Genomic DNA, 72,089 nt, shown 5'->3' on the forward strand with positions numbered 1-72,089 from the left:
CAGGCATATATCTATTCTACATTTTAGTAAAGAACTTCTTACGGCCTTAATTAGTGGCTTATTAAATCTAATAAAACATGAACCAATTTTTAATTATATGTAAATGATTCTATCGATATATGAATTAATGTTATTGAAAGAGTCAAGTCAAACATGTTATATATAGCGGTACGCAAGAATAACAAAAATAATTGGTGCAGCTTTCATTTTTTTTTGGGATTCCGATAGTGAAAGAATTTAATTTTGCATATTTGAAACGAGTTTTTCACTACGATTTACAAAGAAGCACCTCATTTAATTGTGGGGGCTAGCTACTGAGCCTTCCTCATCCAAGTGTGTAGAGAAATTTTCAAATTTAAATTAATTATCATATATAAAATACTTTTTCATCATTTTATACATAATTACATTAATATATTTTATCAATCTTGATTAACACACACTAGACACTACTCACTACTATTGATTGGTACTCAAAATTCCACAACCATCAGATTATGCTCTATATAATTTTCTTTTTTCGTTAAAACGCTCATATAAATATTTATTAGGAATTAGAAAATATTCATTGCATTGCCCATTCACGATCTCTACTAATTAATTGGATAGAACAGTTTAATTAATCACATAAAATAGTTTATTAGTGCATGATAATAAGGCCAGCACAACTAATCGTGGCGGTCCACGTCACCACAATCATAAACAAATCGGATGGTCGGTGAAGCAAATACCACAAACCAATCATATTTTCCATCGATGGACCCCACTTTCATAGCTGACGGTCCGCGATCGAGGCTTTGTCCCTCTCAATCATCACCCCCACTCTAACAAGTCACATCAGATCGTACACGTGGCGCAACGAGAACAATTTGGAGGCCCGCCTATTTGGCTCTCCGGACATTGACAGATGGCAATCACGAACATTGACCGGTCTTACCTTTTTTGCCGTTGAATTGAGCCTTATTACCGGGTGTAAACCGGCTAATCCGGTCACCAAATATGTTAATGCTCATTACTATATAACTGTCACTAACCAAAGCTAATCAAACCACGAAGAGCTCAAATCAAATTCGAATTTTGTTTTTTGTTTTTAAGAAAATTATTAGAAAAAGAAAATGGCTAGAATCGCAATAGGTAATGCGGCTGAGATTGGCCAAGCCGACGCACTCAAGGCGGCTTTGGCTGAGTTCATCTCAATGCTCATCTTCGTTTTCGCCGGCGAAGGCTCCGGCATGGCATACAGTAAGTCTTGTCGTCATGTGTTTTTACGTACTAAACAGTTTTCATAATTTTTGTTTTAAGAAAATTGAATTGATGTGTTTGATATGCTTTTGCAGATAAGCTGACGAACAATGGCGCGGCAACGCCAGCCGGATTGGTGTCGGCTTCCTTGTCTCACGCATTTGCTCTATTCGTGGCGGTATCAGTCGGAGCTAACATCTCCGGCGGCCATGTCAACCCCGCCGTGACGTTTGGTGCCTTTGTTGGTGGCCACATCACTCTCATGAGGAGTGTCTTGTATTGGATCGCTCAGTTGCTTGGCTCTGTTGTTGCTTGCTTGCTTCTCAAGTTCGCCACTGGTGGATTGGTAAGTCATCGCCATGTTATATTTTTGGTTCATTCTTTTAAATTTTTTCTTACGCAATCACTATGGTAAATGTTTATTAATATCAAAATTATATACATATGATTATTAATATAAAAAAAATATTATATATTTACGCACACAGACACAGTAGCAACGAGTGACATATGCCCAATTATTTTTATTATTATTGTCGCACATTGACTTTAAAAATATTATGATAAATTTATCCTAATTCTTAAAACAATTAAATAGCCGAAAACACAAATTTTATAAGTTAAGGTGACAATTTTGTTGTGTTTTATTGTATTTAAAAGAATTGGTACGTGAGATGAATACTGATCTCAGTACTCAAATTAATAATTAATAGCACAAAATTTAATCTATTTTTGTTAATGCAGGAAACATCGGCCTTCGCTCTATCATCCGGAGTAGGAGCATGGAACGCAGTTGTGTTCGAGATAGTGATGACTTTCGGGCTAGTCTACACGGTGTACGCGACCGCAGTGGATCCCAAAAAGGGTGACATTGGCATAATTGCCCCTATTGCCATTGGTTTCATTGTGGGCGCCAACATCTTGGCTGGTGGCGCGTTCGACGGGGCCTCCATGAACCCAGCCGTCTCATTTGGGCCTGCTGTGGTTAGCTGGACTTGGGCCAACCACTGGGTGTACTGGCTCGGCCCATTTGTGGGTGCTGGCATTGCTGCCCTTGTGTACGAGATTATCTTCATCTGCCCAGCCACACACGAACAACTCCCAACCACGGATTACTAAGCTGTTGTAGAAAATTGGGTTGTTGGGTTTTGTTAATTGGGTATAATTGATGTTGTTTGTATTTGGTTGTTGTTGAATGTTGATTCCCTAGAGAATCTTCTTGTGGTCTTTTTTTTGTTTTTTAGTCTCACTTTCAATCAAAAAATTTGTTGAGATGTTCTATTCCTTTTGGCTCAGCTCGATTTTAAGATGTTCAATAATTACCCCGTGAACAAAACTACTACACTAAAATGTGTTGACAGAAACTTTAATTGACGAATAAAGGCAAGTGGTGCCTAGTGTCTCGTGATACAAATTGATACTACGTAAATAGTTGGTGGTCTTTAGTGACATGGCGTTTTTGGACACTTTTTCGGCTACAACTGCCCCCAAATAACAATTCCCCTTCAAACTACAAACAACTACGACCAAAGTTTATAAATAAAAAAAATAAAAAAAGTATTGCCAATGACAGTGTTGAACTTCGTTTGTTCACAAATTTTGGCATTTTGGCAATAACACCACATTGTAGTAATCCTAATTATGTTTTTTACCCTTATTTCTTGACCCTGTGTACTAATATTAGAGATAATATTACCGTCTCAATGGAAATATGAAAAACAAAGTATAATTCTAGACAAAAAGATACAATGGACAATATAATTAATTAAATAAAGTTACAGTTTTATTGCAAAAGATACAAGTAAATTAAAGAAATGAAGTGGAAGAATAAACTAGTAGAAACAACTCTATAACGAATAATACAAATAAACTAAAGAGATGTAGATGGAAAACAACTCCATAGCAAATTATACAAATAAATATATAAAGAAGAAGTAGAAGGAGAAAACAAAATAGATAGAGAAACAAGATAAGAACTAGAACAAAATAGAAAAGCTCTTCTCACTCACACAATCAAAACAAAGAGTATTGTGCATCACCAACTTAAACAAGGTTTAAAACATTTGCCCAAAATCTTATTTCTCCTATCTCAAGCACTAAGAGACCTCATAAGAAATAACTCTTTGAATAATCAAGCATTTTTTTTTTTTTTTTTGTATTTCTAACCAAGTGCTCTAATTGATAGAAATAGTGTGTCTTGCAAGAAAACATTAGACTCATATTTATAAAGTTTTGAGAACCCTTTGAATTTCAAATTCCACCAACCCCCTTCGTTGTTACCAATATTTAATTGGGATGTTTATGGAATTAAAATGAAGATTTGAGAGTTACTTGGGATGTTAGAAACGTTCAAAAACTGAAAAAGAGAAAATTGGGATTTGGTTGTCAGCATGCCCGACCGCGACCAAGAACATTAACGGTCGTTGCCGCTGGTCACTGTCTCCCATGTCGCGGCCTGGGATGTTAGTGGCCGCAGTCACTGTGTTGTTTCAGCCTCCTAAATTCTCTAATTTTTCAAAAACATCACAAACTCATTCCCAATTGATTTTGTAATCTCCATACACATAATGAGAGTTAAAATCACATCTCCAACAACCATATCACATAATGGCTTTGTGAAATTCAAACTCAAATGTGTAACTCTCAATCTACACATTATTGGGTAGTATTTTGAAGTTACAAATTTGTAACTGATTTGTAACTTCAAAATATGTTACATTTGGACACACACATGTGTCTAATTTTTGTAACTCTTAATATTATGTTACAATGTGTGACAAATCACATATTGTCTCATTATTTAATATAATATTATATTATAAAATCATATAACATTCCCCCACTTAGATTAAATAATCACATTTTGTAACACTTATTTAATCAATCCAACCTTATATTAAAATATAATATTCTCCACCACTTGATTAAATAATTACTCTCTATAGGAACCATTACATTAGTGAATAAAGTAAAATGTCTTTCGACTTGAATTTTACCTTTGTGCAATTATCACAAAGTTTGTTGAAAATTTGGTTGTACTGGGCATTGAACCAACTTTCCTTAATATAACAAACTGATGATAACACACACACACATTTGCTATGTTCACTTGAGACCTCAATATCTCGCTTTGCACCGTTAATGGCCATGTACATTTTGTAATGCCTTAGGTAACCAAGACCGTTACACTGTGTATTTTAAAATATTGCAAGATTTGCTAATCAAGTCGTTTGAACATAAATATGATTCTAAAGTCAACTAACAGGTTAGGGTTAAAAGAGTTTGATTATAAACGATTAATTTTCATTAAAACAAATGTTTGGTACATGGGACCCTAAAAACAAGGTATAAGTGGTAAATACAACTCCCAAAAGATGATACAACAAAAGTCAGTCTAATGGAAAAATACAAATTTAGAGTTCTATTCCTGTAACTTTCCCTCGGTCGTGGCGGTCGAGCAGCTGACGATGTACACTCTGCCCTCAAAGCACTCCAACTCATGGTTGGTCCAATTTCCCTTTGCCTTTACCTGCACCACGTAGCACCCGTGAGCCAAGACCCAACAAGAAAACCATAAACAACAACACACATATTATTCTCAAGTAGGGTACAAGCATTAAGCTAAACAATGGTAAGAATATATTCTCAAGCATATGTTTCAATCAATAATACAAATGTTTAAGGCCAGTGCCCTTAAGCCGAGCCCTCTGTTTATCTAGCTGATCCCAGCTCGCTTAGGCCGATCTGCGTTCAGTACGCTTATCATCAGCACCAACATCCTTAGGCTGTACATTCATATAATGCATAACAAACATACAATCATACAATACATATATTCAATTACTGGGAACCTTAGTCCCGTCACAACCACATGGGTGAAGTTTTCTTACCTCGAGTCCCGAGCGATAGATAAAGAGCGATCCTGAGCACGATCCTCAGTCCTGAGCCTTAACGGTAAAACTAGTCACAAGCGATAATGGATAACTATCAAATTCTAATCCAATTAAATGTTTTGGAAACAAATACTAGCCTCCGAGACCTCAAATTCTACTAAACCGGGTAATAGAATTCGTCTCGATCGCTTAGGTTTCAATCCCCAAGCCTCACCGAGCCTAAAAACAATCCTAGGGAAAAACGACCTAGGCGGGCCGCGACTTGGCTCAAAGGGATCGCGGCACGCCTTAAGTCAGAGGCGCAGCCTCTAGCATCTGGGGGGAGGCGGGCCGCGACTTGCCCCCTAGGGTTGCGGCGCTCCCCCACATACCTAGAAATCCTTGGGTTTCCAGCGTGTTTCCCCAACTTTCATCCCAAAATTCCAACCTTAACATGCATCCTAGCCAAAACCACGTTCAGATACGAGGCTTGGACTCTTAATTTTATATCTTAAGCATAAAAACACTCAAAATCCTACTGAACTTACCATCCCAAATCATCAATTAACTATCACCCAAGAACCTAGACCAATTCATCCTAATAACCTGAATTCCCAGCCAAATAAAACAAGGTTCTTACCTTAGTTGTAGCTTAAATCCCCTAGCTATTCCTTGTCCCCTTCTAGCCTCAATCTTTCAATCCCCAAGCTCTAAATCCTAGACCTCTCCTTCAGCAATTCAAAGCTTCAAGCACAAGAGGGAGTGAGAGAGTGAACATGAATGAAAGGGAGAGAGAGAGTGTTGAGAATCCACCTAGTAATTTCTGGTGAGTTCTGGTTAAGCCTAAAGTATAATCGACCATATCCCTTAATCAAAGTGGACCAAAATGCTCCTGAAATCTACTCATCCTTCTAATTGTTTCTAAGGGCAAAACGATCTTTTTCCCAATTCCCGCTAATTCCTCGAGTGTTCTTACCATTTGTCAGTTAATCATGTCGTGTCCAATTAATTACCAAATACTTATTCATTATTCAATAAATTCCAAAACATTCTCTAATTTCCCAAAATACCCCTAGGCTCCCCCAAGCCGGGTATTAAACCTCGCTGTGACTATTTCGCTAATCCGCTCGCTAGGATCGTCTCAAGCCAAATAGTACAAATATATCCACATAATAACGTGGTATCATCAATTTATCACATATAATCACATTTATGCCCTTAACGGGCCAAAATTACAAATATGTCCTTATAAGCAGCAAAAGGCCCACATGCATATCCAATACTCATAAACATGCATATAATATATCCACATAATCATATAAATCATGCATGCCACATAGTCACACATTTAATCAATTAAACACACATATATCCAATTATACCCTCCTGGCACGCTAATCAAGGCATTAAACCCTATTAGCATTTTTGGGTCGTTACACATTTTCCATTCATAGAAGTTCTTGAGAATACTCCCAATTCTCATGAAGGGCGGCACCACCCTTAGGTCTTTATAGGTCGAAATCTTACAGTATTTTGTTACCCTAAAGTATTTTTCTTCTCAAGACTGAGTTCGATTAAAAAACATATTGGTTTTAACCCTCAATTTGGTAACTCATAAGTACCCAAATATCAGATGGGACTATTTTGAGTACCACTAATATTCACTTGATTGACTTGTTATTACCTATTAAACCTAACACTAGGTAAGTAACTAGTGGTAAGATAGGTTACCATCAATCATGAATCTCTTTAGGGAGTTTAAGTCTCATCTCTCGATATGAGGCAGCCACTAAATCTCTTGTTAGTGGATTAGTGAAAGGATTCACCAAGTTTTCACTTGTTCTCACATAGGATATTGAGATGACTCATATTTAAATCAATTCTCATACATATCCGTGTCTTAGACTAATGTATCTATTATTCCCATTATACACTATGCTGTATGTCTGAGCCAATGTTGCTTGGCTATCACAATGTATCGATATTGTAGATACATTCTCTTTGATGAGAGGAATCTCTATCAAGAGATCTCTTAACCATTTGGCCTCTTTACCAGTGGCCACTAGAGTTATGAACTTTGATTTCATAGTACAGTGAGATATACAGGTTTGTTTCTTGGAACCCCAAGAAATTGCACCCCTACCAAGTGTAAATACCCAACAAATGGTGGACACATATTCCCCAAGATTGGATATCCAACTTACATCTATATACCCTTCTAAGATCCAAGGAAATTTGGAGTAGTGAAGACTTAGTCCCTTACTTTTCTTAAGATAACCTAGGACTCTTCTAGTAGCCTTCTAATGATCCACACTTGGATTACTTGTAAACCTACTAAGTTTACTTACTGTAAATGATATATCAGGTCTAGTACACTAGGCGACATATATAAGACTCCATATAGCACTGATGCCTTGTTTTTCCCTTTTCTCATAAAAGGGCCGCGGCACACCAAAGACAAGCCGCGACCTGAATTGTCCTGATCCCTTTCATCATTATTTTTTTCAAACTTTTTCATCATTCATTTTTTTTTTTCATTTTTTTCATTTTTTTTCACGATTTTCACGGTTCTAAGTACAGAAATTAAACTAAAATTACCTCAACAAAAACAAAAAAAAATAAAAACATAATGTTCAATTTAAATAATGAAAATAAACTAATTTACAAAGTAGCTAAGTTTATCGTCGCTAGCTCGACTTAATGCTTCATTCATCAACATATACCGGATCAATGAGGTGAATCACCGCAGCTTTTTCTTCCCCCATTGATTCATAATATGGCTTTAATCTCTGACCATTCACCTTGAATGACTTTCCGGTACTTAGACTTACAACTTCGACCGCTCCATGAGGAAAAACTTTGGTAACAATGAACGGACCTAACCAACGAGACTTCAACTTCCCAGGAAAAAGTTTAAGGCGAGAGTGATACATGAGAACTTTCTGACCTTCCACAAAACTCTTCCGAAGAATATGCTTGTCATGAAAAGCTTTGGTTTTCTCCTTGTAGATTCTTGAACTCTCATATGCTTCATTGCGTATTTCTTCTAGCTCATGCAATTGAAGCATTCTTTGTTGTCCTACAGCCACCATGTCCATGTTACACTTCTTTACAGCCCACCATGCCTTATGCTCTAGCTCAACCGGTAGATGGCAAGGTTTCCCATACACCAACCGATAAGGTAACATACCGATAAGTGTTTTATATGCCGTTCGATACGCCCATAAGGCATCATCCAGCCTTGTACTCCAATCTTTCCGGTTTGGATTTACAGTTTTCTCAAGAATCAATTTGATTTCACGATTAGAAACCTCTGCTTGCCCATTGGCTTGTGGATGATAAGCAATTGTCACCTTGTGAGTTACACTATAGCGTCGAAACAGTGCTTCTATACTCTTGTTACAAAAATGAGTGCCTCGATCACTAAGTATAGCCTTAGGTGTACCAAAACGCACAAAAATGTTGGAGCGAATGAAATCCACTACTTTTTTTGAATAATATGTTCTCGTTGCAATTGCTTCTACCCATTTAGACACATAGTCTACTGCCAATAGAATATATTCATAGCCAAAAGAGGATGGGAACGGTCCCATGAAATCCATACCCCAAACATCAAAGATCTCAAGGATTAAAATAGGAGTTTGAGGCATTTGATCCTTGGTCGTTATGTTACCAACTCGTTGACAACGATCACATGCCTTACAATAAGTATAAGCATCTTTGAAAATTGTGGGCTAATAGAAACCACTGTCAAATATCTTACGAGCTGTCCTCTTAGGTCCAAAGTGTCCACCACAAGCATAAGCATGACAAAAAGCAAGGATGGAACGAAATTCAGATTCAGGTACACACCTACGAATGATTTGATCAGTACAATGCTTCCAAAGATAAGGTTCATCCCATATGTAGTGGCGAGCATCATGCTTGATCTTGTTCCGTTGTGCTTGTGTGAGATCACTTGGTAACTCCTTTGAAGCAAGGTAGTTTACAATGCCGACATACCAAGGAATAACTTCTTGCATGGCGAGGAGTTGTTCATCTGGAAATTTTTCTTCTATGGGCAAATTATCTTCATCCTGAATAAGACGACTCAAGTGATCCGCCACCCTATTCTCAGAACCCTTTTTATCTTTTATCTCCAAATCAAACTCTTGAAGAAGTAAAATCCACCGGATCAGCCGAGGCTTGGCTTCTTTCTTTGCCAATAGATAGCGAAGAGCAGCATGGTCGGTATAAACAACCACTTTAGTTCCAATCAAGTATGACAGAAACTTTTCCAATGCAAAAATGACTGCCAAAAGCTCTTTTTCAGTGGTGGAATAATTAAGTTGAGCATCATTAAGAGTGCGAGAAGCATAATATATAACATGAGGAAGCTTGTCAACTCGCTGTCCAAGAACAGCGCCCACGGCATAGTCACTTGCATCACACATGAGTTCAAATGGTAGCTCCCAATTCGGTGGCTGAATTATAGGAGCTGTAGTCAGAGACTCTTTTAATAAGTTGAAAGCCACTAAACACTTCTCATTAAACTCAAACTTTACATCTTTTTGGAGAAGGTTGCATAGTGGTGTGGAAATTTTAGAGAAATCCTTAATAAATCTCCAATAAAACCCTGCATGCCCAAGGAATGATCGCACTTCTTTCACACTAGTCGGAGATGGTAGAGAACGAATCAAATCAATCTTTGCCTTATCGACCTCTATTCCCTTGACTGAAATCACATGACCCAAAACTATACCTTGGTTTACCATAAAATGGCATTTTTCCCAATTAAGCACAAGGTTAGTTTCAATACACTGCTGAAGTACCAAAGTGAGATTATGAAGGCAGCGATCAAATGAGTCTCCATAAACACTAAAATCATCCATAAAAACCTCAAAGATGTTTTTCAATATATTCTGAAAAAATGCTCATCATACATCGCTGAAATGTGGCAGGAGCATTACATAACCCAAACGGCATACGTCGAAAAGCGAATGTTCCAAAAGGGCATGTGAAGGTTGTCTTCTCTTGATCTTCAGGAGCTATAACAATCTGATTATATCCCGAATAACCGTCAAGAAAACAATAATAAGGATGACCCGCTAACCTCTCAAGCATCTGATCAATGAATGGTAATGGAAAGTGATCTTTACGGGTTGCCGCATTCAACTTCCGGTAATCTATACAAACTCGCCACCCGATTTGCATTCTTTTTGGTACCAGCTCGTTTTCATCATTCTTTACCACTATGATTCCAGACTTCTTTGGCACTACCTGAACAGGACTCACCCATTGACTATCTGAAATTGGGTAAATAATACCCACACTAAGGAGCTTCAGTATCTCCTTTTTCACAACCTCCATCATATGTGGATTCAATCTCCGTTGCGCCTCACGTGTTGGTATAGACACTTCTTCAAGTAAAATTCGGTGCATGCACATAGAAGGGCTAATCCCCTTAATATCAGCAATAGACCAACCAATGACTGTTTTATATTCATTAAGTACTCTCATTAACTTTTCTTCTTGGACTTGATTAAGATCTCTTGCAATTATAACCGGAAGTGTCTCGTTCTTCTCCAAGTAAACATATTTGAGATGCTCCAGAAGTGGCTTCAACTCAAGTGTAGGAGCTTGAACAATTGATGGCTGCAATTTCTCATTAGAAATCGGCAAATTAAGAAATGCAACCTTCTTAAAAGTCTTGTCAAAACCACTATTGAGTGTGGTGATGACATCCATGATCTCATGAGACAAATCTTCATCGGTCAACACAAGATGCTCTCTCAACGCAACCTCCAAACAATCTTCATTATGCAAATCTAAAACTCGTTGAGAAAGAATATCCAACACATCAAGAGAGTAAACAGCATGCACATCACTTGGATATCTCATAGCCTCAAAAATATTAAATCGAATAGTCTCCCCATCAAATTCCATGGTCAACGTACCGTCATGCACATCAATCTTAGTTCTCGCAGTCTTCATGAATGGTCTCCCCAACAAAATTGGAGTGGAGCATGGAATAGATTCATCTTCCATATCAAGAACATAAAAATCACCCGGAAACACCAATTCATTTACTTGAACTAAAACATCTTCTATTACACCCCTGGGATAAGCATTCGACCTATCAGCAAGTTGAATAATCACCCCTGTTTCTTCAAGTGGACCAAGATTCAATGAAGCATAAATGGAAAACGGCATGACATTTATAGAGGCTCCCAAATCCAACATACAACGCTCAATTCTTTTATTACCAATAGTGCAAGGGATAGTAAAAGTACCAGGATCCTTACACTTTGGTGGAAGCTTCTTTTGAAGAACTGCGGAAACATTCTCCCCCACACTAACTTTTTCATTACCTCTCAACTTATGCTTATTAGTGCACAACTCTTTCAAAAACTTGGCATACCGCGACACTTGTTTAATAGCGTCAAGAAGAGGAATATTCACTTCTACCTTTCGGAATGTATCAAGAATCTCCTTGTCAACCTCTTCCTTTTTAGTCTTTTTCAGCCTGCTTGGGAATGGAGGTGGAATGACAAACGTAGGCTTAGGGCTGAGTTGTGTAGGGGTGGTTGGCTTTGGAGGAACATCTTCATTAACTAAGCAATCAACTTGTGGCTTGGATGACAATTTACTGGGCATTGGAGGACTAGGTGGATCATATTGCGTCCCACTTCGCAAAGTTACTGCACTAGCATTCTCCTTGGGATTCATCTCAGGTTGTGAAGGCAATTTATTTGACAGGTGAGCCTCCAACCGGTTATATGATGCCGCTAATTGTCCCACCTGATTCTCCAAACTTTTGATGGAAGCTTGGGTGGTTTGCTGAAATTGAAGAGTATTTGTAGCAAGTGCATTGATTAGATCCCCAGTAGAAGGTTTGGCACTTGGTGGTGGAGCAGCTTGCGGTGATTGTGATGGTCTAGGTACATAATTATTCTGAGACCTCTGTTGTGTAGTGAAACCAGGTGGTCTTGCTGCTGTTGGTTGTGGAGCTATTTGTTGTTGATTCCCATATCGAAGGTTTGGATGATCACGCCAGCCAGGATTATAAGTTTGTGAAAATGGTTCATAATACATCTGACGTAATTGACCAAGGAAATTTCCTACAGCGTTAACACCCTCAGTTTCTCCCTCCACTAGAGTAGGGCATGTATCAGTAGGGTGCCCCACTACTTGACAGATTCCACATGGTCGCACCTGTTGGCCCAAAGCTAGTTGTTGTACCACTGCAGTTAATTGAGCCAATTGTTGACCCAGTTGATTAGCATTAGAGGTGCTCACTTCATTAGCTGATTTGGGCGGTGGAACAGGATCTTGACGAATGCCAAACTGTTGTGAGTTAGCATCCATATTAGAAATCAAGCTCCTGGCTGCAGCAGGAGTCTTATCAACTAGTGCACCCCCACTGGCTGCATCAATCATACTCATATCTAGTGATTGTAATCCTTCATAAAAGTACTGAATGAGGAGCTGTTCACTTATCTGATGATGAGGGAAGCTAGCACACAACCTCTTAAATCTCTCCCAATACTCATACAAAGACTCTCCTGTATACTGCCTTATACCACAGATCTATTTCCTGATGCTTCCAACTTTAGATGTCAGAAAGTATCGTTCTAGGAACATAGTCTTCATACCATTCCAAGTTTCAATAGTACCAGGTGGAAGATAGTACAACCACTCTTTAGCTGCATCCTTTAGGGAGAAAGGAAAGGCTCGCAGCTTAATCTGTTCCTCAGTCACTGCAGCGGGTTTCATACTAGAACAGAAAATATGAAACTCCTTCAAATGTTTATTCGGATCCTCACCAGGCAGCCCATGGAAAGAAGGCAATAAGTGGATGAGGCCCGACTTGAGTTCAAAGTTTACATCCAACGGTGGATATTGGATGCATAGTGGTTGTTGGTCAAGATTTGGCGCTGGCAACTCTTTCAATGTCCTTTGCTGAGCCATTGTTCTATAGGATCGAACTGAATCGTCAGAATCAGATTCGTTGTCAGACGGTAATGGCACTTTAACAGGATTTTCTTGCGGAGCAAGATGTTGAAAGAGCGGATTATCGGTAATAATTCTTGAAGACTGAGAAGCTGACGATGACTCAAGATATTGTTTAAGCCGAGATAACCTTTCTTGAGTATCGTCTTCACCAGACATATACACCTGATAATTCCACAATAAGAACTAATTAGTCACAAATAAATAAATGTGAATAATAAAGAGAATAACAATAGTCCCCGGCAACGGCGCCAAAAATTTGATAGCTGTCGTATACCACACAAATTTAACAATAATTTTTCTTTCAATACTTCCAATTATTTCAGTATAATAGCAAGTACAGGTCGAACCCACGAGGACTATCGTTCACTTTATTATTCAAGAATTAACACTAAAACTTAAAAGGGGATTTTGATTTTTTTATGCAAAATTAAATAACATAAATTAGAAAGCAAAATAAAGATTTGGATTACGATATTAAAAAGCAGTTAAAGGTTAATCTCCACCCTCAACAATCATTCCTAATCACTAATAATAAATATTATTCCAATTTCTCAATTAAACTATTAACCCCGCAGATAATGCTGAAGCAGTCAATTATCCCAGTCTCCCTATTATAAGTAATCAAGGCGAAGTGCTCAATAATTTACTATTTTATCTAAGCAATAAATCTATGAAGCATACAATCTATTTAACTTAGATAAAGCATTAAGTTCTATGGAAACAAGTTAATCTAGGCAGTAAATTAATGAAGCATATAATTCATTTAACCTAGGTTCTATTTTTCATCACAATCAACAATTCTTTTGACTTAACTATCAATTGCAATTTATCACACACACTTAGAATCCTAAACGATTAGGTGAGTAGTAATTCTAAGATGACAATTGAACAATGTAAAACCTTAATTAGTTGGCCACCTAACAAGAAATTACAAGATTCATAACATTCAATTGGAAAAATATAAACAATCTAATATTGAGAGAAATTGAAGAACAATATTCATTATTAATAATCAAGAATTCATGTCTTGGGTTTTGAATTAACCCTTAACCTAACAAGAATCTACTCCATAATTGTAATCATAATCACAAACATAATTATAATTAAAATTAAAGAGATAAAGGGAAGAAAAGAACTAGATTGATGAACAAAAGTAATGTAGTCTTGTAGTCTTTTCTTCAGCCTCCTTTCAGTCTTTTTGTCTCTCTAAACCGTAATCAAAACCTTATATAAAATTAACCCTAATAATTATTTATAGTCTCAATTAAATTCTAATTAAAAAGAAACAAAAATCTGAAAACGACGTCGCGAGCCGCGGCCTAGAACAAAACTATGCCTAAATCTGTCCCTCAGGCAGCGGCTTGAAATTTTCGCGCAGCGGCCTGACACCATAGGCAGCGGCCTGAGTTTTACGCGCAGCGGCCTGTCTGGAAGAAAAATTCTAAAAGTGCAATTTCCACTCAAAGTGTCGCGGCCTGAGTTTTATGAGCCGCGACCTACCTCCAAATTCTTCAATTCTTGATCTTAGAAAGCTTCCACATTGGCACCACTTCCACATTTCAATCCCGAAAGCTTTGAATACTCCTAAAACTTTATTTTAACTACACTTGCCATCAAAATGTCAGATTTATCATCATAAAACGCAACGTAGAAAATATGTGGTAGAATCACAAAACTTAGTGAAAACTATTAAAAATGCTATCATAACACCATCCAAGCATAGAAAAACTTAGCAAATATTAATACAAAAATGACCTTATCACCCGTGTACCTAGTCCCCAGCCAGCAACCCATGCAACCCCCGTGACCCCAGCCACCCCCCACGACCCCCGCGACCCCAACCACCCCCACGACCCCTGCGAACCCAGTAAGAGAAAAAAAATTAAGAAGAGGGTTTTTGGGTTTTGGTTTTTCAAACAATAATCTTCAAAATAAAAAATCTATACAATATATATATATGTATCAGGTTCATAAACATATTATATTCATCACTTTAACGTTAAAATTTTAAAAAAATGAAGAAAAAAAAACTCACCAAAATGGGTCAAGAAAGTCAGAGGCGCCGCTGGTTGTTGGAAGAAAACCTAAGTTTTCAAATTTGGGAGAATTAGGGGCTCGAAGACAATGGCTGGGATTTATTACTAGGCGGACTATTTTCGTCGTTGCAAAAATGAAGGTAACAACTTGTTTGCGTCAATGGGGCACTGTAACGCCCTGGTTACCCCAAGATAGTTACGATGAACTTTGAACCGTGAATTTAACTCCCTAACCGAGTTCTTTGGTTAAAAATGTGCTTCTAGGTGTCATTAATAGGTTAAGGTGGAAAACCAATTAAAAGGAAATGATATATTTTATTTAAGCATAAAATTGTTCATTGGCCCATAAAAACGTTTACAAGTTATTTACAATGCAAAATGGTCATTACTGTTTAAAATTTACAACCCGCCGATCTAAGCGACAAAAATAGGGTAAACCTCATATTTCCCCTAAGAACTCCTTGGCCGAGGTGGTCAAGCGGCCGCATATGTACACAACACCACCTAAGCTCTCCACTCAAGGCTGGGTGAGCTTTTCTTTCCCTTTACCTGCACCACATAGCACCCATGAGCCAAAGCCCAACAAGAAAACTCAATATTGCATGAATATAATATCAACAGTGATCATAATAATCATTCAAGACTATTAGTCCAAAATAAAGGAGTGACAATTGGAAAAGTCACTAAGGTGGGTTCTGTACCCTTTACAGATAAGTGACCATTTCACTAGCTTAAACGAGGTAGGTATCTGATGAATAGTCACCAACATAAACCTACCGAGTGACCATAGAGTCACAACTGTGTGATTCCGTTCCCTTAGCCATGTGACAAACAGCCACCTAGGCCTTTGGCCCTGACTCTGAGTAACTAGTCATAGACTAGACAAGCGCTTATAATTTTCATCGAACTTAGGGTTGGTCAAGCATTAATACCCCATATGAGTCATTCAATTCTGATGTCGATTAGATCTAATCTTCTATCGGCTCTGCATTCATGACGCTTATGCCGTTTCTGACTCTTAGGTCAGTAACACATGACCAGTGCCGATTCTGATTAGTCAGTGCCATACATAAGTAAGCAAGATTTGCTAAGCATCTAATATGCAATCAATGTCCACATTTAACAACCAACATGCCTCTATAATAACCACACATGTCACATATAAGGTGTAGTTTTCTTACCTTGAGTTCGAACGAGAAATAATAAAAGAACGACCCTTGAGAACGATCGACCATTTGATTCCCTAGCGGTTACCTAATCATAACCAATTATAATCCAATAACAAAGTAGATCAATAAAAGGTTCACAATCTAAAATCTCACTCCCGGGATCAATCCCGCACTCTCGGGACTCTCAATCCACCCAACCAGGGCAAAGGAACCAACCCCCGAGCCTTAAAGATCATCCCGAGCCCTAAAAATGAGATTTTCTGGAATTGGCCTAGCGCTGGGGCGCTGCCAAATGGCGCTAGGGCGCTGTCCCAAAGCAGAGAAGGCTGATTCTCTGCCCTGCCTAGTGCTGGGGCGCCAGCATCAGACCAGAATTTTTCTAGTTTTCCTTCTTTGCGATTTCCCCTTAAATCCAAGCCTCCAAACCAATCCCAAACATCACCCAAACATGCAATTCAACCCCTAAACTTCATCTGCCACACACTCTCATCAAAACCCACACGAGCTTACACAAAAAATTCCACTAATTCCCAAGTATCCATATCAAATTCCTTTGACTGAAAACTAAAAGAAAAACAGAGTATAGCTTAAAATTCATGGATGATTTCTTACCTCAAGTTGGTTTTGGGTCCTCTTCAATGGATGAATTAAGTTTATAAACTCCAAACTTTGATTTCCTAACTTGTTTCTTCAATTTGGGCTCAAAAACTCCAATGGAGAAAGAAGGAAGATAATGAACGTGAGGAAGGGTGAAGCAGCTCTGTTTTTTGGTTCTGTTTTCTACAGGTTTCTACAATCCAAAAGCAGATATATATCTTAGGGGTGAAATGACTATTTTTCCCCTAGGTCATTTAAAAGTTTCTAAAGACTCCCAAGGGTAAAATCATCATTTTCAACCTATTTCGTTAATCATAATTAACATCATCCAATTCCCGCTATTCTCGATATTCTCAAATACCAATAATTAATATCCTATTACCCTTTAATTCCCGGCAACATTCTAATCATTAAAACATCTCGAGACTCACCCCGAGCCTCGAACTTAATCCCGTTATGACTAAACCGCTAATCAATATTCCAAGATCGTCTCATGCAGAATGGCTCAAACAAATCCACATTATAATGTGGCCTCAACAATAAATCACCAACATGCACCAAAATACACGATCACACCCTCAACAGGCCAAATTACTAAAATACCCCTGTCATGAAATGTGGACCCACATGCATGCATTTAACATCATATTATAATATAATTCACATAAACATGCATATAATAGTTTAATGGCATAATAAAACAATTATGGCCCACCCGACCTACTAATCCAACCATTAAACCGCATTAGAGATTTTGGGGCATTACAGGCACTGACGCAAACACGCCATTACCATCAGTTGCCCACTGATGCAAACAGTGACGTTAACGACATTAGTTGGCCACTGACGCAAATTTTGCCAATTAATAGCATCAGTGTTACCACTGACGCAAATGTTGATTCTTGGTCAACGGCATTAGTCAACTGCATTGACTAATGTGTTTGATTGACACAAACTGGGTTTCTTGGTGTAGTGAGATCATCCTCAACAAGAAGTACAATTGGAATTTTCCTAATGACTTCTTCTCTTTTTCCTTCTACCATGTAGAAAGAAATTTGTTGATAATCTATCTCATCTAACCATTAAACCGCATTAGGGATTTACAGGCACTGACGCAAACACGTCATTACCGTCAGTTGCCCACTGATGCAAACAGTGACGTTAACGACATTAGTTGGCCACTGACGCAAATTTTGCCAATTAATAGCATCAGTGTTACCACTGACGCAAATGTTGATTCTCGGTCAACGGCGTTAGTCAACTACATTGACTAATGCGTTTGATTGACACAAAATGAGTTTCTTGGTGTAGTGAGATCATCCTCAACAAGAAGTATAACTGGAATTTTCCTAATAACTTCTTCTCTTTTTCTTTCTACCATGTAGAAAGAAATTTGTTGATAATCTATCTCATCTAACCATTAAACCGCATTAGGGATTTTGGGGCATTGCAGGCACTGACGCAAACACGCCATTACCGTCAGTTGCCCACTAATGCAAACAGTGACGTTAACGACATTAGTTGGCCACTGACGCAAATTTTTCCAATTAACAGCATCAGTGTTACCACTGACGCAAATATTGATTCTCGGTCAACGGCGTTAGTCAACTGCATTGACTAATGCGTTTGATTGACACAAAATGAGTTTCTTGGTGTAGTGAGATCATCCTCAACAAGAAGTACAATTGGAATTTTCCTAATGACTTCTTCTCTTTTCCTTCTACCATGTAGAAAGAAATTTGTTGATAATCTATCTCATCTAATCTTAGACTTTTCTCTTTTCTAACCCTTTGACTTCTTCTAAGTTCAATGGGTTGCTCTACATCCCTTTGAGAATTCACCTATTGAGAATCATTTTTGGAAGTAGATGCTTGAGAATTGTTCACATATAACAAATTATCATTATGATATGTTGAAGCTTGAGAATTTTTGTCACATAACATGTTCTCAAAAAATTTAACTTCTCTAGATTCTATCACAACATTAAACTCTAGGTCTAATAACCTATAAGCTTTACCATTGTTGGCATAACCAACAAAAGCACACTTTATGACTCTTGAACCTAACTTTGTTCTATTAGGTTCATTTTTCTTGCAATATGCAAGACACCCCCACTCTTTGAAGAACCCTATGTTAGGTTTTCTTCATTTTCATAACTCATATGGAGATACCTCATTTTTCTTCATTGGTATTCGATTACGAATGTGACATGCGGTTAACACGCTTCACCCCATAAGTTGAAATTCAACATAGAAAACACCAACATAGAATTTATCATCTCTAGATAAGTTATATTTTTCCTTTCGACAACATCATTATGTTGTGGTGTATATGGTTCGATGCACTCATGAATTATGTTATTTTCTTCACAAAATGTATTGAATTCATTAGAGAAGTACTCACATTCTCTATCACTTCTTAGCACCTTAATCTTTTTATTAAGCTGATTTTCAACTTCCATTTTATAAACTTCAAAAGCATCAAAATTCTCATCTTTATGCTTTAAAAGAAAAACATAGGTATATATATCTACTAAAATCATCTATAAAATTAAGAGAATACATTTTACCACCTATAGTTAAAACATCATTTAATTCACAAAGATCACTATGGATTAAATCAAGTAAATTAGATGATCTTTCTACACTGGGGAATGGTTTCTTTATCAACTTAGCCTTAACACATGTTTCACATTTTCAATAGTTTTTAATATTGCATGCAATCATATGATATTTAACTACTTTTTCTATGGTTGAAAAACCTATATGTGATAGTCTAAGATGCCATAAAAACAAAGAATCATACTCAACAATATGGCGGAATCAACAACTTTATTGATAACATTGAAAGTTACATCATTGGTGAACAATTTAACCATACCCTCACAAGAGTACCCCTTTCCCAAAAATACATTTGATTTGGTAAGTATGAGTTTATCGAACTAAAAACGGCTTTAATGCCGGGTTTGCCTAGAAAATCTCAACTTACCAAGTTTCTACTCATTTCGAGAACATAAAGCACATTCACTAATATCACTTTCTTGCCAGAGGTGAAATAGACACCAATAGTACCCTTGCCAAGTACCTTGGATTTGACCTCATTGCCCATTTGAATCTCATGGTTGCCCTTTGACTCCTCAAAGGTCTTGAATAATGATTTGTCATAGGTGACATGGATGGTGGCACATGTGCCATACCACCACCCCTTCACCTTGCCTTGGACTATGTTCACGTCACTAAGGGTAGCAACAATGTTTTCCTCTTCGGTAGCATTCACCTTAGGTCCTTGTTGGCCTTCTACGCCTACACTCTCTAGCATAGTGACCATTTTTACCACACACAAAGCAAGGATATTTCTCGCCCTTGAACTTGTTTGTGTTGGTTTTTGGACCCAAATGATTCTCCATTAAATCCCTCCACAAGTTTGTCTCTACATATCGATTCCTCCTCGATTCGAATATGCTTTTGGATTTCCTCCAAAGAATGATCCTCGTTTAATGAAGGATTATTTTCCTATAGCTCTTCAAAGTTGGTGGTAATTTTTCCACTATAGCACCAACTTGAAAGGCCTTGGGAAGCTCAGTCTTTAGCACTTTCAATTTGTTAACAATTTTTTAAAGCTCATAAATTTTAGGACGAATTAGTTTATCACGAAAAAAATTTGAAATCAATGTATTGAGAAATCAAAAACTTTTTGGTACCTTCCTCTTCTGCCTTGAATTTGGTCTCAAGGGCATCCCATATCTCCATTGTCGACTTGGTCTTGGTGTAGAGATCATAGAATCTATTAGATAGAGCATTGAGGATATGACCCCTGCATAGGAGATTGTCATCCTCCCCCATCCTCCCCCTTGGTTCTAGCAATTTTCACCTCGGGTGTGTCCTTGTCGGTTGGCGCCATGAGAGGTTCTAGGGTGGACTCAAGAATGTAGGCAATCTAGAGCATGGTCAAGATGATTCTAACCTTGTCTTGCTACCTAGTGAAATTGGATCCATCAAACCTATCCAACCTCACTAGGTATTGGTTCATGATCTTGATGGTCTCTCCTTCTATTGAAACAAACAAAGGGTTAAGCTTTTGACTGTTAGAGATAATATTATTGCCTCAATCGAAATAGGAAAAACAAAGTACAACTCTAGACAAAAGATACAATGGAAAAGGGGATTGATTAAATAAAGTTACAACTCTATTGCAAAGGATACAAGTAAATTAGATAAATGAAGTGCATGGCTAAACTAGTAGATTCAACTCTATAACAAAAATTACAAATAAACTAAAGAGATGTAGACTATAAGATGTAGATGGAAAACAACTCTATAGAAAAATATACAAATAAATATATAAAGAAAATATAACAAAATATAAAAGTTCTTCGCACTCACACAACCAAAGTGAAGAGCATTGGGGATCACCAACTTGAACAAGGTTTAAAATATTTGCCCAAAAGCTTTTATTTCCCCTATCTCAAGCACTGCGGGACCTTGATAAGGGCATTTTGGATATTATATTTATTATCCTTTCGCATTTAGATAATGTTAATTTATAATGTTTTTAGGTGTTCTTGGCTTTGTTTTACGAGTCTTTGATTTTTAAGCCATAAAATATTTTATAAGGTATTATTGATGAATTTAATGTATTTTTGTGGTTATGAATTGATGTGCAATGATAATACTCGAGAAAATGAAGTTTGGGATGAGTTTGAAGTGTTTTAGAAGTCCTTAAACCCGAGGTTCGAGCTTAAAGTTGAAGATTACGAAGAAAAAACACGCGAGCAAAATTTGGGTTGTGGCCATGGCCTGGGAGTCAAAGACTAGTGATCACGACCATCATAATTTCCTGGCAGCGACCGCCGCGCGTAATATGCCCAGAAAAGTCTTGTGGCCGCGACCACCAGGAATCACTGGCCGCGACCTACGATATAAATTTTCTTAAATTTTGATTTTTGATTGTAATTTTTAATGGGCCATAAAAGGGATTAGGGTTAAATTTTAAAAGAACTTTGGAGTGCAAATTTTAGAGGCTAGAGCAGCAGAGGAGGAGAAAAAGACATCATCATCTACATTCTTCAATCTAGATTTTCTTTCTTCTCAAAACTCCTTTTATTTTCATTGAATATTTATGTTTGTGAATATGAATGTGATTATGGAGTAGTTTCCTTTGTAGTTGAGGGTTATTTCAAAACCCTAGACATGAGATCTTGAATGCAATTGTAAATTTTATTCATTTTATTCACTTATATTAAATTGTTTCTATTTTTCTAATTTAATGCTATGAATATTGTGAGATCTTGTTAGGTGGCCAACTAATTAGGGTTTTGTATTATTCTACTACCATATTCATATTGGTATTCACCTAATAGTTTAGAATTCTAAGTAGAGTGATAAATTGAAATTAGGATATTGTGATGGGTATCTTGGTTGTGATGAAAAATAGAACCTAGGTTAAATGAATTGCATGCTTAATGAATTTGTTGACTAGATTAACTTGTTTCCATAGAGTGTAATGCATTTACTAGGTTAAATAGATCGCATGCTTAATGAGTTTATTGTTGGGTAAAAATGATTAATTAAGAACACTTGTCTTTAATTAATTATAATAGGGAAATTGAGATAATTGACTGCTTAAGTGTTATCTGCGGGGTTAATAGTTTAATTGAGAATAAGAAATATTATTTGTGATTGTGGATAGATTGATTGTCGAAGGTGGAGAGTAATTCTTGACTATTTCTTTATTATCATTTTATCATTAGTTATTTAATTTATGATTATTATTATTTCATTTTATGTTTTCAGTTTTTAAAACTAAAACCCTATCTAATTTCTATTTACTTTTTATTTTGAATAATAATTTGATCATAGTCCTCGTAGGTTCTACTATTATTTACCGCTATACTGAAGTAACTGGTACAAGTGATTGATAAAAGAAACATTTAAATTTGATTCGACATACGACACCCAACAAACCTCACAAGAAATAACTCTCTAAATTAATCAAGTCTTTTGGTGTATTTCTAGCCAAGTGCTCTAGTGGATAGAAATAGCGTATCTTGCAAGTGAGCATTAGACCCTTATTTATAGAGTTTTGAGACACACATTGAATTTCAAATTCCACCAACCCCTTGGCCGTTACCAATGTTTATGGAATTAAAATGAATATTTGGGAGTTACTTGAGATGTTAGAAACGTTCAAAAACTGAAAAGAGAAAATTGGGATTTGGTTGTCAGCACGCCCGACTGCGGCCAGGAACATCAGCGCCCGTAACTTCTGGTCACTGTCTCCCAGGCCGCAACCACTGTGTTGTTTTAGCCTCTCAAATTGATTTTGTAACCTCCATACACATAATGAGAGTTAAAATCATATCTCAAATAGCCATATCACATAATGGTTTTGTAAAATTCAAACTCAAATGTGTAATTCTCAATCTACACATTATTAGGTAATATTTAGGAGTTACAAATTTGTAACTAATTTGTAACTCCAAAATATATTACACTTGGACACACACATTTGTCTAATTTTTGTAACTCTCAATATTATGTTACAATGTGTGTGACAAATCACATTTCGTCTCATTATTTAATCTAACATTATATTATAAAATAACTTAACGTCTACTACAAGTTTTTTTCTTATTTTTGACTCATAAGTGGCAAGTTTTTTTCTTATTTTTGACTCATAAGTTGTAAAAGTTCAATACAATTTATCTTTTGTTCTTTAGTTACGTAAAAAATAGAGAGCTAGGAGGTACTTTATAATGGGTGAGTGTAGAAGCGAACTTGGGATTGTAAAGAAATGAGACCAAATGCTATGTCAAAATTGGATTGCCAAATCAGAGCATAGTCATCTTCTGCTGCTACAAATTCCTGATGTGGTCCAAACCGTTATTTCCCATGATTGCTATGCAAAGTTGTTATCATTTTCCTTTTCTGTTATGGACCACTAACTCAACCCTTGTAGTCATATTCTGTATAACTATAATAGATAACCTCAGTCTCAAATTGAGCTGAGATCATTCATTCACTCCAAATATATATTTCATCTGGGATATCTTACATGTACCATGAATGTATGAGAGCTTTTATCTGTTGATATGTAAACTCTTGGAGTAGCTCTCCATTATAGTGAAAAAAATATCCTTGAGAGGGGTCTCGGCTATAGACTCTTGTTTACTGGTTTTTACGTTTCCCTAAATTTGTGTCAAGCTTTGGGGTTGTATTTTACAACCATTCCTTTTTCATATGAATAACGTTTTATACCATTAAAAGTGCTCTGTTCTCGGCTCTATAATTAGCAGTGAGGTATGAAAACACTGTTAATAAAACCGCAGATTCTTCATCATCAAATTTCATAGTGCGAACAATATGTTTTGACTTGTATGCCGAGAAAAATCAAACTTAGCACATGGATTAGCCACCATAGTCGTATGAGCACAGCAGATTACATAAGGGTGCTGAGCAAAGGCATCTAAAATAAAGCTGATGGAAAGAATATGTTTCAAGTTATTACATAGAATAAGGAATCACTTCATCTTTTTCTTGTCGTGTTTGCCCAATTTTGATCGTCTCTGTTTGAACAAATGCAGGTACAGTTTCAACCAAAGGAACGGATATAAAAGTAGCAAAACCTGAAAGAGAAAAGAAAAAGAAAAAAAGAAGGAACATATATAATTATTCTCTTTGACAAACAAATCAAAGAAATATTTATGAGGTGAAGAAATGGGCCATAGCATGAAGAGAAACTATTTTGTCAATGCGAAACAAGGATGCCATAAGAGTAGACATGTGAAATATGCATGAGTAGAGAAATGAGACATATGGGCATTATCAAGAAAAGTTTAGACAAGCCAGGTATAACTCTGGCATGCAAATTCTCAAGAAACTTTCTATGTTCAGAAAATCATTCTCTTATACAAGTTATATCTCACTTCATATCCTAGAAGTAGGATTGGTAATGAAGCCAGGTCTGGCCTTGGGAAATCATATCTTATAACCAAGACCAGTACAGATGTAAATGCCAACTCTGTCTATCAACAGGTAACAATGCAAGGCAATGATGAATTGTGTCATTGTACTTTAAACAAAAATAGAGAAGCACAAACTCAGGACAATATTATTTTTAACCAAATAGAATTCACATTAAAAGATAATTACATGATAATTTCAAATCGTGTCCATGCAATCCGAGTCAAACTTTAGAAACTTTGTAAAACTGAACTAGGAGAGAATATGCATCACATTTTTTTTTTTTTGAAAAAAGCGAATATGCATCACATTGACCAATAAATGAATGATAAATGGTCTGTGTTGTGAGTTATGAACAAAAAGAGTAAACTAAAGTAAGAGATTTAGGTTAGGAAATGTGCCCTGATCCTCAAGGGAAAAGGCTCAAAACTTACTCTAACAAAAGTATAATAGCTGAAAGGAAGGCCAGAAAAGAAATCTGCGTAGAGATTCTTCTTCTTTATAAATGGAAGTGCTTCATACATAAGCCACACTGCATGGTAAGGGACCAATCATTTGATCAGAAGTAAGTAAATTGAAATTGGAGAATGTTTTAACACCATAGTCTATGTTTACAGCTTAAGATTAATTAAGTAATGGACTTACTTTCACCAGTAAACAACCCCACGGGATAAAGAACAATAAATGCAGTGTACCTAGTGAACACAAACATAAAAATATTTAGATAAACATTTGTTTCTTCCCACCACCAAAGTCTACTTTGTTTTTATAGGTCACGTTTGGTGAGTATGATAGGATAGATTGAGAATGAATAAGTTAAATCATATGCCAATAATAACTTATGAGAAAACAAATTACACACAAAGTTATAAAAAAAAAACATTCTTACCAATGAAATTATATGAAAAAGAAAAATTAAATAGGGTAAAATTATCCTAAGTTTTTCAATAGGACTAAATTATATATAGTAGATGCATTAAATTTTTTTCTTTCAATATACTCTCTAATCACCTAACCAAATGACATAATTTAAATTTACTAATCCAATTCAATCTTTTCTTATTTTCCAAACTTGACCATTAGGTGAATGTATGAGTAATGTATGAAACTAATTTTGAACCCAAAAAAAGAGACAAACCTGAGATACGTAATCCAATATGGAGAGCTTCCAATACAAGTAAAAGCATGCTGGGGATATCTGATTACCTGCATGCAGAACAAGCAGAAATAAATGAAACATTTTGTCAATAGAATGTTTATAATGTATTCACTTGCATGATGTAAAAGATTCTCAGAAGATTAATTAATAGACTCAATATATTTTCTTACAGACCTTCGTATCAGCTTTCTAGATGCAAGTTAAAAAGAAGAGACCGGAAAAAATTCACATGATGAAATTCCATAGTTGATTCACTCAAGTACATGAATCTTTTTCACACTAGTACAAGTTTTCTAATTCTATGGCAGCCTAAGCAATGTTCAACCATATATCAGTGCATTTGAAAGGTGTAATTATAAGATGGGTGTGTCAAGACAATCCTTAGTGATGTTAGAAATAGTGTGTAAATATTAGGCAATCCAGGACAACCAATAAAAAGTGAGAAACCATATAAAAAAAATTGAAAGAAGAAAAAATGATGTAGAGAAAAGAAAAGTAGAATTTCCACTATTTGTGCTATCATATGGCGGGCCCCTAACAATTTCCACCCCTTTATTGTGGAGTTTCGCAATAATTGTAACTCAAAAGTGAATATTATATGCTGGCATATAAATTCTATAACTCACCTTTCTTTTAATCAGAAAAGGGGAGAAAAAGGTTTTGACTTTAAAGGGTAGTGTTTTTTTTAAACTTATCACAAACTTTTGTGGTATTGTTGTTGTAGCAATATGATTTCGTATTGTCATCCTTCTAGAGCTTTTGTTGTTTTCATGTTTTATTGTCGTTTCATAGTCCCTGTTGTACATTTCTCTTCTACTGATGCAATTTTTCATAAACATTATCCTATGATTGATCGGTATAACAATCAAACAACTTGGGATTGTTTTACGACATAAAACTATCCTATTATTAATGTTTTTGTAAACAGATTGCTGTCATTTTCTAGCTGATGTCGTTCGCAGCTAAAAAAATTGGTCGTTTTTCGAGTTTATTCTTATTGTCGTTTATAAGTCTTCTTCGTTCCTAGAGGCGGTGGTGGCTACCAACTCAACGACATAACGTTATTTTGTGTCTGAATCTTAGGCACTACTCTTGTGCACTTTCTAAGCATTGACTTTTAATGACTTTGCAAAGAACATTGACCTACAGGCAGGTGTCGGTGTGATATGTATAAATATAAATATATATATAAATAAATAAATACATTTCACTGTGCTAGAAGACAATGTCGTTTCCATGTGTTTGTGAAGCCGAGAAATGGTGAGTTTGTCATTGTTAGTGATATTGATATTGAGGTGGACATTAACCACTACTTGATTAATGGGACATGTTTGCTTGCTTCATGAAAAAAATGATTTTTGCTTATAATCAAACATGTTTCTTTTTGTGAGAATGTTGCATGATGGAAACAAAAATTTTGCCAAAATTAATATATGACACACCTAACTGACAATAAATATTATATATTTTAAAAAAAATAATAATAAATAAATATTTCATTAAAATTATTTATTTAACCTCAATTTAAATAAATATTATATAATGTGCATTTTTTTAGATATTATAAATTTTATAATTTTTAATTCCAACCACATTACATATGGCATTTGTGTATTAATACTTAGATATTTGTATGCTATATTTAGTGTGTTTGTGTATGTGTTTTTGTTATACATATATTTAGACTCTAATTATACAGATTTGAAAATGTAATATTGATTTAACGAAAATTACCTCACTTAAGCTCCATGCAAGAAAAGTTATGAACACCGCCGGCAACTCTTGTACCTGTGTATATATATATATATTTAAAAAATATGTAGTATCAATAAAATGATTAAGCCAATTAGATTTTAATTATTTTCTAAATAGAAAAGAAAAATGGTTAAAGAGTATGAATAAGTGAGGTTAATGAACGAACCTCATCGATTTGTCGAACAATGGCCAATAGAAAGTGAGTCCTCCCTCCCCATTGCATCAAGGGAAACACCACTCCACTCGGCACCAAACCTGATTATAATCCCACTAATTTAATCTCTTTTTCTTTTTCTTATTTCATACAATAAATAATTATTATAAGAAAATTAAATAAATTAATAAATAAATAACCCACCAATGGCTCCATGAATAACTTCCAAGAAGGCTGCAGTTTGCAGCAAACCTGCAAACAAATAATAAAATAATTAAAATATATATTATGAATTTTTGACCATTTCCTTTATTTTCTCGGCATCCAAACAAAGTACAGAAAAAAAACTGACAGATTAGGTCTCCTGCTGAAGCGTATCCTCCGTGTAAGGAGCCGGTGGAGATGAAGCTGCTTAGGATTCTAAAGACAGAAATTGCCCTGTCAATTACATAAATTTTGATATTCAGCAAAATTCAAATCAAGAAGAAAAAGAAAAAGAAAAAGATAAGTGAAACCTTTACCATCCAAACGCCTGAAGAGAATTGTAACCAAAGAGATAAAGATTCGATGGCCGAGGCATCTCTAGGCGAAGGCTTTGATGATCTTTGCTTCGATGGCAGGATTGGACTTCAAAAGAGACGACTTCTGTGGGCCCTTATACCTTATTTAGATTGGGCCACGAGCCCAACGTTAAAAAAGTTATTTTTTTTTATTGTGGATTGAAAGTAAATAAATGTATATATTTTGAATTTTGTAGTTAATATTACATAAATATTTAAATATTAAAAATTATATACTAAATATTTTATTCTAAATATTTTTAATTTTTAATAAATTATTATTTTATTCTAAATATTTTAATATTATGATATATATTAATTTTTATTTTAAAGCTATTTTGATTTTGTTTTTGTTTTTTTATAAGTTGTTGAATATTGTATTATACCATAAAATACATATATTGGGTTGAAAAATAATATACTAATAAAATTTGTAAAATTATTACTAAAAATATATATATATTTTGCTAACAAAATTATATACTACTATTAAAATATATATACTATGATACAAAATTATATAATATCATTATGTATAATAAGATAAATTTAAATATCATAAAAAAAAGATATATCATACCACAAAAAACATATACACTAGTTGGAAAATAATATACCAACAACCCATAAAAAACTTAAAAAAATCAATATAACTTTAAAATAAAATCTAATTAAACAAAAATATTATACATATAGAACTATATTAAAGTCATATACTCCTAAAATAAATGCAAAAAAATGATAGAAAAGAGCAATTTATGTAATCAACAATGTAAAAGGGTAATCTCTCTACAAAATTTAAAATAAGGAGAGTAGCTTCTTGATAACATTGTTTTGTGTCATTTACTATACTTTTTATAAAAAAAATGGGATTTTTTTAAAACTACCAACTTTTATCATTTATTAACTATAAACAGCCATATTTTTTATTTTTATGACTAATACCTACATTTAGAGACAGAGCGACTAAAATATCATTAGTTACATTTTTAAGTTTGTGATTTACATTTATGAACGTGTGGTTTACATTTTTGGCGTGTAGTATGTATTTCAAAGCCAAGTGGTTTACATTTCAAATGATTGTGGTTTATATTTCAAAGCCTAAAAATAATAAAATAGGCATTGTGATTAAAAAAGTGAGTATTAATTAATAATTTTAAAATTTTGGGTAAAAATAGAAGGGGCTAACTTAATTTGGGTATTATATGTAATTTCTTCAAATGTGTTTTTTTTCCATGTTTATATTGTTTTTATAACAATTTATCATGTCAAACTACTGGTTAATATTCCGTTTGATTTGCCTTGTTGTGTCCATATTTTTTCCTTTTAATTTCTCATAATGAACTGAAAAAATATTTAATTGAAGCACCAAACTGGACCAGCTTTAGCCATTAATTATTTCTTAGCGATATTGTTATAAATTGCGGGACCAATTGTGACACTGCCAAACCATTCGACCTAAAACTTCCAATAGATTGAGTTCATCATCTTGACCTACTTCTCACGTGAGATTTATTATAAAATCAATTTTCAATTTTCAAATTTTTTTAATAGCAAATTAGCAAAACATAAAAGCAACTTATTCTCCTGATTCTGTGTCTATTCTATTGGCATGAACGGTTTATTTATTTTAATTTTGTATGCTTCAGCTTTACCAAACTTTCTTTCAATAATAATATTATTGAAATTTATATTGCCCTTGGCACTAAAGCAAATTATTCGTGGTGGGTGATGTTTGTTATCTCGGGCCTAACCCAGTATTTAGTGATGCCTAGCTGGATCAATACGTCCAAGTCAGCATTTGGTATTCCATTTTTTGTTTTTGTAATAAAGTAAACTCATCACTGAAAGGTTCTTAATATCATACATTAAAAAAAATACAAGATATAAGTACAAATCTTTATTAAAAATACAGTAGATAAACATTTCAATCATGAAGATGTTATCGAATTGGGCGGTTAACTTAATTATTATTTTGTTTGTAAAGAAAAGAATATTAATTATAGTTGGAATGTTTATTTAATAATGGGGAATTAGCCTAATTGGGCATAAGATCAGACCAATTCAACTTTCAGCAAGGTATTTTTGTTACTTTTTAAACTTCTTTCACAAATCTCTTTCCCAATTAAATCATTTTTCCTGGTCCCCTTCAAAAATAAATTAATATATATATATATATATATATATATAAAGAGAGGGAGAGAGAGAGAGATGATATTATAATTTTATTATAATATAACACTTACTCTAACACCCATACAAAGCTAAATCTATAAACATATCAAGCTAATTTATTATTTGCATGCGTAAACGACAAATATTTTATTTGAGCAGCCTTAACCAATAAGAATTTTTTTTTCCTTTACTCACAAAATACCTCAATAAAATATATATTTTTTCAAAATATTCTTATCAAGGATTAGCATATACTCTAATTATCAGTAACTTAGTGATTTAAAGAATATTCTAATACACGTATTGGTCTTATTAAATTAACCTGATTTTCTTTAAAAAAAAAAACACAACTGCTACATAATCTTCAAACAAAATTCTAATCAAACTTAAACAGATAATTAAATATGAAGATTTAAATGGTAATCATAATTAAAAGGCGTGTATCATACAATGTTACATGAAGTTCTGACATTCATAGAGACCAAACTAGTGATGGGATTTTCCTGGTGGAATTACTTCTCCTTCTCTGAACCAAAAACCCCTAAAAAAAGTACTACACTGAATACGTACACACAATAAAGCATAATGTTGATACGAAGACAGAAATTAAAGTACTTAAAACTATTATGCATATGCCACTCTGCGTTGAATCGAAGAAGAACCCAAGCTGGCAGAGTTATCAGAAAACCTAATCATAACGGACGAGAAAGAAAACCCATATAGAGGTTATAGCCCATGAGAGTTGAGGGTTGAAACGACGACGTATTGAAAGTACTAGTACAAGTACTAGTCTTGGACGGTTGGACCTTACTATTGCGACACTTCGCTTTCTTGTTCCTATTATATTAACAAATCTTAATGAATCAAATCCTAAAGATCAGCCTGTTAGAAATGCTCCTCCATAGTCGAAGCAAGCGTAATTGAATGGGTCATTTGTGGCCGTAGTAGTGGTACTAAAACCTCCCGACTTACTCACTTCTTCATCCAAATTATTTATCCAAAGCGAGTCCGAGCAGTAGTATTCATCCCACGCCGACGGAGAGGGTGCCGCCGCCGCTGTAGCCGCCGCCGCTATTAAGGGAGCAGAGCTAAGATTGTTGCAGTTATAGACACCCTCTTGGCCATAGACAGGTCCTATATCGTTCACTTCAGGCAAAGATATCTCCTTCCATATATCATCCATGGAGTAACACCCGGCGCCAGTTTGTTGCTCTTCGTGGTTTTTTGCCTCTGTTTTCATCTTTTCATCATGACCATCATCATCAGCTGAAACGACACGACCCCCGGTGTCGTAGAAGCTCTCCACTCCGGTGGTGCTGTCCGGGAACGGCAAGGATTCCACGGTCGTAATGTTCGACGAAGATGAAGACTGAGATGGAGACGACACATCAGGTGGTGGTGATGAAGATGATGATGATGTCGATGTCGATGTTGTTGTTGTTGTTGATGATCTCTTCTTCTCTTGAGCCTTTTTCCTCATATGGGTCCTCCAATAATTCTTAATCTCGTTGTCAGTGCGGCCCGGTAATTTCCGAGCAATTCTAGACCATCTGCGTTCCCATTAATACGATCATCACAACATACTATATATATATTATATACATACATACATACATAAAAACAAACATATGGTGATCATCAAAATATATGTGTATAACTAATAATAAAACTAGTTGATCAAACCTATTTCCCCATTTGGAATGAAGCTCTAAGACAAGGCGTTCCTCTTGAGGAGTCATCTTGCCACGTTTAAGGCCAGGGTGAAGGTAATTAACCCAACGTAATCTGCAACTCTTGCCTGTTCTGTTCAAACCTACAAATTTAAACATAACACACAAAAAAATATGCAGCAAAACGTGGTTAAAACTGGCTCCTTTGTATAATCCGCCATCTCCGAATAACCATACCTATTTTATTTTGTCTCCCTCCACCTTCAAACCTGAAACTTTTGCTATGAAATCCCATCTTCGATCTCCGAACAGTCCCACAAAGCAGACTAGTTTGAAGTCTTCTTGTTCTGTCCATGGACCTTTCCTGATTTCATCTTGGAGAACCATTTTTCTCCTTTTTCTTTTTCTCTCCTTTTTGGGTTTTGATTTGGGGGGGCGGGGGAACTTCTCTTGTTACGTCTCTCTTACTAAACTACGTTTCTAGTACATATGGAAGAACTAGGTGTACTCGACTAATATTTATACCACTGAGTTTGGTTATTTGATGTTACTGTTTGATGATCATAGTATAATGATTTTGAATCTTCACCATACATGTGGTGTGCGCGTGGTTTGTTTTTTCCAAGTATACTTTAAAAATAAAGGATATGAGGTCACCCACTAGCTATAAGGTAAATAATTATAATCAAAGCTGAAGGTTGATATGATGGTGTGGCTTTCAATGTGACTAGCCGTCCATGGTGTTGCTATGCACCAATGTGTCACTGTACAATTTGCATAGCTTTACTATAACAAAAAACAGATCTTCGTGTACTATTTATTTCCCATTTGTAAACAAGGACCCTTTTGTTTTATTACAATTTGTCTTTCACTCCATGACACGTGTGAGTGGGGATCCTTTCTTTGATTTCATTTAGTTGGATATGTATGAAATGTGTTCTTATTTCATAAACAATAGTAATTTTCTTTGGTATTATATGTATAAACATGAATAAGTTTTGATTAGAAAATTTTGTACTTATCACCAACCCCCTTGAAAGATAGTAGTGATATATAAATAGGATAATATAGAAAAGAATATTGCTAAGCTATATGGTTAATCAGTATATATACGTGAGAAAAACTTGAATTATATATATGGTTAGATAAAAGAGAATAAAATTTGTGGAAGTGACCACAGGACATTCTTCTCTGTCTCTCCTCTCCATCATCCGATGGCTTGGGAATGGGAAATGTTGATTGTGCCCCTTGACTTTACTAAAGGCCAGAAAATGAAGCCATGAAAAAGGTAAAGCATTAAGCATATGAGGACAAAACTTAAAAAGCAAAGAGAATAGTAAGAAACTGTATAGCTAGGTTCCATGTAGTGACCCCTCTTCTGTTCTTATCTTCTTATAGAAATATGGAATATGACTATGAGATATTATATACCATTGTAAAAAGCTAATTTGTTTGACCATAATTAATAACTACTAAACTACCCTCTACTTATTAATTCCACTCTTATTCGAGGGACGGCTATAACTTGGTTATGGTAGTATTAATCTCAGATAAGGGACAGTGTTTATGGCTACTTTAATGTTTGTTTAGTTATATATATATATATATATATATATATATATTATATTGAAAGAATTTTTATGGTTATGTCTCGTAAAAGTTACATTTTATGTATGTTTTTTTATGCTGACACTATACAGAAAATTTCTTTAACTGGCTTTTTTAATAGAGATTTAACAGCTAACATTATTATATAAATATACTAATTTATATTATCTTAAGCGTAAAAGTGTTGGGGTCATACATATATTCCTTTTTTTTTCAAATTATTACTTGGAATAAGGTGATAATGTGATGTAAATGAAACATTCTTTTACAATTAAGCTAGTTTATTCATGCATCTCTATATGCAAGCCAACTTATTTATTATTATTTTAATGATTGAAAATTCATCAAACTAAATTCCATAAAGTGGTACAAACTGTGAAAAAGAAAGTGATTTCATAATAATAAGAAAAAATTTAATACTGTAGAAAAAAATACTACAAAAATAAAGTGTGTAATCTTTAATATCATGAATAGTAAATTTATCATTCAAGCAGACCACATCAGTGTGTATTTTAAAATGCATGCTAGATCAGTGTATTTTTTTTGTACAAAAAAATATGTATGAGTAGCATTACTCAATTCCTAAAGGGAAATTTTAATATGTAGGCTTGATAAAAGTTATAATTACAAATAAATACTAGGTATATTAAAATTTTCAAAATAATGCTAATTTTTTGTACATTACCCAAAATGCCCTTTTCACTTCTTCCTCATTCTCATTTCTCTCTTCTCTCTTCACTCTTCTCTCTTCCCTCTCTCTCTCTCTCTCTTATTTCACTCTCTCTCACCTCACAACACCACCACCACACTAAATATTATATTTCGAACAGATTTGGACATGATTTTTGGGTTTTTTTTGCGATTTTTTTCAGATCTGAAACTCTGAAATCTGTAAAAAATCGACACTGCTCGATGGTGGTTCGATGGTGCTCGATGCCAGCTCGATGAGACCTTCAAAATCATGATTTTTCATGAAAAAATGACTTAGCTCGATGGTGGTTCGATAGTAGTTCGATAGTGGCTCGATGGTGCTCGATGAGACCTTCAAAATCATGATTTTTCATGAAAAAATGACTTAGCTCGATGGTGGTTCGATGATAGCTCGATAGTGGTTCGATAGTGCTCGATGGTGCTCGATGCAATTCTTGTAAGAGACATAATTTTTCACTCGGGTGTCCGTTTGGGGTGATTTTTTTTTTGATTTTGGGTATTTTTTCAAGATCTACATGTTTGACATGTTAATATGCACATTTTGGAAGTGTAGCACTTGTAAAAAATAGAAAAGTGCAAACATACCTCATGTTTAAGACATCTTTTGGTATATTTTTAAGTTTTAAACTTCCCAAATGTGCATATTAGCATGTCAAACGTGTAGATCTTGAAAAAATACCCAAAATCAAAAAAAAAATCACCCCAAACGGACACCCGAGTGAAAAATTATGTCTCTTACAAAAATTGCATTGAGCACCATCGAGTCATTATCGAGCTACCATCGAACCACCATCGAGCTAAGTCATTTTTTCATGAAAATCTTGATCTTGAAGGCCCCAGCGAATGGTGGCTCGATGGTGCTCGATGCCAGCTCGATGAGACCTTCAAAATCATGATTTTTCATGAAAAAATGACTTAGCTCGATGATGGTTCGATGGTAGCTCGATAGTGCTCGATGCAATTCTTGTAAGAGACATAATTTTTCACTCGGGTATCCGTTTGGGGTGATTTTTTTTTTGATTTTGGGTATTTTTTCAAGATCTACACGTTTGACATGTTAATATGCACATTTAGGAAGTTTAAAACATAAAAATATACCAAAAGATGTCTTAACCATGAGGTATGTTTGCACTTTTGTATTTTTTACAAGTGTTACACTTCACAAATGTGCATATTAACATGTCAAATGTGTAGATCTTGAAAAAATACCCAAAATCAAGAAAAAAATCACCCCAAACGGACACCCGAGTGAAAAATTATGTCTCTTACAAGAATTGCATCGAGCACCATCGAGCACTATCGAACCACTATCGAGCTACCATCGAACCACCATCGAGCTAAGTCATTTTTTCATGAAAAATCATGATTTTGAAGGTCTCATCGAGCTGGCATCGAGCACCATCGAGCCACTATCGAACTACTATCGAACCACCATCGAGCAAAGTCATTTTTTCATGAAAAATCATGATTTTGAAGGTCTCATCGAGCTGGCATCGAGCACCATCGAACCACCATCGAGCAATGTCGATTTTTTGCAGATTTCAGAGTTTCAGATCTGAAAAAAATCGCAAAAAAAACCCAAAAATCATGTCCAAATCTGTTCGAAATATAATATTTAGTGTGGTGGTGGTGTTGTGAGGTGAGAGAGAGTGAAATAAGAGAGAAAAAGAGGGAAGAGAGAAGAGAGAAGAGGGAAGAGAGAAATGAGAATGAGGAAGAAGTGAAAAGGGCATTTTGGGTAATGTGCAAAAAATTAGCATTATTTTGAAAATTTTAATATGCCTAGTATTTATTTGTAATTATAATTTTTATCAAGCATACATATTAAAATTTCCCTTCCTAAAATAATAACTAATAAAAAATATATAAACCTTCATATAAATTTAGAAACGAAGCTAAATATGAAGTTGGGAGAGCAGTAGTTCTTCCTCGATTTTTTCTTTATCCTTCATATGTTTTTTATATTGGTTAAACAAAAAATTATCTATATTCTAAATTTTTTTTTGAGACCCTCTTAACAAATTAAAATATATATATATATATTATTAGCTCCCAACGTTGTATTATCATAGCACCCAAATAAATTGAACTACCGTTCTCTCATCAATCCACCCAAATAAAGTAACAAATTTATTAATTTTGTAGCATTTAAGTACTCAAGTTATTTTTTTAGCGGCGAAAGTATTTTCTGTTCATGTTTTGGTGCAGTTTAGTACAACTGTCAATTTTCACAGTTAAGTTCGATTGTAACACATAAGCGAAAATTCTCAATTAAATGGATATTTGCGGCGAATGTATCAAATTTAAGAGATATTTGTGGCAAAAGTACCAAATTTAAGAGATATTTGTGGCAAAAGTACCAAATTTAAGAGATACTTGCGACAAAAGTACCCAAGTTATAAGTAAATTTCACGTCATGGTATCGGACTTAACGGTGAAACAAACAAATGCAATAAACTACACCAAAACATGAACGGAATGTATTTTCGCCACAAAAAAAATAACTTAAGTACTACAAACATAATAATTTAGGTACCTTCGCCGCAAAAATCTCTTATACGACAATAAAAAAAAAGTTAAATTAATTTAAAATAAGAAAAGCCAATAAAAATTCATTTAAAAAAAACCCAATAAAATATATTAAAGGAGGTGATCTTAGCCTAACTTAAGTTATTCCACATCTCTCCTCATTAAAAGGATGTCAAGGGTTCAAATGCAATTTTTCAAAATATATTTTATCAAATCATGTTTAATTAATTAACAATACATACTCATCAAATGCATATTGCATTAACTTCCTATAAAGAGTTTTCATTATGATCGATTTACATGTATTTTTGGTATAGATCCTTATTCTTTTTTTTTTTATGAATAAGAATCAATGCATTACTCAAAAGCCAAATTACAACCAACCAATACAAAACCAACCAAACCAGCCACAAAACAACTAATTAGTACTAAGCTTAGCAACCCAATCTCTATCTATGGATTTAGCCTTTTTTGGCATTACAAGAGTGAACCTAACCTGAAGCTCCCTAATTACTCTTTGCATAATAAAGAGTAAAGTGCTCACGCGTTCTAGAAGTAATGACCAAAAAATAACTTACACGTATGTAGTTTATCCCATTTGACAACTTTCTAACAATATATTTTCTCAAGATAAGATCAAGTATGTAAAATATAAAATAAAATAACTTAGGGACATTACTTTTGTCTTAACCATAAGGGTATTTTTTAATTTTGGTTCTAAGGGAAATTATAACCAATTTTTTTTTATGACAGCGTACATAATAGTTATAATAGACATTCCACTAAATCTCGGGAAGTTTTAAATAATTTACAGTTATGAAATCAGAGTTCAAATAATTTTTTTTCCACTCGTATAAAATATATTAGACACGCGTGCAACTGACTGTTTGAACTCTGATTTTGACACCGTAAATTATTCAGAATTTTCTGAAAATTGGTGGGATGCATGTTATAACTATAATGTACTCCATCGAGCAAAACAAATTTGATTATAATTTCTCTGTGTGCCAAAAATATAAAATACTCCTACAGTAGAGGAAAAAGTGATGCCCCTGCCTAAGAAAATTCATATCTCTTCTATATAAAAAGTGTGTAGATAACGAAAATTATTAGTTTTAAATGTTTTTTGTTAACTTTAACGGAATATTCTTTTATAGCGAACTAAAATAGATACCTATTAATTATATTAGTATAAATTTAAATTCAAAATTTATAAAATATCATTATTATAATTATATATAATACAAAACTAGATATTTAATAATTCTATTAATATAAATTTAAATGTTATAAAATATTATTAAGATAATAATATAATATTATATATATAATATAATCCTAATTTTTTTACTAATTATATTAATATAAATTCAAATATTATAAAAAAATTAATATTTAATATTAGACTATATATATAATAATTATATTAATATAAATTTAAATTCAATAGTTATAAAATATTATTATTATAATAATATATAATACAAGAATAGATATTTAATAATTATATTAATATAAATTTAAATGTTATAAAATATTATAATAATATATATTCCTAATTTCTTACTAATTATATTAATATGAATTCAAATATTATAAATTATTATTATTATAATTATAATATTTAATACAAGAATAGATATGTAATACTTATATTGATATAAATTTAAATATTATAAAATATCATTATAAATAATATATAATACATAATCTTAATTCTTATTAAAAAAAATGATCATGTATGTTTACAAAAGATTATCATATTATTTATATATAAATTATAAATAATATTTTGCTTTAATTTTTCATTTAATATATTTATGTCATTATTTTATATATAATATTATTTATTTATTTGAAATTTATATGATAATGATACAAATTTAATAAATATAATTGAAATTTTTTATAAATAAAACTAATCAAACAACATTTATTGCACGTTGTCTATATCTAATATATCTCTTCTATATAAAAAAAGTATGTAGATAACAGAAATTCATTATTTTAACGGTTTGTTTTGTTAACTTTAACATAATATTCTAAATATTTAACAAAATATACATTTAAAACTAATTTAAAAATAGATATTTATCAATTACATTAATAGAAATTAATATATTATAAAATATCATTAATATAATAATATTTAATATAGACTACATATATAATAATTATATTAATATAAATTCAAATTCAAATTTGTTGACCGCATTTTTGGCCAACGACGTGTAGACGTCAAAACGACAAAAAACCTTCAAGAGAAATATACGACATAGACAATTTTTATAGTGGTCCAGCCCCAATGTGTTGGTAATAGCCTAGTCCACTTAGAGTTATTGTTATACCCAAAAATTGGAGAATGCATCCTAGGAGGCTAAGGAGAATGCATCTAGGAGAGTGCCTCCTAGGAGGGCTAAGAGGGTGGTCCTAGGAGACCCCAAGGAGGGTGTGGTCCTAGGAGACCCCAAGGGTGTGTAGGAGGTAAGCCTCCCAAGGTTTTCTAAGTGTTGGCTCGAACGTGCCCAAGGTAAATAGCTAAGGAGGAGGAGTCTCATGCAAGAGAATGGAGACTTAGACTTTCATAAGGAAAGTCTATACAATGTTCGATCGGACATGTTTGGGAGATGCTAAAGGAGGTTGCCTCAATGTTGTCCAAGGTGGGGTTCCCTCAATGTTGTCCAAGGTGAGGTTCCCTCAATGTTGTCAAAGGTGAGGTTCCCTCAATGTTGTCCAAGGTGAGGTTCCCTCAATGTTGTCCAAGGTGAGGTTGCCTCAATGTCGTTCAAGGTGAGGTGCCAAGGAAGTTGCCTCGAACCACCTTGGTCCGAGGAGAAGCCAAGGAGATTGGTTCAAGGAGGAACATGGCATGCTAGAGGAGAGTACATGTTCGAGGAGAACCATGCACGTTCAACCCACCCAAAGCATGTCCTACCACCATGCATATCCTACCACCATGCATGTTTAACCAGCACTTGCATGGGTAGTGAGTAGGAGGTGGACCAACTAGCTAGAGGAGACTAAGTCAGACACAACTTCAACAACATGCGCGGGAATCTCTCATTCTTCCCACAAATGGGGAATTTGTTACATTTTGAATTTTGAATGTTTATTTGTAATATAAATGTAATAAATATAGTAAAATATCCCTATTATAAGGGGATATCAGTTGAGGATCCCATCTCTATAAATAGAGAGCTTATGAGATGAGAGAGAGGTCCCTTCTGATTATTCTTTCTAGAGAGATAAAATTGGGTCTGTCTATTCTAGAGAGAGAAAGTGCTGAAATTAGAGAGAATTCTTGTATTTTCACAATTTATACTGAAGAAACTCAGTTGGCATAGTCCATCTGATCTTGAGTATAGATTTATAAATCACAACTCTAAGTGGATTAGGCTATTACCGACAATCGGGGCTGAACCACTATAAAAATTCTGTGTTATTTACTTTTCTTGTTTATACCGTCTGTTGTCGTTTACATTCTCTTGAAGGTTCGTCGTATTTGACGTTCTCACGTCGTTGGCTAAAAACGCAGTCAACAGTTATGATTATAGATTTACACTCAAAATCAGATGAACCTGAGTCAACTGAATTTCTTTAGTGCAAATGAAATGAATACAATATTTCTCCAGATACAAATATTCTCCCAGAAAATTAGAATCGAATTCTCTTTATGATGCCATGAGCCTTATATTTATAGGCTCAGGATCGTACAAATGAAGTCCCCCATAATTGGGATATTTTGTTATTCTCACTATATTTAATTAATAACAATATTCAAAATACAACAATACACTACTTTTGTGGGATAATCTGAGAGATTTCCGCGCAGGTATGACCGATTCTTGTTGAAACCGTTACTGGGATCATTTGCGTAGTACTGTTCTGTCTAGTCGGTCCACATCACACTCAGGAGGAGAACTGAAGGGCCAAAATTTCTCACTGGTCGGCCAAGATAAGTGACTAGTCGAACAAGGACATAACTGGTCGGACAAGCACCTGACTGAGCGGACGCACATGTCTGGTCGCCTGAGGACATGACTGGTCGGACAAGCACCTGACTGGGCGGACAAGCACATGTCTGGTCAGCCAAGGACATGACTGGTCGGCCAAGGGCAATTGACTGGTCGGACAAGCACTTGATAGGGCGGACAAGCACATGTCTGGTCGGCCAAGGACATGACTGTTCGGTCATGCACATGACTGGTTGGCCAAGGGCAATTGACTGGTCAGTCAAAAATCCTTATCAGTCTGACAGAATCTCTACCAGGTCGGTCAAATCACTTTATCACAACTCCGAAGAGCCAATATATTTATTGACTAGTAATGTGTCGTTCACGGACCATGTATTGTCACTTGTCACTTCTGATTGCCACGTCATCGAACTCCAATTTTTTGGATAACAAAATTCAAGAATTAGAAAATATCATTATTATAATAATATATAATATAAGACTAGATATCTAATATTTATATTAATATAAATTTAAATGTTAGAAAATATTATTATGATAATAATATATAATCCTAAACTTTTACTAATTATATTAATATAAATTCAAACATTTTAACATATTATTATTATAATAATAATAAATACAAGACTAGATATTTAATACTTATATCAATATAAATTTAAAATAATATAAAATATCATTATATAATACATAATACATAATCTTAAGTTTTATTAAAAAATTATCATTTATATTTAAAAAAGTTATCACATTATATTTATTTAAAAAAAATTATAAATAGTATTTTAGTTTAATTTTTTATTTAATATGTTTATGTTATTTTTTATCTATAATATTATTTATTTATTTAAAATTTATATTATAATGATATAAATTTAATAAAATATAATTAATAAATTTTATAAATAAAACTAAACAAATGTTTATTGTAAATTACTTTTACCTAGGTTATATGTATATATATGTACTTTTAATATTACTCTATTCTTTAATATATATATATATATATATAGATATTTATGCAATTGACATTACTTTATTATTAGGCTTTATGGCAAATTGTTTTCATCTTTCCCACACTATAGTTAGGCAGGCTTGCTACTTGTTTGAGGCCTTTCATGTTTTCTTATTAGTTTTTATTATATTTATAACTGCTTTACATCTCGTCTATACTTTGAACCTAGCTATTTTTTATTTTATTTTATTTGCCTTTTCCCCCTTTTTTTCTTCCTCAAAAATACGAAAGAGAAGTGAGTTCGTTTTTTTTAATGAAAAAAAAAAAGAAGAGAGAATTTTTATAACAAACACTTTCAAATACATGAACTCTACCTGCCCCGGTTTCCTCCTCCACCAAATATATATATATATATATATATATAGGAATTTATATGTTATTATTGATTGAATCAACCTAAACAAATAAGATTGTTGATTTATGCACAGGTACAGGGTTCAAACATAGCATAGGCCATATAGGTATAGCATATAGGAGAGATAGAACCATAATATACTATTACTGAATAAATCTAATCCTTTGTTCTGTACACAATTCAAATATACATATTTTATGTGTGGAAAAAAAAAGTAGCCCTATAAATATAGAGTTTATATATATATTTAATAGGGAAATTTGAGTTTTTATGTTTAATGAATGGTACTAATTCAAAAAAATGTCAGGTTTTATCATTTCAAAATAATGCCAATTCTTTTTAGCATACCCAAAATACTCCTGACACAACTCCTTCCCAATTTTTATTGCTCCTTTCTCTCTCTCACTCTCTCGGTTCATCCCCCCCCCCCCCCCCCCGACTCACCAAACACCAGCCAAAAACGCCCTCACCGTCGAAGTCGTCGAAGCCTCCATTTCTCCCTCTCGTCGGCCCTCTCGTCCCTTGTCTCTCAATCTCACATAAAAAACCCACGAGCAATTCCCCATCATCACAGCTCGTCCCTCTCTCTCGACTCTCAAACTATATCAAAACCCATGTTTGATAGGGGTTCGAGTTTCTCCCTCTCCACAAGCTCATATCGTCCCTCTCGTTTAACATTACAAAAGTAACCTCTTATTTTTTTATTTCATTTAATTTGTGTGTGTAGTGTTAGATTTTAGGATTGTTTGTGTGTTTGTGTCTGGTTTTGGGTTTGAATCTGGTTGGTTAATGTATTGATTTGTGTGGGTATGTTGAGAGTGAAGTCTGGGTATTTTTGTGGTTCTGGTAAGGTTGCTCGATGGTGGTTCGATGAGGTTTCGATGGTAGTTCGATGCATGCTCGATAAGCTCGGTAGGTTAAGCCGTTAAGGGTTCCAGGTTTAGGCCTGATAGGGTTCAATGCATGCTCGATTGGGTTTGATAGGTTAGATCATTTAGGGTTCAAGGTTTATGCTTTTGTGGGTTTGATGTTCGATGGGGGTTCAATGCATGCTCGATTGGGTTCCATAGGGTAGGCCCATTAGGGGTTCCAAGTTTAAGATTGAGGGATTCGATGCATGCTCGATAGGTTGGGTATTCTGTTGGGTTTGATGGTGTTCGATGCATGCTCAAGGTTGGTTCGATAGGGTGGGCCTTAGGGGTTCCAGGAGTAGGTTCGATGGTGATTCGATGCATGCTCGAGGTTGGTTATATATGGTGGGGCTTAGGGGTTCCTGGTGCATGGTCGGTAGAGTTCGATGCTTTCTCAATATAGGCTCGATCAGGTAGGCATTTAGGGGGGTTCGATGCATACTCGATGGGTCTTCGATGGGGGTGTTGTCTAGGTTCGATAGGGTAGGCCATCTGGAGTACAAGATAATATTGTAGTGGTTCGATGCAAGCTCGATAGTGGTTTGATGGATATTATAGGCTGGTTCGATGGGATACTTTTTTATGGAAATGTCCAATTTTCCGGTTCGATGGGTACTCAATAGGGGTTCGATGGTTGCATTTATGTTTATTGATGGATTTTTCATGTGATTCTGTTTAACTGTATTATATATATTTTTTTCGTAGATGCTGGAGTTTCTTTTTCCCTTGACAGCTCACTTTCCCGATCGAGTCACACACAAGAGTAATGGTTACTTTAAAACAACCAAGGACAAGTTTGAGAAGCTCATGTTGATAGAAAGGGTAAAGGAATCCCCTTTCAAATAGTTTTTCATGGGTGAGAAGTTGGACTAATCTGCATCTCTCATACATCAATTAATGTTGCGCAAGATCCAGTGCAACAAAGAGGATGAGATGCATTTCTATTTGGGATCTAGACCATGTAGATTTGGAAGAGGCGAGTTTGCTCTGGTTACAAGGTTGAACTTTAGTGCTGGATCATCTGAAACTGATTTGAAGAATCACCTGACTAGTGAACGCTTAATCAAGGAGTACTTTAATGATGAAGAAACAGTGAAGATAATGCATTTAGAGGCTGCTTTAAAAAATTGCACTGTAGTTGAAGATGCTTACGAGTTGGGCCTATGTTTCTTTGTTGAGGGGGTTTTACTTGCAGGAGAGGGCAAGTTACATGTCTGGATATATTCGCTGAGGATGGTGGAGGACATTGAGTACATCTTTACTTACCCAAGGGGGAATGTGTCTTTTAACAACCTTATGGATGTATGTCAAAAAGACATGCATTATCAGAAGAAGAACTATGAGAAGAAAAAGGAAGTTAAGGGGAAACAAAAAGAAGCAAAATACAGTTTGTATGGTTATGTCCCTGCATTGCAGTATTGGGCATACGTGGCCATCCATCAATTTGCACGTGGGTATGGTATTAACCATGGAAACCGGTTTCCGAGGATGCTCAGTTGGTCGAGCAATAAGGAGTGTCCTATTTTGAAGGTCGACCTTGCACTGATGTTCAAGAAGACGAGTGTAAGTTCTTCTATATTATGTAAAAAATACATTATTCTTTGGTGGTTTCAAACTAACTTAATGCTTTGTGTTTGATACAGTTGCTTGTGTTGTCTATGTTGAAGCCCCGGCCTTCGGAGATAGATTATTATATCGCTCTAACTGAGGGTGATTCTCCCTTGTATCCTAGCTTGGGCCAAGAAGAAGAGGATGAAACTCCCACTATTTGAGAAGGTGGCGAAGATAGCTGCTGAGGTTGCGAAGGCAACCAATATTTGTATTGATGCTGGCCCTGATGATGAGGATACCCCAGTCCCCATCGGCCCCACACCCTCCGACCCAGCCCCATCAGGCCCCAACTCCTTATTAACCTAATTTATGAGAGGTGTTGGAAATGTTGGAGCGAGTCGAGAGTCGTCAGGATACCAACCTACATAACTAGGCAGTCGTCATGGATTTTGTCAATAAGATCTTGACATTTGTACAAGATCTTCGGAAAGACACGACGGAGAATGATTTTGATTCCGACTCACTTGACCTACCAGATGATTATATGCCATACATGACATAGGCACTCCTTCGCCGATTGTACTCACAACAGATCCTGAGACCCCAGGTGTTGCGATTATAGAACCCGGGGATGTTGCCGGGGTAGACTTTGAATTGGCCAAGAGGAAAAGATGCAAACCTAAAAAATCTGAAGGCTGCACTGACCCAACCAGAAAGAAACCTCGTGTGGATGCAATCGATGACGTGCCATTAGTCCTCGACCCTCTGAAGAAACCACTTGCTAGACAATACAAGACGGTCGGCAAGTGGTTGCTTGGTGATATTCCAAACAAGACGAAGAGGGACGTCCAAACCGGGATGCATGGTCCGAGTTGGTTTCTGACACCGAAGACACCACAGTTTTGGCTCGATGATGGGGTAAGTAATTTTTTTAATATCTTTTATCTTGTTTGTATCTCCAAGATTTGCATGTGGGTTGAATAGGGTTTGATGTTGGTTCGATGGGTACTTGGCAGGGGTTGAAATGGGTCTGTTGTCAGGTTCAATGTGGGTTCAATATTCGTTCGATAGAGTTTGATGGTGTGTTCGAAGGGTAGAGGTAGATGTTGTGGTTCTAGTAGCTTCAATTTGGGTTCGATAGGGCTCGATGGTGTGTTCGATAGGTAGAGGTAGATGCTGTGGTTGTAGGGAGTCGATAGGGTTTGATGGGTAGAATCAGATGTTGTGGTTGTAGGGGTTCGATAAGGTTCGATGGTGTGTTCAATGGTTAGAGCCAGATGTTGTAGTTGTAGGGGTTCGATAGGGGTCGATGGGTAGAGGCAGAGGTTGTGGTTGTAGGGGTTCTATAAGGGTTCGATTTGGGTTCGATGGGGGGTTTGATTGGGATGGTTTTAACAATTTCTTTCCTATTAATTTTGCAGCATATTGATGTGGCCGAGCATATGCTACGTAGGCATCGCCAGTTCTATCCTGAGGCATATCGACAAGATGCCGTTGTGATAAATATTTTGTTCTCACAAGAGGTACCGACCCATTATGACACATATCAGAATGCCAAGGAAGAGGATACAAAAATGTTTTTGTGGGATTCAGATGTGCTGTCAATGATTACGGGCATTGACAATCAATTTTTGGCGTCGTGGAAGGGGATAGACACTGTATATTGGTGCCAGAACTACCTTCAAGCGCATTGGTTTGCAGTTGAAGCATCCATTTCTACTTGGACTCTGAATGTTTATGATTCATACGTGATGGTGATAAGTGACAAACAACTGCAATCCTTTATGAAGTCATGGTCTACTTTGTTCCCATTGCTGTTATTACAGGCACATCTTTTTAAGGACGACCATCGGTTGACGATTCCACCTGGAGCTAAAAGATGCAAATAGTTCAACGTGAACCGCACGTCAGTTGATTCAGTACCCCAAACCAAAGTCAGGTAATCAAAATTCTTGGTTTAAGTTATCTTAATTTGGGTTCGATAGGGTTATGATAGAGGTTTGATAGGGGTACGATGGGGGGTTCAACGTATGTTCGATAGGGGTTCGATGGGTTGATTTGCACCTTGTTATTATTCAAGTTTTTTAAATTAAATTTTATGTTGATTTTGTTACTAATGCAGTTTATGCTTCGTTCATAGTGGAGATTGTGGTGTGTACGCTATCAAGCACATCGATCACTTATTGGGTAGGCTACCCCTTCACACAATCTGTGATGACAACATGGAGTTGTTCAAAAAAAAATGGACAGTTAACTTATGGTATTAGAATGTTAAGCATTGAACATTCTCTTCTTGTTATATTCTTTGCATAAAATTTAAGTTATTAAAAAAATTGTGTATCAAGCTTACATGGAGAAGCATCGAACATACATCGAACATGCATCAGTGAAATCTTTAAATTAAGGATTAAAAAATGTACTATGTATTACATTCTTACTATATTTGACCATCTTTAAATTAAGGATAAAATCTGTATTACGAAATAATTTAACAAATAATATGTACTTCGTATTTTGTGAAATCATGATATATAAATATGGGGTTAGTAAAAAAAATTAATACAATTGCCTACGTATTATAAGGAGGATATTATATATATCTCTTCTATATATAAAGTCTATATATAAAGTGGGTAGATAATGAATTTTTTTTTAGTTTCAACGGATTTTTATTTATTTTTTGTTAACTTTAACGAAATATTCTTATGTAACATAATATATTTATATTTAACAATATATTGTAAACATGAATTAAACTTAGATAAAATTAAATAAATAAATAATTAAACAAATTAAAATAAAATATTTTACAATAATAATTATTTAAAAATAATAAAATTATACGTTTTATAACTTAAATAAAATTTAATTAAACTCATATTTTTCACGTATTAGAATAATATCATATTAAACATATAATATAATATAGTTTACTATCAATTAGCAACAAACTTAAATTTAGAATCCACTTATAATATTAATATTATATTATATTAAACATATAATATATAATTTTTTGTTGTCATTGTCAAATTAAAAAACTAGAAGAAACATAAACTTAAACAAAAATTAATTAATTAAAATATGGTATTTTTAAGATATTTTATGATAATTTAAATAATTAAATCATATTTATTTAAAAATAATAAAGGCATACATATCATTTTTTTTTATTTTATAAATTTGTGTGATGGTTTGGTTTTTATTAAGTGATTGTAGCTCTTTTTCCTTATCAAATTCACCAAAGTACATTGTGCGATACATTTAGAAACAAAAAATAATTGATGTATGTATAATACTATCTACACTATGACTTTTTCTATTATTATTTTATTTCTATTAATTTTTTTTAAATATTATTGTAATTTATATATCTGTCAATGTTTTGTTTAGAAGTCATATATATAGAAATTATTGATATAAATATTTATATATGCTATAGAACTATAATTTATTCTATTATATATATTTATAAAAAAAAATAATAAACTAACTTTTATTAAAATTATAAATAATATTTACAACTTTGAAACTAAACTTACGTCGAGATTGCTTCATATGAGAGCACAGACCATTGAGTTTGATTGGTAATAGCAAATTCTTACATAGACAATCTTATCAACATGTCTTTATGTATACCACTACTTTAACTTTTTATTGCTACTAATTAACAAACAGTATTTGATGATGCATGTATAAAACGCTATGCTTATCAGTGTGACATGTAGTTATCTTACATAAAACACCACCATTTCTTCACTTAATTATAAAAATATATCTATATATTTTTTTAAAAAAATTAAAAGCTTCCATATTTACGTTAAATTATGTCATAGGTTTTTTTTCCCTAACTAAAAAAGTGTCAGTCACGTAATCATAAATGTATGAATATGATAAACCAAAAAATTTGTGGTTCTTAATTGTATTCTCCGCTCTTATCAAATAACGTAGAAAGATATTCAGAACAAACGAGAGAAAGAAAAAAATCTTAGGATATCTTATTATATTTAATATTTTGAAATCTTATGTTTATGAAGAGTTGAAAATACTTTTATTATTATTATTATTATTATTATTATTATTATTAGGAATAGAATTTATCATTGTTCAGATTGAAGATTGAAAAACAAAGATGAAAGGAGGGATAACTTTGAAGGATTTTGTTTCCTTTAATAAAACTATACCATACTTTATAATTCATAAAATAATTTCACATACACATCCAATATTATTGATTTCTACTATTTGCTTTTAAAAATAACATAAACTTATCAAGCCCTCTTCGATGAGTTATAAATTAACACTTTAGGCTTTGTTTAAAATGTGAATTTTGTGATTGAAAATATTAAGAAAAGACTACATTATTTTTTTCAAAAAAATTTGATTAACTTTTAGAAGAAAAACAAAACTCTATAATATGACATAAAAACTCATCTCTCTCATTTTCTTTTAATAAAAAACAATATCTTACAGTCATAACAAAAAATAAAGTAAAATCTCTTGGAATTTGTTATCATTTCTCTCACAAATTCCAAAATCCGAACAAGACAGCCCATTTAAGAGAACATTATTAATTCACATATTCATATACTACTTAATTAAATCTTGGGTCTTCCATACGCATAAAAAATTAATTTTATTGATGTGATACCTTGGTGATGTGTTGTGGAGAGCAAATATATTATATATTATATATCATATCAACAGAGAGATATTTAAAGTGGAATATGACGTCATGCTTTTACTAATCTAATATACTAATGTTACAAATAACATATTTTCTAATTTGTGGTGGTAATTGGTGATATAAGCAGTGAAGACGAATTTAGAGAAATTATAAGTGGCATTTGCTTTTTAAATTTTAAGATTTTAAGGACCCCTTTAGTGGAGAGTAAACGATTAAAAGACGAGACTTGATGACGTGGATGCCACCAATTCATGGCTTTAGTTTATTCCAATTCCCTCTATTATGTGTTTTTACATTGCAAATTGAGTAGATACTGAGTACTTGATTCAATTTGGACTACGATTTATTATTTACTTAAACTGATTTGTAGACTTATTTATATATGTACTTGTATTTTCAATTGGTTTTTCTAAAAACTTTTAGTAAGGCATTTTTTGAGGACCATACATGTGTTATTTGTTAACCTACTATTTCTTTTTTCTTTTTTCTTTTTTTTAAAAAAAGGCATATATAACTTTGAGTATTCCTCTAAAGACTTTGGTTGGTTTTGTTTTTGTTGTTTGTTCTTTTCTTTTATTCTCCTTTTTGAATTAAAAAAAACTTGTATATATATATAAATATTATTAGTTCAAAATTGAAATACATGAGCAAATATATATTAAAAGAATTAGAGGATGAGCACAATACCCATGATAATTTAGATACGATCGATATTTATGAAGTTATAACTATTTCTAAGAATAATTTTTTATATGAAATAAAATAAAAGTTATTTTTTTAATTACAATAGTTAGAGTAATACGTATTTCATATGTTCAATTTTTGTAGTATAATTTTCTTATTTAGTAATTGTTCTTGTAAAGTCAGTAACGTATTTTATATATATCTCTTCTCTAATAAAAAGTGTGTAAAGATGAGAAATTTTTAGTTTTAACCTTTTTTTTTTGTTAACTTTAATAAAATATTTTAAATATTTAATAGAATATACATTCAAAACTAATTAAAAATAGATATTTATTAATTATATTAATATAAATTTAAATATTATAAAATATCATTATTATTATAACAATATTTAATATAAGACTACACATTTAATAATTATATTAATATAAATTTAAATTCAAATGTTATAAAATATCATTATTATTATAATATATAATATAATACTAAATATTTAATATTTAATAATTATATTAATATAAATTCAAAAGTTATAAATTATTATTATTATATAATCTCAATTTTTTACTAATTATAATTATATTAATATGAATTTAAATATTATTATAATAATATTTAATACAAAACAAGATATTAAATACTTATATTAATATAAATTTAAATATTATAAAATATCATTATAAAAAATATATATATAATACATAATCTTAGTTTTTATTAAAAAAATTATCATTTATATTTAAAAAAGTTATCATATTATATATATATATATTTAAAAAAAACTATAAACAATGTTTTGGTTTAATTTTGCTTAATGTCTAAATCTTTTTTAATTATTAATGCTAAAAAATTCTTGTTTTGAACTTGTGATGGCTTGAAGTCTAACAATTTTGAATTACATACATTAAAAAAATTAAATTTTCTACTTTGGGAACGTGTTTAAAGTCTAAATTCATTAAATTAATATTGCTAAATGCTAAAAATTCAAATAATATTCAAACATGATATATAATAGAAAAATGATAAATTTCTTTAAAATCATGAACTTTTACTCTTTTTTTTTATTTCCTTTAAATAGATTTAATAAACCACAACAAACCTAAGAGAAGCAAAACGGGTCAACACGATAATACAACTAAATATTAATTAGAAATAAAAGCGACTTTGGGTCATTTTTGGATTGATTCGCATAATTCAATTAATTTATTAAATGGATCGTTTTGGGGTTAAGGTGCCTAACTAATCTGAAAATAACACAATAATAACTCACTTATTATATTAAATAGGTCATAAACAAGTCATATTAGCTATAAATCAAGTTATAAATATGTTATAAGTAGGTTGATGGGTTGATATATAGACAAAAATGGAACACAATTTTTTTGTAAACGAGTTATATAAGTAATGTTATGTCAACCTGCTTATAACTAAGCCATGTTTAATTAATTTTTTTGAAACAATTATAAAATGAGTCAGATTTTTTTTAGCGTTTACTTATACAATCCCGCATGCAAACACAAATTGATGCCCTAGATGACAAGCCTATTATTTAAAAAACATATATGTATCTATCGATTATTAAATTTAAGAGTGAAAAATCTAAATCCATATAGACAAGTATTTATCATAATAGTTCTCTATCAAAGCATTTAATTTATGCGTTGCGTGTAATAAAGCATTGGAATATTCTGATACTATATATATGCATGTAAAGTTTCCACCGTACAAATATATATATATATATATAATGGTCTGGTAATGCAATGATAAAGTTGAGGAAGCACCCAAGTTTTTAGTCCAATATAATATTCATCAAAAGCATATAATTTTTTGACTAGTTTCTCTTATTATGACTGTATCTGTATCCTTAATAATTTCAAGTTGCCCTAGCTAGCTAGCCTGGCCCTGGCCCTGGCCCTTCAAAATTTTACGTAACATCACATACGAAACTGTTCCACGCGATATCAGGCCGGTGGTGATCGATGACTTTAATTCTTTGTGGTTCTCAATTTTAACTTTGCCAGTTGATTTAGTGCTCCTATTTATTATTATTATTATTATTTTGGGTGGCAAGTGCTTCTTGATTAAGATACCTATATATGACTACAATATATATCTTCATTAGCTCTCCAATCTCTTACCTCGTGCTTCTATGATAAGGTCGTCATTAATTGGGACCAGGTGAGCAATCTAGTATAATTTCAATTGTTTGTGATGACATGATAATATATATATAAAAAATGGCATGTGATAATTTTAAATATTTATAAAGTTTTCTTTTCTCTCTTTTGTATAGTGTGAGTAGATATATGTAGATATATAAATAGGAATTTACATGGACCACAAAAAATAACAATAATTTTATTATATTATATGTTTCTTCGTCAAAACCCTACTTTCTTTATATTGCAATTAGAACACTTGGACTAATTAAACTCTTATAATAGTGGAGTTAATTGTCTGGCCCTTATTTGAGTAACTATATATGTATATATACCCAGTACTCTGGGATATATAGTGGAAAGTAGTCTTTATGATTATTATTATATGATATAAAGCTTACTACATTTAGCTTGTTACTACTAAATCTAGGAATAATTAAAATTTAATCTCACTTCTATAGATAACTTTTTTTTATGGCATGCACACCCCTAAATAACAATTAAAACCATATCTTAGAAAAAAAAAAAAGAAGGGGAAAAAGTGAATAGAAGGCAGTATGTTCCTTTTGATAAACAGAAAAAGAGAATCTATCCTCTAGTGACTTCCATTTCTTTGGAATATAAATTTATATATATAAATCTAAAAGGGAAATTCCCTTCTTTTCTTTTTTTTCTTTTTCTTTTCGGAGATCCCCTTTAATTTGTACTACTGCTAATCAGTCAAAGGCCGAAGTGTATATATAGTACATATATTATACATGCATATAACTATATATATATATATATATAGTTTAGTGATCTCCCTCGTGATCTAGAGTAGCTAAGGGTTAAGAATTAACATGTTTGTCCATATTTTGATCATACCTTCCATTTTTCCTGGTCATGTTTTTTTCCCCTTATTATTAATTAATTAGTAAATATGTAGTTACACTACAAAAATTGTTAATTTTTCTGCCGCAAAAACACACCGGAAAAAGTAATGTTTTCTGCTGGCAAAGGTCATTCGGGCTTTTCCGACGAGTTTTTCCGTCGGCAAAAGACAACGTCGAAAATCCACTGGAAACAGAACTTTTACTAGCGCAAAACGTACTGCGTCGGTAAAAGTTACCTTTAGCGAAGTAAAATTGCGCCGGGAAAAATAAGTTTGCGTCGACGAAAAACTTTGTCAGGAATTATGGAAAACACTTTTAGCAGCGCAAAATTGTGTCGGCAAAGGTGGACGCAATTACGTCGGTAAATGCTAGGATTTTTAGCGACACAATTTTGCACCAGTAAAAGCTAGGTTTTTTAGTGGCGCGTTTTAGCACCGATAAAGGTGATGACTTTTACCGACGTAAAATTGCGCCGACAAAAGTTTTTTATTTTTGGTGATAATGATCTTTGATGACGCAATTTTGCGCTGGTAAAAGTATTTTTTAAACTAAAAAAATAAGATCATTGATTTTAATTTTAAAATATTAATATTAATTAATAAATTTTGATTTTAATATATTAATAATTATTTAATTTGTTTTGTAATATTATATTTAATTAGAAATAAAATAAAAATTAAACCGTTATAAATAAATAAATAAAAATTATTTTATAACTATTAATGTTCATTGTCTCTACTAAACATGAAAATATAAAAGTAGTTTAGTAAATTAAATCTCTAATTGATTAAACTTTAAATAAATAAAAAAGTTATACAAATGTGTATTGTCCTCTTCATCATCCCCACCCCCGTGAGCATCATCGTTACCTGGACCATCGTCCTCGTCCGGATCCTCTTTTGGTAAGTCGACAATAAAACCAAGAGTCAATACACCAACCTGCTTCAACAAAGCACTGAGCAGTACATCTTGACGTCGTTGACGACTCTCAAGTTTAGTCATATACTTCTTTAGGTTCTGATTTTCCTACATAATGTCCTGAGTTTGCTGTAAAATGGTGTCCACTTCAGGTGGCAATTGCCCGGACATTTGAGAAGTTGATGAAGATGCTGCCCTCTCTGCGCCAATTGCCCTCAACCTAGGCAACCCCCAAACCCTTTCTTATAACACGAGCAGGGCCCAAGGACATTCGTGACAATGTCCATATCAGGCAGGAACTGACCATCGAAATTATCGCCGACATAAGAAGCAGCAGATGATACAGGGGCCATACTCTGCGATGTTCGGGACTCGGTCATCTCAGTCTGCACAATAAAAAACACTTATATCACATTCCAATATAACATTATTTGACACTTAGAAATTTTTAATATAACTACATATAAAGTATAACTTTATTATCTATCTGCCAACATCCTATCATTAATGACTGCATACTAGTGATTGGAAAAGAATGTAATTAATTTTGTTCCTTTATCAATGAGCAAATTAACTAAGTTAATTTGATCATGAAAATCCATATCTAAATCACAATAATGGAGATATTGTTGATATATACAGTAAGGGCAGTTAATTCAATTAATGGGGAATTTACGTCTCTAATAAACATATACATCAACAATATTTGCATGTTTGTGATTTAGATATGGATTTTCACGAACAAACTAACTTAGCTCATAGGCTCCCTGATACGGGGACAACATTAGTTACGTTCTTTTTTTTTTTATCTTAGTCCACAATCATTAATCATAAAAATATTGGCATGTAGATTATAAAGATTTAATTGTTATAAATTTAATTAATAATTAATAAGTAATTACTAATTGACACCAATCAATTAATAATTAATATTTATTAATTATTTACTAAACTTTTTTAAAGTTAAATGATCATAAATTAGTTAAGGTTAGGCAACTTACATGTTTTGTCGCCGTTTCATCGTTAATCCACTTATCCTTCTTCTTGTGGAGCTACTCGAATGTGTCGATCATGCTCGGAAATTGGCCAGTAGACGGGTCGATCTAAAAAAACAAATTATTAAAACATTGTAACCTTTATAATATTTTTGTAACCGTAAAAATATAGGTTATTATAACTTACGTGATCATAAACATGAGCAACGATGGATTTGGAACCGTCTCATCCTGGTATGGTCATTTTTGCTCGAGCCTCTTTATTTCTCTTCGATATACGCCTCAAACAGAAAATAATACTCATTAATCTAGATTGTAAATTTATAATTAAACATTAATGTAAAAATTAAGGTATACCTGTAGAGAATGAGAAGCTCAATAATCTCATAGAATTTCCCAATTAGAAGAACTAATTGAATGATAAGGTTTCGACTTCGCTCTCTCGTTGTCCACCTGTCTTCCAACCTTTACCCAATATTTCTTCATCGTGTGGCACCAATCACTCAAATGCTTTTGCATTTGTCTTACCATGGGATCGTTGATTACTAGATTATCTTGTGGATAAATGAATTTGTCCTAAAATCACAATTACATTTGGAATTTGTTAAAATATTATGAAGATAGAAAAAATAATTAATAGTGAGTTATTATAGATTTACAAAATGCTTACAGGTATCCTCTGCCGAATAACTTAGAGATCAACTGTGTTACGTGTTCCCAAGCTAGTGTAGTTAGGGGTACGGTGCCACGCATATAACGAGCCATGAGATTGTTGAACCACTTGTCGTACATTTGAATAGCTTTTCCAGTTTGTGCATCAAACTCTACTTTCAGATGGCTAACTTTTTTTGTTGCCAGCTCCTTCTCGATATTGGCACCTTAATAAGCTTCCCTGCCCTTCTTGGAGCCAACACCGGTGTCATTACTTGGTTCGGCCATTCTACATTAAAATATTCATTAATCAACTAATTCAAATTATGTATGTCTATTGCTTTTTGTTATAAAATTAACATTTTATTACTTATGGTTTTTCCCAACCTAATCTATTCCGACCTAGTGGATCCCTTGGAGATAGTAAGCAGTCATGTACTTCTCCACATTTTTTCAAGATGTTTCTCAAACATCTTGAAAAAATGAGGAGCAGTACATGAATACATTGGCTATCCCCAAGGCATCCACTAGGTGCATGCATGTCTATTGTTTTTTGTTATAAAATTAACATTTTATTACTTATGGTATTTCCCAACCTACCATATTCTTACCTAGTGAATCCCTTGGAGATAGTAAGTAGTCATGTTATAATACTCATTTTTTTCAAGATATTTCATCAAATATCTTGAAAAAATGAGTAGCAGTACATGAATACATTAACTATCCCCAAGGCATCCACTAAGTGCATGTCTATGTATATCTGATACTATACTTAATAAATGATAATAAATAAAGTTTTCATTGAATTAAATAAAAAGCTACAAATATTTGTTCAAATTACATATCACTGTCCTCATCATCACTAACTACAACATCATTATGTACACCACTATCACTATCACTATCGACTAGAACATTGTCGTCATCCTCATCATCTTCATACTAGGCCAATGTGTCGTCTTCAAATTCAACATCATCATCGACAACAAATTCATCTGAACCTTCGCCAACCAAATCATTGATGTTGTACACTTCAGTGGGATTGACACCAACCCGATCATACTGAAGATTATCAAAAATTGGAAGTTCTACCCAAAACTAACATGAAGAAGAATTAACTTCTTGCAATATTGGTATATCATTTGTGGTCTCAGTATCATCATCATCAGAATTTGAGAAATCCCATACATTCCTCGGAATGTATTCATTAACGAGGGTCCAATCATCCCCATTTTTCACATCTCGAAGATAATACACCAACTTTGCTTGAGATGCGAGAACACAATGATCATCTTTATAACATTCTTCTTTGACATATACGCTCGTAAAATTGGATTCCACTTTAATTCTACTTGTATTGAACCATCTACACTTGAATATGAAAACACTATAACCCATCAAGTAGGACAATTCAAGTACTTCTTCTAGAACTCCATAGTAGTTCACTCCTTCCTCATTTGGCACCATTACACCACAATTTTGTGTTTTAAGCTTCATATCACGATCATGAATCACAAATTTGACACCATTCACTATCATCCCTGGATAAGAGAACATGGTACCGCTTGATTTGTTTGCGAGAGCATACAATTCATTATTAACTTCAGTAGGTGTTGACTCATGCAAAACGTTCACCTATGAACATTAACATTGAAAGTTAGTTTTGGATTGATTAAGTGGGGTTTCACAAAAGAATTGACTAATATAATTACTCGTTCTTTGAACCACTGAGGAAACTCAGCTTCTTGTCGAACTTCAAGATTCGAGCCCCCCACCCCCATCTTCTTAATTCATCCATCTGCTCATTACAAACGGACAATAATGATATGGTTTTTGCCTTTACCCGATATATAAGCCAAACAAATTTATTGAAAAAGACTAGAAAACACACCTAAGGTACTCCTTAGTTTCGGCACAATTGTTCAAGATATACCACTCAGCCTTTTGCTTTAACTACGGATTGAGGCGCATACTTGATTTCTTACCAAATGGATGATCAACAGTCTTATAAATAGAATATTCCCGATTTGGTTGGGATTGAAAACGAACATCAATCCTCTCAGGTCTATTGAATCGAGTCTCAACCCCCTGGAGGTACATTGAGCAAAAGGTTAAGGCCTCGTTCACCACGTAAGCTTCTAAAATTGAACCTTCTGGACATGCACGATTTCTTACATACTGTTTATAAACCACTGCAACACCCTCTTAATCAAGGACTGTTACACTGTGTTACTAAGGTTAGTGACAAGGGTTAGGGTTAAAAATTTGATCAAAGAACCGTTGATTTTTATTTAAAAAGTTTCACATAAACATGGGATCCCAAAATATTACAACTAAACTTTTAAAAAGGTAATTATACACATCGAAAGTTACATCAGCCGGCCTAAGCGGCAAAACAGGGATATAACCCTAGTTCCTCTGAGAAAACCCCGGCCGTGGTGGTCGAGCAGTTGTATATGTACACACCGTCACTGAAACTCTCTAACTCATGACTGGTCAAGCTTTCCCTTTCCCTTACCTGCACCACAAAGCACCCGTGAGCCGAGGCTCAGCAAGAAAACTCAACATAAGCATGAATAAAGAATATAAACCTTGAAATAACCAATCAACAATAATCAGTAATGTCAACTCATAGATATTAGCATTTAAATCCAAACAGTTGATCATTGGACCAACATGGGGCCGCTGCCCTAACCAGTTGACCTTAAAGCAAAATCCCGGGCCTATGCTCTAGCTATGTGACCATAGAGTCACCTGGGGCCCTCACCCTTAGCTCTGTCTCACTAGCCATAGAGTTAGCCCAACCCCTTGGTTTATTATCAACCTTAGAGTCGATCAACGTAATAGTACGTTACTGGTTTAGGCCTAAGCCTCTCGACCAGCGCACAACACGCTATTGTCGTCCTTGACTCATAAGTCAAGCCCTGATCCAGGATTTACATACCTCAATATAGAAAAAAATATGTGGATAGGCACATCCTGATAAACTAAGCACATATGCATGTTAATCATATACTCCCATTGGATGACCATTTCCACAAAACTAAACATATCCATTTAACGGGGCCACATGCCCTAACCATAGAGTTCATGCAACGATTATAAAACGTTTAAGCATTTATCAGTAAGCATGTGAGCTAATAGCCTAGCATACATATCCTGGGGGCCAAAGCCCTACTTATAACAACATATAACAGTCGGGCCAAGCCCTAATCACATATAACACGTATTGGGTGCAGTTTTTCTTACCTCAGGTCCAAGTAAGCGTACACAAGAACGAACCTCGAGCACAATCCCATTCGGAGCTCTAGCGAACACCTAGTCACAATCCATAAATGGTACTTCGATGAGTTTAAATTCCAAAGCCCAATCCCGGGACCAATCCCGCGCCCTCGGGACCTCTAAATCTACCAAACGGGGTGGTGAGATCGTCCCCTGAGCCCCTGAGCAAAAACCCTAAAAAGTACCCAAAAAATCAAGTTTTGAAAGCTGAGTAGCACTAGAGTCAGAGACTCTAGCCTCCCAAAATCGCAGCCTAGCACTCCCAACCTATCGCTACAGCGCTGACACTAGAATTTCAAAATTCTGGGTTTTCTCTTCGAATTTCCCCGAGCTAAAGCTCCAAAAACCCATCCTAAAGACCTCCAAACCCAAAATTAATCATAGAAATACACTCTACTCATCAAAGGCAACATAACCTAACCAAGTTTTTCCCAAAAACTCCAACCAATCCCAAAAATCCATACCCAAGCTCTCAAGCTCCAAACACAATAAAAACAGAGTAAGAACTCAGAAAATTCAGAGATTGAAGCTCAAAATCATTACCTTGATGGCTGCTCAATGGTTCCCAAGCTGATCCTACACTCCAGGCTTCAATTTCCAAGCTTGTTTCCTCAAAAACTTCAATTTCCTCAAGCTCCAACTAAGATAGAAGAGAAAAACGGGAGAGAGAGTTTGGGAGAGTTCTACATGATTCTTCTTGTTTCTTTCCCTCTAATCTTTAGTTTCCTATTTTGGATAAGTATAGACAAAGCTCATAAAAGACTAAAATGCCCTTAAGTCCAAAGCTTGCCCTTTAATTCCCATAAGGACAGAATAGTCATTTGCCACCATTTCTCAACACTTCCTTAAATAAATCTCAGCTATCTTAAATAAACACCAAATAAATATCAACTACCAAATAATCCCCTATAATGTACTAATTTACCAAAATACCCCTAGGCTCACCCCGAGCCAGGTATTTGTTCCTGTTGTGACCTTTTTCGCTAACTGCTCACTAGGATCGCCTTATGCCGAAAAATCCAAATACATCCACATAATAATGTGGTCTCACACTTATATAACATATATGTACATAAATACACATTTATGCCCTCAACGGGCCAAATAATCAAAATCGCTCTTCTAATAAAAAAACAAGCCCACATGCATATTTTATACCCCTAAATATGCACAACTAGTCGTATTATCACACAATTCACATAATAACAATTAATACAACAATTAAACACGTAAATCCATATATTGTCATCATGGATGTAATGCCCCGAATTCTCCGATGTGTTTAACGGCGTGAATAGTAGGCTGGGAGGGCCATACTTGCTTAATTGTGTTAATAATTGATAAAATGCATGTATATGTTGATTATATTATGATATAATGTGAAATGCATGCATGTGAGTCCATATTCTTAATTACAGGGGTGTGATGGTAATTTGGCCCGTTGAGGGTAAATTGTTTATTTGGATGCATGTTGGTGATATGTTTTAAGGTCACATTATAATGTGGATTTGTTCGAGCTATTCGGCATGAGACGATCTTTAAGTGTTAAAGTAGCGGTTTTGTCATAACGGGAATAAGTTCGAGGCTCGGGGTGAGTCTCGGGATGTTTTAATGATTAGAACGTTGCCGGGAGTAAAAAGGGTAACGGGACATGAATTATTGGTGTTTGGGAATTTTGAGAATAGCGGGAATTGGGAAGCGTTAATTACGATTAACGGTATAGGTTTGGAAGTACCAACTTTGCCCTTGGGAAGGCTTTAGAAACTCTTAAAGACCTAGGGGTATTTTAGTCATTTGGGTTTGGATATATGTGAAGTTTGGATGGCTGTAGAAACCGTACAGAACAGAGCAAAAATAGAGCAAGAATTACCCTTCCCGTACATCCATTTCTCTCTTTCTTCCTTTGAAGTTTTTGGTCCTAATTTGAAGATACAAGCTAGGAAATCAAAGCTTGGGAGTTGTAGACTCGGTTCATCCATTGAAAAGGACTTTAATCTCATTTGAGGTAAGAATTCATCCATGAAAAACAAGCCATACTCTGTTTTACTTTATAGTTTTCAGCTTATAGTTTTGGTGTGGATAGTAGGAATCAATGGGAGTTTTTGTGTAAGATTGATTGGGTTTTGATGAGGGTATGATGTAGATGAGGTTTGGGGGTTGAATTGGGTGTTTGGTAAGGTTTTGTATTGGTTTGGAGGGTTTGGTTTCAAGAGAAATCGCAAAGAAGATGAACCAGGAAGTTTCTGGTCTGTTGTTGGCGCAGCAGCGTTATTCAGGGCTCAGAGATGGGCTCTCTGACTTGGAAATAGGGCTGCAGCGCCATTTATTAGGGCTGCAGCGCCACTCACAGGGCTGCAGCACCATCTGATGGGGCTGCATCGCTAGTCCATTTTTCAGCAAACACATTTTAGGGCTCGGAATGATCCTTAAGGCTCGGGGTTTGGTTCCTTTGCCCCATTTGAGTATTTTAAGCATCCCGAGAGTGGGGGATTGATCCCGGGAGTGTGGTTTTAGATTGTAAACTATTTATTAATTTATTTTATTAATGGATTATAATTGGTTATGATTAGGTAACCGCTAAGGAATCTAAAGGTTGATCGTTCTCATGGTTGTTTTTCTAATTCATTCTCGCTCGAACCAGAGGTAAGAAAAATGCACCCCAAGTGTGACATGCATGGATATTCATGAGGCATGTTGGCTATGTTAATATGGACTTGGATTGAATAAAGAATGTTTGGCATATGTTGCTCACTTGCACATGGTACTGACTCATTAGTCAGATTTGGCAAAGGTGCTAGTATCAACTGTGAAGCTGTGACTTATTAGTCAGGTTTGGCAGTGGTATTGGGCACTGGTCACATTGTGCTGACTCATTAGTCAGGACGACCTTAGCATGTAACGCAGGCCAACAAAGATTGGATCTAATCAACTATCAGCATTGAATGGCTCAAAGAGCATTAATGCCAGATCGGCCCCGAGGGTCGATGAATGAAATAAGCGCTTGGAGGCTAGTGGCTTACCTAGCAGCCACTCTCCCACTTGAATTAGTGACATGCTAGTCAGTCACTCAGTATGGTTTATCGGAACCTCATGTGATGTTCACTCATTTGTTTGAAAGCTTTATGCTCAGTGTGATTATAATGATAATCATTTGATAATGTTTATGCAAAGTGTTATGTTTTCTTGCTGGGCTTTGGCTCATGGGTGCTATGTGGTGCAGGTAAAGGGAAAGAGAAGCTCACCTAGCCTTGAGTGGAGAGCTGATGTGGTGATGTGTACATATTTGGCCGCTTGACCACCACGGCCAAGGAGTTCTCAGAGGAACTAGGGGGTTTACCCTATTTTTGCCGCTTAGGTCGGCGGGGTTGTAAATTTTAAACAGTAGTGACCATTTTGTGTTGAGAACGACTTGTAAACGTTTTGTTTAGCTCTGCAGAGCAGTTCGTAATGAAAGCTTCCATTTCCTTTTTATCGGTTTTACACCTTAACCTATTAATTACACTTAGAGCACGTTTTTGACCAAAGGACTCGGGTAACGAGTCAAATTTCCGGTCCACCGTTCACCGTAACTGTTCTGGGGCAGCCAGGGCGTTACAACTTGGTATCAGAGCAATGCCAAGGTTAAGGTTCCTGTAGACTGGCTGTGCATGTACACACATCACTGAAGTCAAGCTCGACTCATGGTTTGGTAACTCTTTATGTAGTTATGTGCATAACTGCCTAAATGTGGTGCAAATGCTTTACCTGTTTGCATGAGTCACTGTGTTGGCCTTGTGCCCCTGAAATGTTATGAACTGTTATGTGATATATGATGAGTGCTGAGTGCCATAAACATGTATCTACTTGTGCATATTGAATGACTGTGGAATATGATAACTGTCTGCTTGTTCTTGGACCGTGAGGCGGCAAGAGGTTTAGTTATTACTACCTGACTGGCCGTATTGGTTATTGTTTCAGTAAGGTATCAGTGACAGAATGAACCCAGAACAGACAGACACTACAGCTGGCCAGAGTGGTCAGGGTCAGAATAATGACAACAGCCAGGGTCAAGAGAATGACCATTCCCAGATTCCACAGCCAGCACCTGCAAACTGGCAGCAGTTGTTTAATGATTTGCAGGCTATAGTGTTGAAGCAAGGGGAGGAGCTTCGTCTCCTGAGGCAGCAGCAAGTGCCTGCAGTGGTTAATGTGTCAGAGGCACCTTCTGTGTCAGTGCCAGTTATTGGGCAGCTATTTGGGGTTGAGAATAGATTGGAACCTCTTTATGAGCGGTTCAGGAAACAGCAACCTCCAGTTTTTGAAGGCAGCGCTGATCCTATTAAAGCTGAACAATGGATGAGCATGCTTAACACTATTCTTGACTTTATGAAGGTAGTGGGTAGTGAGAGGGTGGCCTGTGCTGCCTATATGTTTCGGGAAGATGCCCGGATATGGTGGGAAGTGGTTGGTCAGACCAAAGATGTTAATCTCCTGAGTTGGGAGGAATTTCAGACTTTGTTTAATGAGAAGGACTATAATGATGCTATAAGAGCGGCGAAGGTCGATGAGTTTATGAGGCTACTTCAAGGAAGCTTATCAGTTACTGAATATGCCTTAAGGTTTGACCATTTGGCAAAGTTTGCCAAAGAGCTGGTGCCCACTGATGGGACCAGGAGAAAGAGATTCCTCCAGGGGCTACAGCCCAGGTTAGCCCGTGCGTTCGCATCACCACTGTGGCAGGAGTCACTACTTATGCACAGGCGGTGGAGAAGGCACTCACAGCTGAGAGTGCAGAGATTAAGATCTGGCGTGACAATGCAGCCAGAAAGGATTTCAGGAGGACAGTTCCTCCATTTGTTGGTTCTGGTAGGGGTGTTGGCCCCAGTGATCAGAAGAGGAAGGTTCCTGATACCTTCCCAGTTCCAGGTCCTGACAGGAGACCCCGTGGTATTACAATGGGTCGTCCTGGGGGTAGTGAAGCCTGGAAGACTCATCCTGAATGCCCTAGGTGCAAGAGGCGCCATTTGGGAGATTGTAGGGCAAAGGCCTACTACTTGTGTGTTGCGGTGGGTCATCTTAAGAAAGATTGCCCTCAGATAGGGAAAGAAGAACCCAGAAAGGTGGACAGCTCGGCCCCAGCTCGAGTGTTCACATTGACTCAAGCAGAAGCTGAGGCTTCCCCCTCAGTTGTTACAGGTCAGCTTCTTAGTGCAGGAACCCCTTATCATGTGTTAATTGATTCTGGTGCTACACATTCCTTTGTTGCTAGTAGCATTATTGATAGGTTGTGTAGACCTTGTGATTTCTATGCTGTGGGGTTTGGTACTTTGCTACCCACTGGAGAGATAGTGGTATCTAGAAGGTGGGTCAGATCCTTGCCAGTAACAGTAGAGGGCAGAGAGTTGTCAGTGGACTTGATAGAGTTAGTTATGACTGACTTTGATATGATACTGGGTATGGATTGGTTGGCAAAGTATGGGGCAACTATTGACTGCAGAAGGAAGATGGTCACCTTTGAGCCTGAGGGTGAGGATCCTTTTGTATTTGTTGGTGCTGTGCATGGACCTCGCGTTCCTATGATTTCTGTGTTGAGGGCCAGGGATCTTTTGCAGAGAGGATGCATTGGATTCTTAGCCAATGTGGTTGACGCCACTCAGGTCATGCCAGTGAGACCAGAGGATACTAGACTTGTATGTGAGTTTCTGGATGTGTTTCCAGAAGATTTGCCAGGATTGCCACCACACAGAGAGATTGAGTTCGTTATAGAACTAGCACTAGGGACGGAGCCAGTGTCTAGAGCACCATACAGAATGGCCCCAGCTGAATTGAAAGTGCAGTTGCAAGAGCTGCTAGATATGGGTTTCATTAGACCTAGTTTCTCACCTTGGGGTGCGCTGTTTGTGAAGAAGAAAGATGGTTCTCTGAGGATGTGTATAGATTACAGGGAACTGAACAAATTGACAATTAAGAATCGATATCCTTTGCCAAGGATAGATGACCTGTTCGATCAGCTGCAAGGTATGAAGGTATTCTCTAAGATCGACCTTCGTTCTGGTTATCATCAGTTGAGGGTCAAGGAGGGAGATATACCAAAGACTGCCTTTCGTACCAGGTATGGGCATTATGAGTTTTTAGTTATGTCATTTGGATTGACTAATGCCCCTGCTGCTTTCATGGATATGATGAATAGAGTGTTCAAGGATTACTTAGACCAGTTTGTGATCGTCTTCATTGATGATATTCTGGTGTACTCTCAGACGGAGTTAGAGCATGAGCAGCATCTGAGGTTGGTTCTACAGAGACTGAGAGAGCATATGCTATTTGCAAAGTTCAAGAAGTGTGAGTTCTGGTTGTCTCAGGTATCCTTTCTTGGACACATTGTCAGTAAGGAGGGGATTAAGGTAGATCCAGGAAAGATCGAAACGGTCAGAGATTGGCCAAGGCCAAAGAATGCTTCCGAGGTTAGAAGTTTCCTTGGATTGGCAGGTTATTACAGGCGGTTCGTGGAAGGGTTCTCAAAGATTGCTAGTGCTTTGACTGAGCTGACACGCAAGAGCCAGAAATTTGTGTGGTCAGATAAGTGTGAGAACAGCTTCCAGGAACTGAAGCAGAGATTGATTACAGCTCCGATTCTGAGTCTTCCGACAGATCAGGAGAAGTTTGTGATTTACTGTGATGCTTCTCATCAGGGTTTGGGCTGTGTTTTAATGCAATCAAAGAGAGTTATTGCCTATGCTTCTTGTCAGTTGAAGGAGTATGAGAAGAGGTATCCTACTCATGATCTGGAGTTGGCGGCGGTGGTTTTTGCTTTGAAAATATGGAGGCATTATCTCTATGGAGAGAAGTGTAAGATCTATACAGAACACAAGAGCCTGAAGTACTTCTTCACCCAGAAAGACTTGAACATGAGGAAAAGGCGTTGGCTGGAGTTGGTAAAAGATTATGATTGTGAGATTTTGTATCATCCAGGAAAAGCCAACGTGGTAGCTGATGCTTTAAGCTGGAAGGGTCCGGGGCAGATTCATGGTATGAGGCTGATAACCAGAGAGTTAGCAGATGATATGACCAGAGCTGGTATAGAGTTGCTTGTGGGCCAGTTGGCTAACATTACGCTACAGTCTACATTGTTAGAGAGGATCAAAGAAGGTCAGTTGAGTGATCCACAGCTGATCAAGATCAGGGAGGATGTTCTGGCGGGAACATCCAGGGACTAACTCCATTACGCAGCGGAACTGGAACAACTCCATCCTTCAATCTCTCTAACCCTTGATTCCTTTCTGTAGCAGAGTATTATCAAGAGATTGAACAAGATCAGCAACACAGTCTTCCTCACCAAGCCTTTGATCAAACCTAGAACTAGTGTGGGCTGGTTCTCAACACATGAGATAGAGATCTTGAAGAGAAGAAGAAGAGAGAGTGGCCAAGAAAGGTTAGACTGTCTAGGTTTTCACTTACCAATCAACTGAAACTCACTTGCTTATGAAAACCCTAGATATCATATTCCTTATATAGGCAACTTAATGGGATTTATTTAAATTTAAATTAATTAAAAATAATAAACAAAAATAAAAGCCTTGGCCTGCCATAAATGGACTTGGGCCAAATCTCTTTGTTTTGAATTTAAATCCCAACTGGGCCTAAATTCAAAACCTTTTATTTTTTTAATTAATTAATTAATTAAATCCTTATTCAAATTAACTAATTATAATTTGAAACTTAATTTAATATTATTTATTTATATTGATACCAATTTATCAATATTAATAAATTTACCCAAAGATTCTCTTTTATTCTCTAAATCTCATATCTCTGTAAATTTTCCAATATTGACCTAGTCAACTTTAAAAATCCTAATTCATAATTAAATCAATTAATTGAGACATTCTAGATGATTTACTCAAAGGTGATGCGGGGACCATGGATCCATGAAATCAAGCTCCAACAAGTTACCGTGAATTTATTTACGAATAATTTCACTACCTTATTAATTCCTCGTGACTCCACTATAGACTCGGAATTGAACTCTTGAATTCATAGAACATATTTTCATAACCATAAATACGTTATCCATTGTTATAACCATTACAATCAGTCAATCCTCTATCGATGACTTACTAACGAGCTGGGTGCAAATTACCGTTTTACCCCTCATCAGTATTTTATCCTTAACTCCCACTAAGTTCCTTATAAATGATATTTCTGTGAACTTAATCACAGAAATGAGATCTCAATCATTTATCCTTTTGAACAAAGCAATTAAGGAAATCATCTTTTCACTTCTCATACAGAAGTTATAGATTTCGTATCTATGAATAATACTCCCACTCAATTACACTAATAAATCTCCAAGATGTAAGTATGGGCTAGACCGTAGGGTAAGCTAGTAACGAACAAGTCAAAAGATTTAAATAATATAATTAGCAGAATATTATCACTCAGAATTAAGATCGACTTAATATATGGTCAATGTTGTGACATTGATTAGATTTGATAACAACGATACTTATTTATCAATCAATAATCAATACCGGTCCTAGTCCGATGTAACTAAATACATTCGATCTTATCTACTTGGTCGATGCCTTGGAGAAGACATCACACCCTGAATGTGTAAGTAGATCATATCGTAGATTTCATAATCAGTGAAAATCCAATGCACTGATCTAATCTTAGGACTCACTCTTTTGAACATATAATTACAACTATAATCCACAGTGACCTAGTCACTATAATTGTAACCATCCATATGTTCGAGATTTTATAAATGTTTGTATTATTTCAATAATCATGTAATAAAACAAGCAAGCAACACGATTTTCAAACTAAATGATTTCTACTACTTTTATTGATAATATGAAATCGTGCTACATATCCGACATGGTTTTATAAGGGCATAAAACCCAGCAAGTATTTATGGCCAAAATGATGTTTTAAGCTTGGGAACTCAAACCTTAGGCCTCAGGATCATTCCTACTACTCGGTTTAGTGGGATTGGATGTCTCGGAGGCTAGGTTTTGGTTCCGGGATTGGTTTTAGAACTTGAACTCATTGGATCACCATTTGTGGTTGTGACTAGGTTATCACTAGAGGCTTGAAGTAAGGATCATGTTTATGGCTCGTTTATTGGTAACATGTGCTTGGACCAAAGGTAAGAAAACTGCACCCCATATGTGACATGCATGGTTATTCTTGATGTATGTTGCATGTTTAAATGTGATGCATGTGATGCACAAGAAACATGTGATTAGGGCATGCCATGAATATTGAATATGAGACTGTTCAGAGCTTGAGTCTCTGTGTTTATGCATGATTCCAATTATGCTAGCAATTGTTAAGTAAGCGTTCTGAATGCCCTGTATTTGGATATTTGACATACGATACATGTTTGGTAGCATTGCTTACTTGTGCATGGCACTGACTCATTAGTCAGAATTGGCAAAGGTGTCAGTATTAACTGTGAAGCTGTGCCTCATTAGTCAAGTTCGGCAGTGGTACTGGGCACTGGTCACACAGTGCTGACTCATAACTCAGGAACGGCCTTAGTGTATTCAACGCAAGCCAACAAAGATTAGATCTAATCGACATCTGCATTAGATGACTCAACAAGAGCATTAATGCCGGACTGACCTCAAGTTCGATGAAAACTAAAAGCGCTTGTGTGACTTACCCATCAGTCACTCATCTGTTTAAGCTAGTGACTTACCCATCAGTCACTTATCTGTTTAAGCTAGTGACTACTCATCAGTCACTCATCTGATTAGAGCCATTGCAGGAAAGCCCAGGTAACAGTTTCGTGCACGGCTATGGGCACCGAGCCCCATAGTGACTTGCTTGTCAGTCACTCATTATGGTTTAATAGAACCTCAAAGTGATATTCACTCATCTGTTCAGGGCTATAAGCTCTGTATGATCATTCTGATCATCATTTGCATGACTTTGGGTACTGAGCCCCATAATGACTTGTTTGTCAGTCACTCAGTATGGTTTACCAGAACCTTAAGTGTTAAATCACTCATCTGATTAGGATTGACTCGATAGTCATCCAATCAGGAGGGCAGGATTTCTTATCCTTGATTCCCAAGCATTATATGAGATTATTTGCATGCTTGAGTTGAGCTATATTTGCTAGGCATGCCAGATGTGATTTGATATCATGATATGATTGTTCATGAGCATATTGAGTTTTCTTGCTGGGCTTCGACTTACGGGTGCTATATGGTGCTGGTAAAGGCAAAAGAAAGATGGACCATCCTTGAGTTGGAGAGCTTAGGTGACGATGTGTACGTATGCGGTTGCTCGACCGCCACGGCCGAGGTTTGAAAGAGGAACTAAGGTTAAATCATGTTTTGCTGCTTAGATCGGCTGGTTGTAAATATTTTCTTGTAATAGACCTTTAAATTATATTTTAGGATCCCAATGTATACAGTAAACGTTTTAATGAGACGTTATATCTTAACCAAAAAATTTAATCCCTAAACTGCTAATCATACTTAGTTACACGTTTATGGCCAAATGACTCAATTAGCGAGTTTAGCACTGTTTAAAATGTGCACCGTAACAGTCCCTGGAGTTTAGGGCGTTACAATCTGCATACTGGTCAACTGTGTAATTCGTCCTCACTAGTAGAAAATGAGCTGATTTCGTGTACCGATCCACAATGACCCAAATAGAATTATGTTGGCTTACTATCTTAGGCAAGCCTACCATGAAATCCATCGTGATATCTTCCCACTTCCACTCTGGAATATCCCGAGGATGTAACAGTCCCGCTGGCCTCTGATGCTCAGCCTTGACCTGCTAACAGGTCAGGCACCTTGCTACATACTCAGTCACATCCCTCTTCATCCCAGGCCACCAATATAAAACCCTCAGGTCCTGGTACATCTTTGTGGTGCCCGGATGTAGAGAATAAGGGGTGGTGTGAGATTCATCCAGAATCTCTCGTCAGATCTTGGTGTCCATCGGAACGCAAATCCGACCCTTATACCTCAACAAACCCATACTCGACACTGTATAGTCCTTAGCTACTCCAGCTAGGACGTCCTTCCTAACCTGCCCCAACTGTGGATCATCTAACTGTCTCTGCTTGATTCTCTCCAAGAGAGTAGACTGTAAAGTGATGTTGCCGCTTGAGTCATCTCATCAGCCAACTTCCTCAATATCTGTCTAGCACTAAATAACTGTCCCAACCCCTTCTGGCTCAAACCATCTGCTACCACGTTGGCTTTCCTTGGGTGATAGAGGATCTCACAATCATAATCCTTTACCAGCTCCAACCAAAGTCTCTGCCTCATGTTCAGATCCTTTTGAGTGAAAAAGTACTTCAGGCTTTTGTGATCAGTGTATATCTCGCATTTTTCACTATACAAGTAATGCTGCCACACCTTCAGTGCAAAAACAACCGCTGCTAGCTCTAAATCATGCGTGGGTATCTCTGCTCATAGTCCTTCAACTGACGTGATGCATAGGCAATCACCTTTCTTGTCTGCATAAGTACACAACCCAGACCCTGCCTCGAAGCGTCACAGTAAATCACAAACTAACCTTGATCTGTAGGAAGGCTCAAAACTGGTGCAGTGATCAAACTCTACTTGAGCTTCAGAAAACTGTCTTCACACTTGTCCGACCAAACAAATTTCTAATTCTTGCATGTCAACTCTGTCAATGATGATGCAACTTTGGAGAACCATTCCACAAAGCACCTGTAATACTCCGCCAAACCCAACAAACTCCTGATCTCTGAAGCATTCTTCGGTCTTGGCCAATCTTTGACCGCTTCAATCTTTGCTGGATCCACCTTAATATCGTCTTTATTGACTATGTGACCCAAGAAAGTCACATGTGGCAACCAAAACTCGCATTTCTTGAACTTTGCATACAACCCATGCTCTCTCAACCTTTGTAATACCAATCTGAGATGATGTTCGTGCTCTGTCTCCGTCCGAGAGTATATCAATATATCGTCAATGAAGACGATCACAAACTGGTTCAAGTAATCCTTGAACACTTTGTTCATCAAATCCATAAATGCTGCCGGGGCATTAGTCAACCCAAATGACATCACCAAAAATTCATAATGCCCGTACCTGGTGCGAAAAGCTGTCTTCAGTATATCCTCCTCTCTGATCCTCAGCTGGTGATATCCACATCGAAGATCTATCTTAGAGAATATCGTTCTATCCTGCAACTGGTCAAACAGATCATCAATCCTTGGTAGAGGATATCTGTTCTTGATAGTCAACTTATTCATTTCTCTGTAATCAATGCACATCTTCAGAGAACCGTATTTCTTTTTCACAAAGCGAACCGGTGCGCCCCATGGCGAGAAATTGGGCTTGATAAAACCCAAGTCCAGTAACTCTTGTAGTTGAACCTCTAGTTCCTTCAGCTCTGCTGAAGCCATCCTGTAAGGGGCCCTAGACACTGGCTTTGTCCCTGGTGCCAATTCAATCACAAACTCAATCTCCCTGTGTGGAGGTAACCCTGGCAGGTCCTCTGGAAACACATCTAGAAACTCACAGACTAACAGATTCTGTTCTGGTCCCATTAGCATGACCTAAGTGGTATCCACCACACCAGCTAAGAACCCTGTGCATCCCCCCTGTAACAGGTCTCTAGCTTTAAGTACTAATATCATAGGTATACGGGGTCCATGCACAGTGCCCACAAAAACAAAGGGGTCCTCACCCTCTGGCTCAAAAGTTACCATCTTCTTCTTACACTCTATCGATGCCCCATACTTCTCTAGCCAATCCATACCAAGAATTATATCAAAATGAGTCATCTCCAACTCCACCAAGTCAATTGATAACTCACTGCCATCCACAGTAACTGGTAGTGACCTAATCCATCTCCTG

The 72,089-nt window shown here is 35.2% G+C and overlaps 4 protein-coding genes and 1 non-coding gene across 5 annotated transcripts; 3 read left to right on the forward strand and 2 right to left on the reverse strand.

Moving 5' to 3' along the window:
• Positions 1-1,049: 1,049 nt before the first annotated feature.
• Positions 1,050-2,523, forward strand: LOC133791014 (aquaporin TIP1-2-like). Its single transcript, XM_062228896.1, has 3 exons — positions 1,050-1,242; positions 1,338-1,588; positions 1,987-2,523. The coding sequence occupies exons 1-3, from the start codon at positions 1,116-1,118 to the stop codon at positions 2,359-2,361; spliced, it is 753 nt and encodes a 250-aa protein (XP_062084880.1). The 5' UTR covers positions 1,050-1,115; the 3' UTR covers positions 2,362-2,523.
• Positions 2,524-12,591: 10,068 nt separating this feature from the next.
• LOC133793375 (small nucleolar RNA R71) lies at positions 12,592-12,698 on the forward strand. The gene has a single exon (XR_009874819.1). It is a non-coding gene; the product is annotated as a small nucleolar RNA R71 (small nucleolar RNA).
• Positions 12,699-24,223: 11,525 nt separating this feature from the next.
• Positions 24,224-28,605, reverse strand: LOC133791017 (uncharacterized). The gene is made up of 9 exons (XM_062228898.1): positions 28,462-28,605; positions 28,293-28,378; positions 28,145-28,192; positions 27,953-28,041; positions 27,766-27,819; positions 26,011-26,078; positions 25,518-25,567; positions 25,307-25,404; positions 24,224-24,535 (listed from the first exon to the last, which is right to left on the reverse strand). Exons 1-9 carry the CDS (start codon positions 28,518-28,520, stop codon positions 24,431-24,433), a joined length of 657 nt encoding a protein of 218 aa, XP_062084882.1. The 5' UTR covers positions 28,521-28,605; the 3' UTR covers positions 24,224-24,430.
• Positions 28,606-31,080: 2,475 nt separating this feature from the next.
• Positions 31,081-32,832, reverse strand: LOC133791016 (transcription factor MYB59). Its single transcript, XM_062228897.1, has 3 exons — positions 32,583-32,832; positions 32,359-32,488; positions 31,081-32,225 (listed from the first exon to the last, which is right to left on the reverse strand). The coding sequence occupies exons 1-3, from the start codon at positions 32,698-32,700 to the stop codon at positions 31,553-31,555; spliced, it is 921 nt and encodes a 306-aa protein (XP_062084881.1). The 5' UTR covers positions 32,701-32,832; the 3' UTR covers positions 31,081-31,552.
• Positions 32,833-45,306: 12,474 nt separating this feature from the next.
• On the forward strand, positions 45,307-46,935 carry LOC133789516 (uncharacterized). Its single transcript, XM_062227349.1, has 2 exons — positions 45,307-45,920; positions 46,424-46,935. Exons 1-2 carry the CDS (start codon positions 45,861-45,863, stop codon positions 46,889-46,891), a joined length of 528 nt encoding a protein of 175 aa, XP_062083333.1. The 5' UTR covers positions 45,307-45,860; the 3' UTR covers positions 46,892-46,935.
• The last annotated feature ends 25,154 nt before the right edge of the window (positions 46,936-72,089 follow it).

Source organism: Humulus lupulus, chromosome 7 (genome assembly GCF_963169125.1).
Source record: "Humulus lupulus chromosome 7, drHumLupu1.1, whole genome shotgun sequence".
Taxonomy (NCBI): domain Eukaryota; kingdom Viridiplantae; phylum Streptophyta; class Magnoliopsida; order Rosales; family Cannabaceae; genus Humulus; species Humulus lupulus.

Excerpts from the sequence above, each read along its gene's own strand:
- LOC133789516 (XM_062227349.1), top strand. The coding sequence starts at position 45,861 with ATGCATGGTCCGAGTTGGTTTCTGACACCGAAGACACCACAGTTTTGG. Across the intron at positions 45,921-46,423 it reads AGTTTTGGCTCGATGATGGG|CATATTGATGTGGCCGAGCA; the intron begins GTAAGTAATTTT and ends TTAATTTTGCAG.
- LOC133791014 (XM_062228896.1), top strand. The coding sequence starts at position 1,116 with ATGGCTAGAATCGCAATAGGTAATGCGGCTGAGATTGGCCAAGCCGAC. Across the intron at positions 1,243-1,337 it reads AGGCTCCGGCATGGCATACA|ATAAGCTGACGAACAATGGC; the intron begins GTAAGTCTTGTC and ends ATGCTTTTGCAG. Across the intron at positions 1,589-1,986 it reads AGTTCGCCACTGGTGGATTG|GAAACATCGGCCTTCGCTCT; the intron begins GTAAGTCATCGC and ends TTGTTAATGCAG.
- LOC133791017 (XM_062228898.1), bottom strand. The coding sequence starts at position 28,520 with ATGCCTCGGCCATCGAATCTTTATCTCTTTGGTTACAATTCTCTTCAG. Across the intron at positions 28,042-28,144 it reads AGTTATTCATGGAGCCATTG|GTTTGGTGCCGAGTGGAGTG; the intron begins GTGGGTTATTTA and ends GATTATAATCAG. Across the intron at positions 26,079-27,765 it reads TTGCATGGAGCTTAAGTGAG|GTAATCAGATATCCCCAGCA; the intron begins GTAATTTTCGTT and ends TTCTGCATGCAG.
- LOC133791016 (XM_062228897.1), bottom strand. The coding sequence starts at position 32,700 with ATGGACAGAACAAGAAGACTTCAAACTAGTCTGCTTTGTGGGACTGTT. Across the intron at positions 32,489-32,582 it reads AGGGAGACAAAATAAAATAG|GTTTGAACAGAACAGGCAAG; the intron begins GTATGGTTATTC and ends TTAAATTTGTAG. Across the intron at positions 32,226-32,358 it reads CATTCCAAATGGGGAAATAG|ATGGTCTAGAATTGCTCGGA; the intron begins GTTTGATCAACT and ends ATGGGAACGCAG.